Genomic DNA, 56,326 nt, shown 5'->3' with positions numbered 1-56,326 from the left:
CATGGCCTTGGTTGTCCCTTGTTGCCCCCACATGGAACCAGTCTGGAAAAGCTCCCTCCCCTCCTGCGCTCTGTCCTCCGTGAGGACGGGTGAGGCTGATGGGAATAAAGTGTTTGTTGGAGTTGGAATGGCAAAACCTCCCTGGTGATGTGTTTCTGGGACAGACCTGGGCTTCCCTGTGCCAGGCAGCAGCAGAAATCATGGAATCAGTAAGGCTGGAAAAGCCCTCTGAGGTCAAGTCCAACCATTCCCCCAGCACTGCCAAGGCCACCACTGCCCCTTGTCCCCAAGTGCCACATCCACATGTCTGTTAAACTCCTCCAGGCATGGGGACTCCACCACTGCCCTGGGCAGCTGTGCCAGTGCTTGACCACCCTTTTAGGCAAGGGATTTTCTGTCATACCCCATCTAAACCTCCCCTTGAACAACTTGAGGCCGTTGCCTCTTGTCCTGTCACTTGTTCCCTGGGAGAAGAGCCCAGTGCCACCTGGCTCCACGCTCCTCCCAGTTCCTTCAGGAATCTTGGGGGCTGTACAGTGGGATCCTTCCAGCTTCTCCCTACCCCATTCCCTCTTTGGGAAGTGGATGGGCTCTGGTTTGCCTCCAGGGAAGTGTTTGCTGGGGAGCAGCAGATGCAGCCTCGAGGTAGTTTTGTTTTCAGTTTATTCCCTGGGAGCAGGAAGCAGCTCGAGGTGGGCACAGCCCCTCTGTCCATGCTGCCCTTGGTCCAGCAAGTCCCACCCACCCCTGCAGCTCCAGGGCAGTGACGCAGGGGAAGCAGCAGCCCTGGGAAGATTTCCTGTTGGATCCTGTGTACATTTGCCTTGGCAGAGCACAGCAGGGGCTTGGGGAGCAGCTGAGACAAACCCACAATGCCAAACTCCTGCTTCTCCTCAGAATCCATAAGGGTAAAGTGGTAACTCCAGCTGAGGCTGCTTCCTTTGCCCACGATGCCCAGTTTTTTCCAGGTGCTGCCTCTGCTCCCCCTTAGTTCAAGTTTCTAGGAAACCTCAGATTTCAAAGAAGTTCCTTCCCATATCCCTGTTCCTGGGGCTGTTTCCTGTTATTCCAGCCCCTTGCAACCCTGTTCACCTGTAGGAATAAATCCAAAAAGCCAGGATTTCACCCCTAAGCTCCATTGTGTAACCTCTCCTACCTGCACCCCCAGCAGCAGCCTGCAGGTTTATTTTGGGCCTGAGTCCTCGTTCCCACTGCTGCTTTTCCTTTCCCTGCTAATTCCTTTCCTTCCTGTGGTTTGTTTTTATTGCATTGTGGGGCCAGACTCTTTGGAGAACACAACAATGGCTGCAGAGCCCCAGCTTGCACACCAGCAGGGAGAAAGACAGGAAAAAAAGCCCCAAATTCCAACCAAAACTCCCTGCTTCCTTCCACCCTTCTCCCATGCTGTGGGGTGTGTTCAGAACCAGCTTCCAACACCTTTCCCACCTCCAGACAAAGCTTCCAGGGTTCCATGCTTTTGCCCAGCAGCAACAGCAGTGCTTGCTCAAACATTCCCAGTGGTTTTGGTTCTGGCCCACTCACAGTGTGCTTGTTTTAGGATCATGGAATATTTGTCCTCCAAGGACTGGGGGTGCAGAGTGTGCTGGGTGTCCATGGCATTCCCTGTCCCCTTTTCCTGTGACATGGAGCTGGTGGAAGCAAGTTATGGCACACATGGATTCCTTTATCCATAGAAATGCTTCCCACGAGGTTTAGGTGTTCACACCTTGGTCTGGCACCAAACAAGGATCCTGACTGAACATCCAGGCTGGGAATTCTGTAATGCACAGCTTGAATTTCCAGTCCTTTCTAAGCAATGCCATTCCCAAACTGGAACAAATAAACACAAATTTCCTGGGCCTCTTTTAACCTAAATCCTTGGAACAGTGAGGATTGTGAGGGCTCAGATGAAGGTATCTTGTTCAAACCTTCTAGTTCAAAAAATCAAATCTTCTTGTTCAAATCTTCACTTGTTCTTGGAATGCACTCCCAGAAGTCCCTGCTGCTTTGGGAAGGCCTGGCTGAAATGGGGTCCTGGTTTATTCCTGAAGGGAATGGTTTTCAGCACCTCCAGGGGCTGTGTGTGTTCTTTCAGGGCCTCACCACAGGCTGGCTTTTAGATGTCATCACCTCCATCAGCTGTGTTCCCACCCTTTGGCTGTATCCCTCCCATCCCAGGGGAGGGGAAGGAGCAGATGGGATGAGAATTCCATAGCAGGTTGATGATGGGAGGGAATACAGGGCTCAGATCCATCATGCCCTGCAGCCTTGTCTGTGTTTTCTGTCCCTCCACAGCCTGGGCTGGCTGCACCTAGAGCCACATTCCCTATCCCAGACTGGAGGGTGAAGTTCTGGGGCTGCTCCAAGGAGCTGGTGTGGGGGTCTTGGGAGGAGAGCTTTGCTCCCAATGGCCTCAGTCACACTGAAGGCTGCCCCCAACTCTGGGAAGTGGGTGAAAGTGTTCCCAAACAGCCATTTTCCCAGGGAAACGTCTCTGAATGCACAGTGCACGCAAGCTTGGGCTTTTCCAAAGAAAAATCTTGTTTATTCATATCTTTATCTCCTTCTGAACCTTTCTGCTCCAGGGCTGGGCAGTGGAGGAAGAAGGGAGAAGGGACTGGTGCCAGGAGAAGTTTATTCTGTTTGGAGTGGGAACCTCCAGCTGGGAAAGAAGGTGAAGCAATGATTTTTCGCCGGAATCTTGACTGTGATTCCCAGCCAGGAGTCCCCATCCCATCCCTGCTCGCCTGCATTGCAGGAGCTGGTGGAGCAGCCTGGCCTGCTCCGGAGCAGCCCCCAGGGGCAGGGCAGAGGTGTGGGATGGGTGGTACCGCTGCCACCTATCCCTGCTCCTGGCCAGCAGCCGGCTCTCTCCTCCCCTTTCCTCCTGCTGACCTGGGAGGTGAGCGGGAAGGGAGGAGGGCAGCGCTGGGCACCGCGAGGAGGGAGTGGCCAGCACGGCCCTTCCCTGTGCCGAGAGGCTTCTCCAGGGAGCTGCTCCTTTCCATGTGGGAGCAGGAGGCTGCTGGGAAGCAAATCCCCTCGCCCCCAGTGCAGTCCCTGGTGTTAACAAGCATGTCCCAAAGTCAGGAATTAAAACATCTGTGGCTGTGACACCGTGACCTCTGAGAATTTGGAAGGATGGGGTTTGTTTAGTCCTGAAAAGCCACAATGACACCAGTGCAGGCGCTGAGTGTGTAAGAGGTCTTTACAGGGATAGTCCCGCTTCCTTCCAGATGGATCCCATCAGCCCCACTTTCTTCCCCCCTCCCACCCCAGCAGGCAACAGAGCCCATCCATCACTGGTTTTAGGCAGCTCCTGGAGCCATCCAGCCCTTTGTCCTGAGGCACAGAAGCTCCCAAAGGACACGGGTGGAGATACCGGCCTTGCAGAGGGAGCTGATGTCCTAAAGGAAATGGGGTGACCTGCCCATCCCATCCAAGTTCCCCATGGGATGGGTGAAGGAAGGAGCTGGTGCACAAGGACATTGCCTCACTGGAACAAGTGAGGATCACTTGTTGGATCAAGGCTAGGGCAGATTATCTGAGCCCTTATCCAAGACAGCAGGAGCAGAGCGGGCTGATGGAAACCATGCATGGAAAACAAAGCCTTGCCTGGCAATCCCTGCAGATAACAGGGATGGGTCACTCTGGGAGCTGGTTAAAGCTGCCAGATGCTTCCATGCAGGTTCTTTCACCCTCCTGCACAGCACAGAAGTCCTCCAAGGAGAAAATTGAAACCACCCCTCGCTGATGGGATACGCACTGGCGCCCATCCCGAGCTGTGATCGGAGCGGAAGAGCGACCAAATTTGGGAAAGGGTGAGCCGTGCATGTGGCTGCTGGCTGCCAGGAATCTGTGTTGGAGTGGTGCTGGAACAGGAGCCCAGCTCCCAGTTCTGAGGCAGCTGGGCTACTGTCCCCCAGCTGCCACACCCAGCCAGGCCTTACCATGAGACACTTGAGGGTTTTGGGGAGAGGAAGAGAAATTTTTGGATGTGTTGGAGGTGGATGCTGCCATCATAACCCTTTGCTGCTGGTCACCACATCCAGGACGGACACTGATGTCACCTCCAGGGAGGTGCCTTGGGATGGAGGTGCCAGGTTGGGTGCATTGCCCATGGACACCAATGGAGATGAGGCTGTTCCTTGGGGTTCTGCACTTTTAGGGGATCCCCACTGCCCAGTCCCTTGTGGAAACTCAAGAGCAGCAGCAGAGACAGCTCCGTTCTGGAGCGTTCTCCAGACACACACAGGGAGCTTGGGGGCAGGAAAAAGGCTTTTCTGGAGCTGTGTGAAGTGGACAAGCTCAGACTTGCTCATCTGTCCAAAAGATGACACATTTCTGGAGCAAAGCAAGTTCTGCTGTTCCAGGCCTCCCCCCCAGTGTTTGCCACCTGGGTCTGTCAGTCCCGGGTGCCATCTCCACTCCATCACAGCCACGGGCATCCCACAGCACCCACACTCAGCCATCCCAGCCAGAGCAAGGAGCTGCAGCCCAGGGAGAGGGGACTGAGATCAGGAATCACTCCAAGTCTTGGGGACCACAGTGCAACATCTGCAGGTAGCAGAGATGCCCCGAGTCTGAAACTCAAAGCAGAGCTGGGAATGCAGCAGTTTCTCCCAGCTGGAAGGGATTGAATCCCTTTGCAGACAGCAGATGCAGCACGTGTGACCTTGGGCACTGCCCTGGTGTCCCTGGATGGCCCTGGAGCACTCAGCCCACAGCAGAGCTCCTGCCAAGGGCGCTGCTCCAAGGGCTGAGCCGTGACGTTCCAGACCTCGGCCGTGTTGTTTTGGATTCTCCGGCCTCTCGGAGCCCGCCAAGGGTGGGGAGCACCCCAGCCCCTGCCCCAGGAGCCTGGGGGAGGTGTGGGCTGCTCCAGGGGTGGCTGGGGGCCAGGGTGATGAGATGTGGCCTTTGGAGACCTCCTCCTCCTCCTCTATCCCTCCATGAGGACAACCCCTAAGGTCATCTTTGCATCTCTTCTGTCCCTCGTCTCTTTTCCCATCTTCCCTCATCCCACCCTCTCTTGCTCGCAGGGTGTTTAGAAAAAAAAGAGCTGGAAGCTAATCCAGGAAAGCCTCTCTCCTGTCCCCAGCCATCTCCTGGCTCCCTTCCTGCTGCCAGAGCAGTGGAGATGCACAGGAGAGCTCAAAATCCACTTTTGGGTGAAAGGGAAACGTGGCCAAGAGTTTCTTATCAACACAATCAAAGTTTAAACAGGCAGAGTGGAGGTTTTAGCTCAGATTTGGATTGTGGAAAGCTGTCCCCTCACAGCTGTGTATACTTGACCTCAGCATCTTACACTGAGCAAGGTAATGAAAAACATTGAGAAAATTACTCAGTTGAGTCAGACCAAAGCTGGGAGAGGGTTGAAATGAGTTCAGGAAGTGCAAACACCACCAGTGTCTTTCCAGAGACCTGGAAAACTTAGCACACAACCCAAGGTCTGGCACAGGGGCTGGCAACACCAGCGAGCCCACCCAGCACCAGCAGCCATGGGCCAGGATGGATCCACAGCCCCACATCGGTGCTGCCAAGGGGAATAAGAGCAGCCAGAGGCATGGTGGGAGCTGATGGGTGGTTTTATTACACAAGGTGTGACATCCTCCCTCCATCCCCTCTGGAACAGGGATGAATGAGGGTTTAACACCATCCTTTTAACCACTCCATGGCTGTTTCTCCTGCTGCTTTCCCCCCCACTCCTCTCCCCCCCATTTTCCCATCCATGCCCAGTGTTTCTGTGTGGAGCCTCAGTGCATTGCCTTAAGTGAGGGCTGTCCACAGGGCTGGGGGCTGCTGGAGCAGTCAGCCCAGCTGGGACAGGACTGGGAAGCCACCAGTGTCCTTGGGGAGCAAAGCCTGTGGCACTGGGGACATGCATCCCTTGTGAGGGATGGGCTTTCATCCCCCTCTGTCTCTATGCAGGGATGCTGGATCCATCCCTGCCTCCTCAGGGTGATGATGGATCCATGGAGAGTTCCTGGATCCTTGGGAGGATGATGGATCCATCCCTGACTCCACAGAGTGATGATGGATCCATGGAGAGTTTCTGGATCCTTGGGAGGTGATGGATCCATCCCTGCCTCCTCAGGGTGATGATGGATCCATGGAGAGTTGCTGGATCCTTGGGAAGATGATGGATCCATCCCTGCCTCCTCAGGGTGATGATGGATCCATGGAGAGTTGCTGGATCCTTGGGAGGATGATGGATCCATCCCTGACTCCTCAGGGTGATGATGGATCCATGGAGAGTTGCTGGATCCTTGGGAGGATGATGGATCCATCCCTGACTCCTCAGGGTGATGATGGGTCTGTCCCCCGCCTCCACGGGGTGGTGATGGCTGCACAGGGAGATGACAGGTGCATCCCCTGTGTCCATGGGGTGACATGGGACAGCTGCCCACACTAGCAGCTCCCTCCTGTGCACAGGAAGATGCCCAGGGCCATGCCCAGCAGGCCGAGGCTGCCCAGGACCAGCCCCAGCACCAGCGGGGTGCGCGATCGGCTGCTGACTCTTCCTGCAAAAGGTGAGAGGGACAGAGGTGACAACTGGGCCATGCCACCACGTCCCCAGCCCCAGCCCCGGCCCCAGCACGGACCTGTCCTGGCGCTCTGAGCCTGCAGGAGGCTGACACAGGTGGTGTTGAGGAAATACTGCAGGTCCTGGGTGGTTATGGGGTATTTCATCAGCTGCTGCTGGGCGAAGGCAGCCACCGGGAGCTCTCCGGGCCAGTGTCGCTCCCAGGTGGCGCTGGGGACATGGAAGCTCAGGAATGCCGTCCTGTTGAGGGTCACCTCGTAGAAGCTCTGGGCTGTGCCGTTGGGGTAGAGGCGGCAGCCGAGGTGGCAGCACAGGTGATGGGTGACTGCGGGGACAGAGGGAGGGGACAGGGTCACCACGCTCTCGGTCTGAGCACCAGCAGCAAACTGGGAATGGCGTTTGCACAGCCTCAGCACCACCCACAGCTTTGATTCCCCTCGGTTTGAGCATGGCAGTGACCGGGATTATTTTCCTTCCCTTATCCCCACCCAGCACAGCTCCGGTTCTGCAGAGAGGGAGGCTCTGGGCACAGAGCTGCTCGTGGCTCTTGTGGATGGAGCGAGACACCGGAACAGGGACCCCGGGAGGAGAGGGACGGGTCATGCCTGAGACTCCGGGGTGACACCCGGCTCCCCAAGGGTACAGAGCGTGGGGCTGGGGCAAAACCGGTTTGGGGGTAACCAAGGAAAGGAAAGGAAAGAGCACCTCGGGCAGGAGCAGCAGAAGCGACAGGGCTTGTGGGCAGAGCCAGCAGGAGCACGAAACCATCGGCAGCAGCGTCCCACAGCTCCCACAGGCTGCAGGATGCAGGCAGGGTTCCAGTGGGATACAGATGGGATGCAGGCAGGGTGCCAGTGGGATACAGATGGGATGCAGGCAGGGTGCCAGTGGGATACAGGTGGGATGCAGGCAGAGCACAGGCAGGAGCAGACAGGGTTCCTACACCTCACCACCCCACAGGCTGCAGCCCCCAGCCCTTTTCCTGAGGAGCAGCAACAGGTTGAGCATCATCCCATTCCCAGGGTGTGCTCTGGGTAAGAAATTCCCGGCTCCACAGAAGGGCTTCCTTTGCCCACAGGGAGGTTTTGCACGTGGCTGTGTCCCCATCCCTTTGCCCATCTGTCCCTGCAGAGCCACCCCCGGGCCTGGCAGCACGGAAGAGGCTCCCATTCCCCAGAGCACCCATCCCGTCCCCCGGGCACCACTCACAATCGGTGGGTCTCTCCTTGTTGAAGAACATCACCAGCTTCCTGAAGTTCCCCAGGTAGGTGGTCACCTCGTCCTGCCGCCGGGCCCAGGCGTCCGCAGGCTCCAGCGGGAGCACCTGGGTGACATTATTCCCTTCCAGGACATGGCTGAGCTGCCCATTCAGGCTGGCGTTCCCCCGGAACATGGAATTGCCCTTGTAGACGCGGGTCAGCTGGAGCATGGTGAAGGCGAGCGGAGCTGCGGGACACGCGGGACATCAGCCACCGTCCCGTCACCCGCTGTGAGCCCCGTGTGCCCCCACGCCAACCCCGCTGTCCCCAACCAGCCTTACCTGCCTGCTCAGCCCCGCAGCCCAGGATCCCGCCGAGCAGCAGCAGCCGCAGCATCGTGGGGACGGGAACCGCGCTGGGGACACGCTGGGGACGCGCTGGGGACACGCTGGGGACACGCTGGTGGCCCCGCTGCTGTCCCGGTTCGCAGTTCAGCCTGGGCACTGCGCTGGGGACACGCTGGTGGCCCTGCTGCTGTCCCGGCTCGCAGTTCAGCCCCGGCACCGCGCTGGGCTCTGTTGGCGCTGCTGGCCCCGCGGCTGGCCCGGGCGATGTTAAGCGGGCCGGGGAGGTGGGGCTGTGGGGGGAGGAGAGCGGGACTCCGGCCAGGTCTCTCCCATTTCCTTAACCCGAGCCACCCCTTCCCTGCCGGATGTGCCGGGCCCCGCGGTGCCTGAGGATGCAGGATGAGGCTCCAGCTCCTCCTGGCACAGATGGAATTGGGCGAGCTGCCAACACCTGACTCAGTTTCCCCATGGGCAGGGCCCGGTCCCACCCCCCTGGGGGATGTGGGAGAGCAGGGGGACACGGTGATGGGGAGCATTGCCAGGGAATGGGGAGTATTGGAGGGAGCAGCCTCCCAGCACCACACTGCACCCATATGGATCCCATTCCCTGAGGGGTGCAGTGTCCCATGGGGTTCCCCCTGCTCAAAGGGACATCTCAGGGTCACCTGTAGGATCCCATCCCCTGTGGAGAGGGCATCCAGCAACAGGACCCCCCTCCCTGGGAAGAGGTGACACTCTGGGTAACTGAGATGGGCAGTGGGGATGAGAAATCAATGGCAGGATCAAACCTCCATGAGTTTGTTTTTTAATTACATCTAAAATAATTACAAATTAAACATTTTAAAATGTGAAATTTCTGCTAAAAGCTCCAGCTCATCTCATCGGCACAGCATGGCACAGCCTGGGGTGGCACATAATGGCATCCATGCCATGGCATGGAATACAGGCATGGAATGCTCTGGGTGGGCAGGGATCTGAAAGCCCAACTCATTCCATCCCATTCCATAGGCAGGGACACCCAGGTGGCTCCAAGCCCTATCCAACCTGGCCTTGGACACTTCCAGGGATCCAGGGGCAGCCACAGCTTCTCTGGGCACCCTGTGCCAGGGCCTCGGCACCCTCACAGCCAAGAATTTCTTCCCAGTATCCCATCTGAACCTGTGTTCTGGCAGTTTGAAGCCATTCCCCTCTGTCATGGCCCTTGGGAATATTCTCTCTCCATGTTTCTTGTTGGCTCCTTCAGGTACTGGAGGGCCACAGTGAGGTCACCCCATAACTTCTCCAGGGTGAACAACCCCAGCTGTGCCAGCCTTTCCTCCCAGCAGAGCTGCTCCATCCCTCTGCTCACCCTGGTGCCTCCTCTGGACTCTCTCCAGCAGCTCCAGGTCCCTCCTGTGCTGGGCCCCAGGGCTGGGGCAGCTCTGCAGGTGGGGTCTCACCTGAGCAGGGCAGAGGGGCACAATCCCAACCCCTTTCCTGCTGCCACCCTGGGATCAGCCCTGCACAGGAGGGTCCTGGGATGGGGCATGGCCAGCCCTCACCACCTGCAGCCCCAAGTCCTTCTCCAGGGGCTGCTCCCCCTGCTCATCCCCAGCCTGGATTGATTGCCCTGACCCAGGGGCAGCAGCAGCACTTGGTGCTGTTAAACCTCAGGAGATTCCCATGGGTTCTTCTGGAGCTTGTCCAGGGCCCTCTGGATGGCCCCGTCCTTCAGGAGTGTCACTGCACCCTCAGCCTGGTGTCACCTGCCAGCCTGCTGAGGGTGCCCCAACCCTCTGTGCCAGTGATGGAGACCTTAAATATCACTGGTCCCAGCACAGACCCTGGGACACCACTGGGCACTGATGGCCACTGTGAGCCACTGACCCTCTGGATGTGACCATCCAGCCAATCCCTAATCCATCTGACAGTCCATGCATGGAACCCAGCTCTCTCCAAAGCAGAGAGAAGGATGTTGGGTGGGATTGTGTCCAGGCTGTCTAGAAATTGGCATAAATGTCATCCATAACCTTTCCCTTGCCCACTGAGGGAGTGACCCCAGCAGAGAAGGCCACTGGGCTGGTGTGGCAGGACTTGCCCTTGGTGCAGCCGTGCTGGCTGTCCCGGGTCACCTCCTGTCCTCCCTGCCCCTGCCTCAGCAGAGCTTCCAGGAGGGCCTGGCCCGGGATATTCCCGAGCACAGAGGGGAGGCTGACGGGCCCAGGCTTCTCCTTTCCACCCTTTTTGAAGATGGGGACGAGGAAAAACTCTTTTTCCAATCACCTGGGACCTGACCGGACATCCATGACCTTCTAAATATCCTGGAGAGCGGTTGGGCAGCTCCATCAGCCAAATCCTTCAGGACTCAGCGACGGAGCTCCCGCAGGATGTCCCCACTGTCCCGCACGATATAATAGCGCACCGTGCCGCGACAGGGCGCGACGTGTCCCGCCGTCTGTCGCTCCGTGGCGGCGGCCGGGGCGTGTCCCCTGGCTCGGGGCGTGTCCCGGGGCGTGTCCCCTGTGTCGGGGCGTGTCCCGGGGCGTGTCGCCGGTCCGTGCGTGTCCCGGGGCGTGTCCTCGGCGGCGGCGCCGGCACCGGGAGCGCAGCGATGGCGGCGGCGGAGCTGGAGCGGCTGCGGATGGCGGGGGCCGGGATGGCCATCGCCGTCCTCACCAGCGGCGGCGACGCGCAAGGTGCGCCCGGCGGGGCGGGGGGCTCGGCCCGGGCCCGCGGTGTCCCTGCGTGTCCGTGCCCGTGATCGCGACCGCCCGGGGCCGGAGCCCGCGGCCCGCGCTGCTCCCGGGGCGGGCGGATGGGGACCCCCCTGCCGTGTGCCCGCCCCGCTTTCCCGTCCCCGGCACCCTCGGGCCGTGGGAGGGCAGGGGCCCCACGGGGGGAGCCCCACGGAGGGGGTGTGCCCGTCCCTGTCCCCATCCCCGTCCCCGTCCCCCCCGGCATAAGCAGCTCGCTTGCTGCCGGGCAGTTTCTCGTCCCCAGCTGTGCGCTGAGTTTCCCCGGTCTCAGCCCACGTGGCTCCCCGCCCACTCAAGGGGACACCTCAGGGTCATCCATCGGATCGCATTCCCTGTGGGGTGCAGGGTCCCATGGGGTTCCCCCCGCTTGAAGGGACACCTCAGGGTCACCTGTAGGATCCCATCCCCTGTGGGGCGCAGGATCCCATGGGAATGCTCCAGCTCACAAATCACTTTTCCAGGCATGAACGCCGCTGTCCGCGCCGTCACCCGCATGGGGATATACGTGGGAGCCAAGGTCTTCCTCATCTATGAGGTTGGGGTTTCCCCCCCTGCTCCCCATCATGGCCGGGGGGATCCACCCCCCCTGTGCCAGGGTGCCTTTCACCTCCACCCTCTGCTTCTCTGCAGGGCTACGAGGGGCTGGTGGAGGGAGGTGACAACATCAAACAAGCCAACTGGCTCAGCGTCTCCAACATCATCCAGCTGGTGAGGGCCACCATGGGGCCACGGGACTCCAGATCCCAGCCCCCCCAAAGGTGTGTGACAAGCCACGTGTCCCGTTCTGTCCCCAGGGCGGGACAGTGATCGGCAGTGCCCGCTGCAAGGCCTTCACCACGCGGGCGGGCCGGCTCCGCGCCGCCCGCAACCTGGTGGAGCACGGCATCACCAACCTGTGCGTCATCGGCGGCGACGGCAGCCTCACCGGAGCCGACATCTTCCGCTCCGAGTGGGCTGGGCTGCTCGAGGAGCTGGTCCGAGATGGTGCGTGAGCCCCTCTTTGGGGCTGGTGGGGTCCAGAGGGTCACCCCAGTGCTGTGACCCCAAGGAGGCCGGGGCTCCAGCCCCATGATGGTGCCCTGAAATAACCGGCGTGGTGGCCGTGACCCCCCTCCAGGGCAGATCAGCGAGGAGGTGGCGAGGAAGAACTGCCACCTGAATATTGTGGGGCTGGTGGGCTCCATCGACAATGACTTCTGCGGCACCGACATGACCATCGGCACCGACTCGGCGCTGCACCGCATCATGGAGGTCGTGGACGCCATCACCACCACAGCACAGAGGTGAGGGGGGCGGGGGGCTGGGGGCTGCAGCACCCTGGCCATTGCATTCACCCACCCACCTCCTTCTCTTCCCACCCGTGTCCTTGCAGCCACCAGCGGACATTCGTGCTGGAGGTGATGGGTCGTCACTGCGGGTAAGTCCCCGTGGGTGGGGAAACCATTGGTGGGGTGGGATGGGATGGGACGGGATGCCACATTTTGGGCCCAGTGCTGCCACCTCCGTGTCCCCCCAGGTACCTGGCGCTGGTGTCCGGCCTGGCCTCAGGCGCTGACTGGCTCTTCATCCCTGAATCCCCTCCAGAGGATGGCTGGGAGGACCTCATGTGCGAGAGGCTCGGGGAGGTGAGGGGGGATTCCTGCCATCCCACCCCATCCATGCCCTGTTCCCCCAGGGAGTCCCCGTGGGGGCCCGGGCTGAGCCCTGCAGCCGTGCCCGGCCCCTGTGAAGCTTCAGGAGCTGCCACCATTGTCCCTGTGAGCCGGGGCACTCAGCCAAGCACAAATCCAGCCCTCGCGTGCCAGGGGCAGCGCTGGCTTGGGGGCTCAGCTGCCCGTGACCTGAGCCAGCCCTGGGGCAGCACAGAGGGCAGGAAGGGGAGCGCAGGTGCTCACACACAGCTGAGCCGTGGTGGCCGTTTGTCCTCCCCTCGTGGCAGACACGCAGCCGGGGCTCGCGGCTCAACATCATCATCATCGCCGAGGGCGCCATCGACCGCAGCGGCAAACCCATCTCCTCCAACTACGTGAAGGACGTAAGGGACTGCCCCGGCACCACCCTGGCACCCACGGACACCGGCGGGTCCCCAACATGGTGTCCCCTCTTCCCCACAGCTGGTGGTGCAACGCCTGGGCTTCGACACCCGGGTCACCGTCCTCGGCCACGTGCAGCGCGGAGGGACCCCGTCCGCCTTTGACCGCGTGCTGGTAGGTGCAGGGGAGGACACAGAGAGGGGGAACCCTGCTCCTGCCATCCCTCTGCCCAATGGAAAGGGTTTGCAGCTGGGGTGAGGCTCAGATGGGCTCAGCCCTGCTGTGCTGGGCAGAGCTGTGCACCCATTTCTCCTCATTTACTCCAAATTTCATGGAGTTTTAAATAAAACCATCAGCTTTCCAGCAGTGAATCAGCAGCCACATGGTTTCCAAGCCTGTGGTAGCATGCCTGAGCATCCCACCCAGCTGGCACTGGTGGCCCCAGTGTCACAGGTGCCCCTGTCCCTTTTCAGAGCAGCAAGATGGGGATGGAGGCGGTGATGGCGCTGCTGGAGGCCACGCCGGACACCCCGGCCTGTGTGGTCAGCCACTCTGGGAACCAGTCGGTGAGGCTGCCGCTCATGGAGTGTGTCCAGGTGGTGAGTACCAGGGAAGCTGGCTGGGGGTCTCACTCCCCTCCCTGTGAACGTGGGTGTTATGGTGCTGCATCTTTCTCCCTCCTCAAGACAAAAGATGTGCAGAAGGCCATGGATGAGAAGAGGTTTGACGAGGCCATCCAGCTCCGTGGAAGGTGAGGAGCAGGGACCAGGACCGGGGGACACATCCCTCTTGGATAGGGGCTTCTTCTGGGGAAGCTGTTGGCTCCTGCAGCCAGAAGGGTGTTCCCAGTCACACCCCAGGGGCACTGGGGAGACTTCCTCTTCTCCCAGACATGCCTTGGGGACACATCACCATGTCCTTGCAGGAGCTTTGAGAACAACTGGAACATCTACAAGCTGCTGGCGCACCAGAAGCCAGCTCAGGAGAAGGTGAGGGGTGACGGGGAGCAGCAGGGTGTACCATCCCTGCCCTGGGGACATGTGGGCATGTGCTGTTCCCATCCATGTCCCCGCAGAGCCCCTTTAGCATGGCCATTCTGAACGTGGGAGCACCGGCCGCCGGCATGAACGCTGCAGTGCGCTCAGCCGTGCGCATCGGCATCTGCCAGGGACACACCATCTACGTGGTCAACGACGGCTTCGAGGGCCTGGCCAAGGGGCAGGTAAGGGGCACCTTGAGCCAGGGCTGTCCTGCAGGATGGGGTTGGGCTTGGGGGAGGGGGGCTCTTCCCAGCCCTAACCTGTCGCTGCTGCCCACAGGTCCGCGAGGTGGGCTGGCATGACGTGGCAGGATGGCTGGGCCGTGGCGGCTCCATGCTGGGCACCAAGCGGTGAGTGCAGCTCAGGGGATGGGGACATAGGGAAAGGGTGTCTCCAGCGTCCTCACCCCACTGTCTGCCCCCCTTCCCCACCACAGGACGCTGCCCAAGACCTGCATGGAGAAGATCGTGGAGAACGTGCGCAAATTCAACATCCAGGGGCTGCTGGTCATTGGGGGCTTTGAGGTGCGGTGGATCCTCGGTTCAGTGGGAACCAGGGTGGCCGTGGGCATCCCAGAGGAATCTTTCTGGGATGCAGACCTGGCTGCAGAGCCAGCATTTCCCAATCCCTCGGCTGCTTGCAGGCGTACGAGGGGGTGCTGCAGCTGGTGGAGGCTCGTGGGCAGTATGAGGAGCTCTGCATCGTCATGTGTGTCATCCCTGCCACCATCAGCAACAACGTGCCCGGCACCGACTTCAGCCTGGGCTCTGACACAGCTGTCAACGCTGCCATGGAGGTGAGGGACACCAACAGGGACAACCATGCTCCACCACCTTCCATCACAGCCTGGAGTGGCCAATGTCCCATGAAAGGTGGCTTTCCCTGGTGTGACCTCCCCTTGTTTGGGCGCAGAGCTGTGACCGCATCAAGCAGTCGGCCTCGGGCACCAAGCGCCGCGTGTTCATTGTGGAGACCATGGGGGGCTACTGCGGGTACCTGTCCACGGTCACCGGCATCGCCGTGGGCGCCGACGCTGCCTACGTCTATGAAGATCCTTTCACTATCCATGACTTAAAGGTGGGCGGGCAGGAGAGGCTTTCTCTGGCTAAAATGAGAAGAAAAATCGGGGAAGGGAGGGCTCCAGGGCAGGAGCTGGAGGACATGGCCATGCTGGGCTGATGTCAGGACAGGGCGGCTGCAGGATGGCTGCCGGCATCTTGGTGTTGATCTTGCAGGCCAACGTGGAGCACTTGACTGACAAAATGAAGACAGATATTCAGAGAGGGCTGGTGCTGCGGTGAGTTGGGGGCACTTGGGGACAATCACTGCAAACCCCAGCCCTGTGGCAGGGAGCAAGGCTGGAGCTGAGCCCTTCCCATGACCACAGGGGGGTCCCGGGCATGGTGAGGTTTGGCACTTGGCACTGGAGACAGTGGGTACCTCTGCTGCCATCCCACCCCGGCCCCAGTGTCCTCTTGGGGACACAGACTGGGACTCTGGGCCTCAGGGAGAACAAAACACCTCACAAAAGGAGTTATGGGAAACAAAGGGGGACCCTCTGGGCATGCCAGGGGAAGGAGGAGCCCCCCAAGCCCTTCTCTCTGCTCCCCAGCAATGAGAAGTGCCACGAGCACTACACCACCGAGTTCCTCTACAACCTTTACTCCTCCGAGGGCAAAGGCATCTTTGACTGCAGGATCAATGTCCTGGGCCACCTCCAGCAGGTACAGAGGTACAGGGGACAGGGTAGCATGGGCCCTGCTGGCCCTGAGAGCTGGGCAAGGCCTGACATCCCCATTTCTTTGTCCCCAGGGGGGAGCCCCGACCCCCTTTGACCGGAACTATGGGACCAAGCTGGGAGTGAAGGCGGTGCTGTGGATGTCAGAGAAGCTGCAGCAAGTCTACAGCAAGGGTGAGCTGAGGGCTGGGGATCCCATGGGGGGTAGGGAAGGCTGGTGGCTGCTGCTCCAGGCTTCCAGGCTTGGCCCCCAGTGAGGTGGCCAAGGTCAGCAGTGTCCCTTTCCCAGGACGCGTGTTTGCCAACTCTGGAGACACTGCCTGTGTGATCGGGCTGCGGAAGAAGGTGGTGGCCTTCAGCCCTGTGACAGAGCTCAAGAAAGTCACGGATTTTGAGTAAGTCCCCATGCCCCAGCAGTTCACCAGCTCCTGGGGGAATCTTCCTGGGGTGTCTGCTCTAGAGCTGTGTCCCCTGCACAGGCACAGGCTGCCCCAGGAGCAGTGGTGGCTGAACCTACGGCTGATGCTGAAGATGCTCGCCAACTACCAGATCAGCCTCACCGAGTACATCTCGGGGCAGATGGAGCACGTCACCCGTCGCACCCTCAGCATCGAGAAGGGCTTCTAGTCCCACCAGCCTGGCCCATAGCCCCCGCCGTGTCCTCCCTGTGCCCACATGCTGCTGGGGGAGCACTGTGTCCCCTCTGTTCTCAGTAGCCCTGTAGCTTTGCCATCGACCCCTTACAGCAGGCAGAGCCTGGTGCTGTGTCCCAGAACGGCACAATCACTGCTGCGGGTTCTGGTCCCTGTGCGGATGCAGAAGAGTTGCTTGAGCCCAGCCGCGCAGCCCAGACCCTTAATCTTCCCTTAATAGTTTATTCTTATTTAATCATGGGGTATTTTGAGTCCTTATTTAGCGGCTTGACCGCCTGAGCCAACTGCTGCTGCTTGTAGTCGCCTGCCCCACGTGTGGGAGGGGAGCGAGGAGGATGCGGAGCCATCCCAGAGTGGGTCGGAGCAGTTCCATGGGGCTTCTGGGTGCCCCTGTGGAGCTCCATCCCCCATGGGGGTCTCGAGGGCTGAGCACGGGGGTCCTGGCGAGCCCCTGTCCCCTTGCATGACGCTTGGCTGCGACCGTCACCGCGTGGCTGTGGGCGCCGTGTCCGTCACCTCACCGCTGCTCCGTGACCCCCGCATCCCACGGCGCTGCTCCTCTCCTCTAGAGATAAAACCTGCTGGAGCCAAACCTGCCTCCTGGAGTGGTCATTGTGGGGAGGACGGGTGCAGGACAGGGCTGGGGTGGGGGGAATAGCAAAGCCTGATGCGTTTCCCAAGCCGGGTCAATGCCGGGCCAAGACGTTCCCTGATTTTGTGCATCCTCAAAGCCTGGGAGAGTGGGACCACAGGCAGCTTCTCCTCCCTGTCCAAGTCATGGTGCGTGCAAGGTCAGCATCCTTTCGCAATCGCTTTGTGATTCCAGAGAAAAATCACTGGGTTCCCACCTCCAAGGGAACCACCCAAGTGCTTTAGGGTGGTGCTGTGCTTGTTTGTGAGGCAGTTTCTCACACTTCTGGCCAAGCGTGCCGGCCTGGCTGAGCTCTGCACACTGAGGCTGTGCCAGACGGTCACAGGGAGCCCCTTTCCCAGGCCACTTCCCTCCTGGGGCTGCTGGCTGACAGCTCCAGCCTGTGGGACAGCATCAGCATGCATCACAGTCTTTGGGGTCAAGCATGCCGGTATTTTGTCTTCCCCATGGAGCTGTCCTCAAGTGAAAGTTGCCCCTGACTTGCCCCCTGCCTTTCTCTGCTGGGGTCACTCCCTCAGTGGGCAAGGGAAAGGTTATGGATGACATTAATGCCGATTTCTAGACAGCCTGGACACAATCCCACCCAACATCCTTCTCTCTGCTTTGGAGAGAGCTGGGTTCCATGCATGGACTGTCAGATGGATTAGGGATTGGCTGGATGGTCACATCCAGAGGGTCAGTGGCTCAGAGTGGCCATCAGTGCCCAGTGGTGTCCCAGGGTCTGTACTGGGACCAGTGATATTTAAGGTCTCCATCACTGGCACAGAGGGTTGGGGCACCCTCAGCAGGCTGGCAGGTGACACCAGGCTGAGGGTGCAGTGACACTCCTGAAGGACGGGGCCATCCAGAGGGCCCTGGACAAGCTCCAGAAGAACCCATGGGAATCTCCTGAGGTTTAACAGCACCAAGTGCTGGTGCTGCCCCTGGGTCAGGGCAACCCCTGGGATCAATCCAGGCTGGGGATGAGCAGAGGGAGCAGCCCCTGGAGAAGGACTTGGGGCTGCAGGTGGTGAGGGCTGGCCATGCCCCATCCCAGGACCCTCCTGTGCAGGGCTGATCCCAGTGTGGGCAGCAGGAAAGGGATTGGGATTGTGCCCCTCTGCCCTGCTCAGGTGAGACCCCACCTGCAGAGCTGCCCCAGCCCTGGGGCCCAGCACAGGAAGGGCCTGGAGCTGCTGGAGAGAGTCCAGAGGAGGCACCAGGGTGAGCAGAGGGATGGAGCAGCTCTGCTGGGAGGAAAGGCTGGCACAGCTGGGGTTGCTCAGCCTGGAGAAGCTGTGGGGTGACCTCACTGTCAGTACCTGAAGGAGCCAACAAGGAAGCTGGAGAAGGACTTTGGACAAGGGCCTGGAGTGACACACCAAGGGGGAATGGCTTCCCACTGCCGCAGGGTTAGATGGGATATGGGGAAGAAATTTTCCCTGTGAGGGTGGGGAGGGTGCCTGCACAGGGTGCCCAGAGAAGCTGTGGCTGCCTCATCCCTGGAAGTGCCCAAGGCCAGGTTGGAGCAACCTGGGCTAGTGGAAGGTGTCCCTACTCATGGCAGGGAGTGGAATGAGATGGGCCTCCCACCCAAAACCATTCCATGATTTCAGTGCTTTTTCCCTAACTGAACACATTTTAGGCTCTGGAGGAAGATGGTAACTTTTGTCTCCTCCCTGGACCCGTAAATAGCAGACCTTGCTGATGGAGGCAGCGTTGCTGCTCTTGTAAATAACTATCTGCTTTGGAGACCCCAGGCAGAGACCTGGCTTCTCCTGGAGCTCCATTTCCTGGGTGGGAAATGGGCTCTTCCACTCTCCCATGTGCCACTCCACTTTGGGGGAGCCCCCACCCACTCCTTCCCTCCCTCCCTCAGCCATGGACCTCACACCTGCCTCACCAGCAGCCTCTCAGAGTCTCTGAGGGTGGTTTGAAGGGAAGAGCTCAGTACAGCTGCTGGCATTTTCCAGAGCTGGAATCATCTGCATTCACCGCTCGATATTCCCGGCTGAGGCAGGGCAGGGTGACAGCAGGTCATGTGGAAAATCTGTCGGCAGCACTGCCCTGCAGCAAACAGGTTTAGGATGTGAATGGGGACAGGGCTCAGATCAGCTGCATGTTGAGGGACAGGAGTCACTGCAGCCCCCACACCTCATTTCCACCAAAAAAAAATACCTGGAGGGCCAAATTCCTGGGAGAAAACGGACAGGAACAGCCACTGAATTCCAAGGATGAGCAGGAGGGGCGTGACTGTGCTCCAAGACTTCCCAGCACATCCAGCCCACCCTGAAGAGAGGGCAGAGCAGGCCTCCAGAAGCATCCTGCAGGGGAAGGCAGGCTGCCAGGGCCCTGGAGGGGCTGAGCTCCCACTGGGGTTTGCTGGGATGCTGCAAGGAGCAGTTGGGAGCCCCGAGGGCAGCACCAGCAGCAGCCAAGGATGACGAGCACGTAGGCAAAAAACAGCCCAGCTTCTCCAGGAATTGTGTCAGTGTGGCCTCAAGGGCACAGTCATTGCTCCACCAGCCCCATGACTGGGTCCTGATGGACACTTCCTTTGATCACTCATATCCCAGAGAAACTGGGGTCCAGCTCACCCCAACAGCAACTCCCTTGTTCCTTGACATGGACAGGTCAGGGGCCTGGGAGAAGACTTGCACTCAGCAGGGTGAGTCTCCCAGGCCCCGGATGTCAAAGTCTGGGACATCATAAATCACAAAAGGGCAGCTGGGTTTAATGCAAAAGGCAAGAACAAAGGTCATTCAAGGAGTTAAAGGCATCAGCAAACCTCCCCCTGAGTGATGAGGGTCAAGCTGTGTCTGTTCCCACCAAGGTCAGGCAAACAGGCTTGTGGACACAGGGCTGTCACCATCCCTGAGGAGCAGGGACAGGGGGCCATGGAACGGCCACGTCACCAGTGCAGCACTGGGAGACACGGAGGGCTCGTGTCCTGTACCTCAGGGCCACCATCCTGCCCAGGTGGCTCTGCACTGAGCTTTCCTCAGCACCTCCTTTGCTCCCTGCCTTTGCTGTGGCTGCAAGAAGGCTGCAAGCCAGCCCAGTGGCCCTGCAGGGCAGTGCTGGGAGCAGGCTCACCGTTCCAGAGGCGCAGTGAAGCGGGAAGGCACAGGCTCCCAGCCCTCCTCCTGCTCCACAGGGCTCACAATGCACTCCCTGAACCAGAGGTAATGGAGCAGTGCCCCCAGCCAGGCCTTTGCTGAACTCCAGCCACCACTTACACGGCCTTGAGGGATAATTGGGTTTATTTGGTATGTCACAACAGTTTAGTTTGTTCTTAACAGCTCTACAAAACTTGGTAAATGCGGTTTTATCAGTTAAAGAGCAACACCCACCCCTGATGCCTGTGCAAAGCAGGCAAAATGCTCAGGGCCTTTGAACTGGGATGCTTCTTTTAGCTGCTCTAATGCCTGCAGGGAATGCTGGGGGGAGAGTACAGCTGAGCATTCAGGATGTGGGAGTCATTCCTGGTTCACCTAGGCTGCTCTGAGCTTTCCTTTGGGCTGCCTGACCGGCAGGCACTGCATGCACCAGGAAGGACCTGAGGAAGTCAGCCAGGAGCTGGAAAATAAATTAATAACTGGACACTGACCTTCACCACCTGCACAGACAGGTCTTGCTGACCATCTCAGGCAATGTCTCCCTGTCAGACCCCACCAAACCAGATCTCTGAGGTACAAACTGCCCTCAGAGGTGCTGTGCACCCCCCTCAGGCTGGCTGAGGGGTGGAGGCCCTCCCAGCCATCAGCAGGCTCTGCTCCCCCTCAGATCACACAGCACCTCTGGCAGCAGCCCCGTTCCCTTCAGCCTTGCTGATTTGCCTGCAGCTCCCATCCAAGAGCCCCAGGCACACAGGGTACAGTGTCAGAGCCTGCTGTGCTGGCAGGAAATCTCCAGAGAAGCATCATCCCATCCCATGCCCGAGGCTTTGGCTGCAGCCAGGGATGTGGGCAGGACAGCACCGCGGGGCTGGGGCTCTGGGGAGGCTGGAAGGGGGACGGGTGCTGTCACTCCTCCTGCAGCTCCTTCTTCTGCAAGGCCTGGAGGCTCCTCACCGCCGTCTGCTGGATGATCTCCAGCCCCTCTGCATCCAGTTCCTCCATGAGAAGCAGGATGGCATTCAGGACATTGTTCTGTGGGGATAAAGCACACACTGCTTTGTACCAGCCAGCCAGGACAAGGACACAAGATTTTCCCTGCTCTTTCCAGGAACTCCTCCACCACCACCACCACCACGGGCAGCAGTTTGGAGCAGCCACCTGCAGCCACGGGGACCGGGACTAACAACCACAACCGAGCCCTCGGGGCAAACACAGGCGGGGAGAGGCGCATGTGGCACGTGATGAGGCTGGAATGCAGGACAAACCCATCCTCTGCTCTGCCCACAGCCTCTGGCTGCCGGCCACGCTCCAGCCTGCCACCTCCAGGAGCAGCTGCACCCGCTCTCCAGCGCGTGTAGGACGGGAAAGGACAGCCCGGCTCTGAGGAATGAGGAGAGCTGGTGCTCTCTGCAAAGGACCCTTGAAGGTCCCCAGCCCTGCCACCACCACAGGACCGGTGCCAATGCCAGGTTGTGGCCCTGTCAAATCGTGTCCTGAAGAACTCCAGGGAGAGATTCCACAGCCTAAATAGCTGTCCTTCTAGGGAGAATCTTTTGCCCAACATCCAACCTGAACCTCTTCAGCTGCAATGGGGGGCCACTTTCCCCATTTTTAAAGGTCAGAGCTTGTGGTGCTGCTCTAGGCAGCTATGGCAGAGTGAGGCAGTGTGGGTTAGATCCTGCTCTGCTGATTGATGCAATAGCACCGAGTCCAGCACTCTGCAATTCCCAGCTGAATCACCAAAATCCAGATTCATCCAAGGCTACATGATGGAGGGGGCTGAGGAACCCACCTAAGCTTCCTGTTCAGCAGCCACTTCCCAAGGTTTGACCCTCCTCTTGCTAAAGAAACATGTTCTGATGTCCAGTCTGAACCTGCCCTGGACAGCTTTGAACCATCACCAGGTCTCCTATCACTAGATCCCAAGCAGAACAGCCCAGCACCCCTTCCCCATATCCCCTCCTCAGGAAGCTGCAGAGGGGCATGAGGTCACCCCTTGGCCTCCTTCTCTCCAAATCAAACAAACCCAGAGCCCTCAGCTGCTCCTGGACATTTCTTCCAGCCCTGGCATTAACTCTGTTCCCCTCCTCTGGGGACATCCAAGCCTCTTCACATCCTTCAATGCCGGGGCTCAGCCCCACATACAAGGAAAAGCAATTTGGTCTTTAAAAGATACTCACTCTCTTCTTGCAGCTGCAGTCTGTCTCTTGAGTGGAAAAGGAGGAATATTTACCCCTGGGAACAAGCTTCATATCAAGCTCGTCCTGAGTTTTGCTAAAAAAAGGGAGGAAAAGCAAATGGTATTATGACCAGGTGGGAGAATTGCCAGGCCAATCCTTCCTCATCACAGGCACCCATGCAAGGAGTATCCAGCTGGAGGATACCCCAGGGAATGGACTGGAGCTCCCAGATCAGAGAGGATGCACCCCTGCCTGCACATGCAGCTGATGAGCCCAAGCCACCTCCCACAGCAGAACCAGCCCCACGGAACCAGCACAGCGGGAACCTGCAGCGGCTGCGGGCCTGGCCCCTGGAATGCCAGGCTCCTTTCCTGTACACACAAATTCAGAATCCCAGCAATGCTGGCAGCTGCCCAGCCCTCACTTGGTGTCCTCCAGGCTGCAGCTGAGCAGGCTCTGGGGCTCCGTGGTGGCTCCGGCGGCGCTGGACGCGGTGCTGCACCAGCCGTTCTCCACAGGGCTGCGGGCCGGCGGCGCCGTGATCTCCACGCCATCCACCAGCGCCTGAGACAGCTCCTCCTCTGTCACAGCTGCAAGGGACACCACAAATGCCTGTTGCTACGAACTGCAGCAGCCCAAGGGGATGGCATCTCTAGCGGGGCAGGTTCTGCTGCTGCAGAGTGCAGGAGAATGCTGGAAGTAATCACGAGCCTCCCAAAGAGAGAACAGTATCAGGGAAGGATGCAAACATGCTTTAACATTTCTTGTCTCTGGAGGAGGCTCCAAAAGCAACCAAATTTCTGCCACTGGATGGCAAAATCAAAAAGCAAAACAGAAAAGCTTTTCTACAGCAGCAGATCCAGTTATAGAACCTTTGTCTGGCCACAGCAAAGACAGAGCTCTAAAAACCACTAATTAGTGGTACTGTCTGAGCTATAATGAGGCACTCAGTTTTGTTACCATAGGGAAGGGATAGTGAAGGGAAAGGAAGGGAAAAGGGAAAAGGGGATAGGGAAAAGGGGAAGAGGAGGCAGATGGGAAAGGCAAAGAGAAACTGAAAGGGAAGATAAAGAGAGTAAACAGCTTAGAAGCACTGGATCTAACTCAACCCTTAACACTTCCTGACTCTAGGAAAACTCAAAGGATGCCCTCGAGAGGAGCCAACACATCCCTGTTTCCCAGGTGGCCCTGGCCCGGGGCTGTGTGCAGGTGACCACAGCCCACCCTGGGGGCCCGGGGCTGTGTGCAGGGGAGCAGAGCCCACCCTGGGGGCCCGGGGCTGTGTGCAGGTGAGCAGAGCCCACCCTGGGGGCCCGGGGCTGTGTGCAGGGGAGCAGAGCCCACCCTGGTTGTCGAGTTTCTGCAGGCAGGGCAGGTTGCGCAGCACGGTCATGCGGTAGCGGTGCGGGTCGGGCCCGCAGCAGGGGTTCTCCGCCAGCCACAGCACCCGCAGCCGCGGCAGCGTCTTCAGGTAGAAGAGCTCATCCAGGCTCCTGATGTTGTTCCTCCTCAGGTAGAGCTCGCTCAGGTTCTGGCATTGGTGCAGCGGCTCGAGGTCCGAGATGCCGTTCACGCTGCGGAGACACGGTCAGAGCCCATCCTGCCCCATCCAGGGGGAGCACAGCACTTCCCACCCCCCCTTCCAGCAACAGCCTCGCCCCAGCAGGGCACAGCAAGGGGCGTTCAGCCCATGGGTTGTGGCATTTCTCCTTTGTCAGCAGAGGGAAGAATTGAAAGAGCCGTTGCTCCACCCTGCTGAGGATTACAAAGAGCCTCTTCTTCCTCCAAACCTGCCCCCTTTTCTGTAGCAGCTCCTCACACCCACCCAAGGAGAGCCCATGTAACACTTCCAAGTTAAAAGGCTCCAATTCGCAGAGCATTGGCACCATGGGATCCCCAGAATAGGTGAAAGTTGAGCATATTATGGAAAGGGAAAGCTCTGAGAGATCCACAAAATATTTCAACAAGTATTTTGGAAATAGGCCACATAGAGAAGCCAAGAAGATCCCTGTAGAAACTATGGAGTAGAATTTCAGGAGCAACAATCCTAAGGGGTTTTATCACTTGTCAAAACAGAATATTTTCTCAGGAGCACAGGGAGTAGTTCAGAGGAGCTGCTAAGGAATAATCCTGTCTGTATCTCTGCTGCTTGAGAAATGGGGCACAAAGAGACAGACAGCTCACACACACAACCCCAGCAACATGGGAAGAAACCATCCCCAGGAAAAGGTGATTTCCCTGCCCTCTCCAAAGCTGGCAAACTGGCATTCACCTGAACGTGATCACCTCGATGTTGGGCAAATCCCGGCATATGGATATCTGGGCAGTAAGAGACAGAAACAAGTTGGCACTCATGGGGGAAAATATAAAAAAACCCAATTGAAATCACAAAAAGCACCATCAGGAATTTGGGTTTGCTTCAGTCTAACCCGAGCTTAACAACACCAGAGATTTTCTGACACAGCGAGTGCAGTGTCAGCAGCTCCTCCAGCCTCTGCTCAGGAGTGGAAGTGCAGATACCAGCCAGTGTCACATTGTTCTTCTGCTCCAGCAACTCTGCAGCCTCCACATGCAAAAAAGGCTCCCTCCCACCCCTGCCAGCCCTCCCCTAGTGACAGAACCTCATCCAAAATCACCACAGAGGTAGCACTCAGGGTCCTGCTTTCCAAGGCTCCATGCTGGGCCCTGGAGAGAAATTTTCCAATGTGGAAACAGCAGCAATCACTTTTTTTTTTTTTTTGATGTGAGATGCTAATCAACCCTGAAAAGCCCCGCAGCTCAGAGGCACCAGGCCAGCCCGAAGCCAGGCCCTCCCCAGTGCCCTGCCAACCCTATGGCCTCTATGGTGTCCCCGCTCCAGCTGTGGGCCCAGGCTCCTCCGGCTCCTTCAGTACTTACATCTGTCAGGTGGCTGCCCCTGCAAGAGAAGAGGGGAGTCAGGGAGAGCACAACAGGGCTCAGCCTCCCCCTGCACCCTCCACAGCTGGGTTCACAGCCCCAGCCCCTAGCCTGGCCCCACCAAACTGCTCCAGCACCGTCTGTCATGGATGGGCCTTGCTGTGCCTCACCTTCCCCAGCCCTGCCTGTTCTCTCTCACCCAGCCCTACCTGACCCCCCTCACCCAGGACTACCCATTCCCCACTCCTGCCCATCTGCCCTTACCCAGCCCTGTCCCCCCTCCCCATCCCTGCCTGACACCCAGCTCCCTCCTTCCTACCCTCCCTCCAGCCCTGTCCCCCCTCCCCATCCCTGCCTGACACCCAGCTCCCTCCTTCCTGTCCTCCCTCCGTCCTTGTCTCTCTTCCTCATCCCTGACACCCAGCTCCCTCCCTTCATCCTTGTCCCCCCTCCCCATCTCTGTCTGAACCCCCTCCCCATCTCTGCCGTGTCCCCAGCCTCATCCCTCCCTATCCCGTCTCCATCCCTTCCTGTCCCCTGCCCATCCTGGCCTGCCACCCCTCATCCATCCCTGCCCGTCCCCTCTCCTGATCCCAGCCTGTGTCCCCACCCCAGGCCTGCCTGTGCCCCCTCCATCACTGTCCTCTCAGCCTCACCCGAGCCTGTCCCCCCCTCATCCCTGCCGTCCCCCGGCCCCCTGTCCCTGCTGTCCCCGCGCCCACCAGCAGTTGAGGCGGCGGACGCCGTCGAGCGCGGCCGCCTTGGCCTGTGCCAGCACGGCCGCCCGGCTCAGCCTCATGCCGGGCCGGGCCGCGGCTGCAGGGGCGGCACCGCTGGGCCCAGGCCCCGCCCGGCCGGGGCGGCCCCGGGGCTGGATTCGCCTCCTCCTCCCCGGCACGCCGCGGCTCCGGGGCTGGATTCGCCGCCTCCTCCTCCCCGGCACGCCGCGGCTCCGGGGCTGGATTCGCCTCCTCCTCCCCGCCCTGCCGCGGCTCCGGGGCTGGATTCGCCTCCTCCGCCCCGCCCCGGGCCCGGCACCGCCGCAGCCCCCGGGCCCCGCCGCAACGGGCGCGCGTTCAGGTGGTTATTGGTGTTTACGGGTAAATGCTATTAGCCGTTTAATTATGGCTTATTAAAGAATGTTTTGTACACAGAGCCGCACCTTTGTGGGTGTATGTTTATGCGGAAGGATCACCTTGGAATCGTGGAATGGTTTGGGCTGGATGGGAAAAGCCCGTCTCATTCCAAACCCTTGCCATGGGCAGGGACAACTTTCACTATCCCAGGTTGCTCCAAGCCCCGTCCAGACCGGCCTTGAAGACGTCCAGGGTTGGGCACAAGCTGCTTCTCTAGGCAACGTGTGCCAGGGCCTGACCACCCTCACATGAAGATTTTTTTTTCCTAATATCTAACCTAAACATACTCCTTCAATTTGAACCCATTCCGCCTTGGCATAATACATGAGTGTATAATTTTATACACTCGTGTGGTTTATGTGACTTTACACATATATCCCCATATACCCCTCTATCGATACATGTATGCAGTGTGCATAAATAAAATATATCCACATTTGCTATAATAAATATATAATTTGCCCTCTGACCCATCCCTGTCTGCTCCCCATCTGCAACCTTGGCCCCCTCTCTCCTCAATCAGTTCCTAAACATTCCAACAGGTGATAGTTCAGCCCTTGAACTATTGTACAAATAATAGTTAATGACTATCTCAAGAATGACTAATACAGCACTACAGTTTCTTACTCCTCTTATCCCATGTTGCAATAAGAAAACTAACGCTCACCTTTGGCTCAGCCTTGGGACTCAAGTGGTTCAGAACGCATTTTTACAGAGCCAAAGTCCTTTAGGAATCTTCTGGACTGCTGGATTTCTACACCACCTCTGATGTAGGAAAACCTCCAGTTTGTATCTTGAGGGGTGTAACAGCAGCAGGTGATTAAATGGGAGAGCTGGAATAAAAAAGTCTGGAGAAGCAGTGTGGTTAGTTCAAAAAAAAAAAAAGGATTCATACAGAGTTTCCCACTGTTTTTCTGTGTGTTTCCACCTTATTTGGCAACACAAACAACTGCAGGATGGAGGTTGGGTGTTCCATGTTTGGTTGTGTGGGTGTTTGGGTGCTGCTGCAAAAGGAAGGGTTCAGGTGTGTCAATGGGGCACTTAGGGACATAGTTTACAAAATCACAGAATCATTGAGGGAGGAAAACACCTCCAAGTTCATCAAGTCCAACCTATGACTGATCCCCAGTGCTGTAGGCACACAGTTTGTGGTGATTGAGAGTGGGGCTGAGCCTCAATGGGCACAGCTGTGAGCAGCAGGTGAGCAGCACTGACAGCAATGAGCCAGGGGCACTGACCAACCACCAAAGGGAGCAGAGGGCACACAGGTGCAGTGCATGTGGGATGAAGAGTGTAAAAGGTTGTACTGTAAAATAGCAAGGAGCTACTTGAAGCTTTCTGGAGTGACACAATGTTCCTCTGTATGGGCAGATGCCTGAAGCTTTCTGATGAGCTAAGGTGTTACTCTGCTTGAGCAAATGCTAAAAGCTTTCTGAATTTGTGTGGTGATACTCTGTATATCATGGCCCCCTTGACTGCAACATAGGCCGTGACACCCCACCTTGTCACCAGCCCTGAGCACTGAGTGCCATGTCCAGGTATTCCTTGGACACCTGCAGGGATGGGGACTCCAAACCTCCCTGGGCAGCCCCTGCCAAGGCCTGCCCACCCTTACAGTGGAGAAATTCCTCCTGATATCCAACCTGAACCTCCTCTGGCATAGTTTGAGGCTGTTTCCCCTTGTCCTGTCCCTGTTCCCTGGGAGCAGAGCCTGACCACCCCCAGCTGTCCCCTCCTGTCAGGAGCTGTGCAGAGCCACAAGGGCCCCCCTGAGCCTCCTTTGCTCCAGGCTGAGCCCCTTCCCCAGCTCCCTCAGCCTCTCCTGGTGCTCCATTCCCTTCCCCAGCCCTGTTCCCTTTCCTGGACACACTCCAGCCCCTTGATGTCTCTCTTGCTGTGAGGGCCCAGAGCTGTCCCCAGGGCTGGAGGTGTCTCACAGGTCCCAGCACAGAGGGACAGTCACTGCCCTGGGCTTGCTGGACACCCTGTTCCTGATATGAGCCAGTGGTGAACATGGTGGTGCTGGGTTAATGGTTGGGCTTGAAGTTAGAGAGCTTTTCCAGCCTTGATGATTCTATGGAACACACTGGAAGTGAAACCTTGTTTGTGGTGATTGCCTTGTGTTGGGAGAGGAGATGGGTGGCACTGAACTCCCTCCCCTCCTGATTGCCACACTTCCAGATAAGGGAAGGGCTGAGGGATGCATTGTTTGGGATCAGTGAGTGTGCACTTGTCAGGAAAAATGTGGTGTAAATGGGTTAGGCAGATCATCCCACTGCACTTCCCTCTCTCTGCCTCAGCTGCCATCACACATTATCCAGATCATCATCACATCACATTATCCAGAACACAGGTGGTGCATGAGGATTTTTGAGCTGGATATGCAAGATTCAGATGGAGCAATTCTTGGAAGTTTTAGGTTTTCTATATGCAGCTGTCCACGGGCCAAGGCACAAGGAAGCTCAGGATTGGGGCACTTGGATCCTGTGTTGGTGAGGGCAGCAGCAGGACCTGAGGAAGAGCATTATCCAGGACTTTGGGGTACTTTTGTTCACCAAATCCCAGGCTGCTTTCACTTCCACTGGAACATGGAACACCCAAGCATGATTCCAACCACCCAGCCCTGCAATCCCAGCCCCTGCACTGCTGGCAGCCAAGCCTGTCCCTGAGACAGGCTAAGGAGATTAAGGAATCTTCTCTAGATGCCACAGAGAGATTTTTTGTGCTCATCCTGCTGGAAGAAGCACAGGTCAGTCAGTTTTACTGGCACTGTCTGATCTGAGGCCTCTCCTGAGACTGAATCAGACACAAGCATTTATTTCATTCAAGTTAATTAAATAAAACCTATTTTAATCCACAGTTTAATTCTGCAAGCAGTAGCAATAATCATCTCAGGCAAACCTCTGCCCCAGTCTTTTAAAAAGAGAGCAGTTAAATAATGCATTTAGGCTTGTGAAGTGCATGCAGAGAACAGGAGAACCCCTGAGGCCTGGGAGCACGTGGCCTCTCCAGGCTGCACAGGATCACCTACAATCCATGGCACATCCACATCCTGCTCACAGCCCTGCAGTGGCACTAAAGGATCTTTCAACATTCCAGAGCAGGGGTCAGGTATCCCTGTGGCACTGATGAGGCCCCACCTCACCCCCTAATTCCTGGTGGTGGGTTGTGCTCCCTTTTTGAGTCTGTGGGAGCCAGAGAGCAAAAAGCTCTTTGCACACTTGGGCTCGTATCTGAAGTACCCTCAGTCAGGTCTGTACTACACAGCAGCCTCACGTTTCTTTTCCAGCTTCATATCAGTGTTTTATAAAATGAGCCTGTTAGAACCTGTTTGATGGCTTTGTGGAGGGTACAGGAAAGCCATTTCTTGCATGTAATCCTTGTATGTATTTTTCCCTCTCATTTCCAACCAGGACATTTGCTGTGATCTGTGATTCCTTTGTGCAGGGTCTCACAGCTCACCCACAATAGCCTCAGAAGGAAAAGGTGGAACCCTCCAAGTGTCCTGGTTACTGAACTGAACCACCTGGGTGTGGTGTGGGATTGCTGTTGGAGTGGGGGTCACACACAGGGGATCTGAAGGACATGGCAGCTGCCAGTGATAGTGATGACTCCTTGCTGCCAGTAGCAGCCACATGTCCACACTGCTCTCCAGGCTTGTCACTGGCACTGATGGCTGTCTGCCCTCCCAGGTATCACGGAATCATAGAATCACACAATACCCCAAGCTGGAAGGGACCCACAAGGATCATCCAGTCCCACCCCTGGCCCTGCACAGACAGCCCAACAATCCCACCCTGTGCATCCCTGGGAACATTGTCCAAATGCTGCTGGAGCTCTGGTGGCCTTGGGGCTGCGCCCATTCCCTGGGGAGCGTGGGCAGTGCTCCATCACTTTTGGGGGGGAAGAGCCTTTTCCTATTATCCAACCCAAATCTCCCCTCAGTATAGTTTCCTGACATTCCTTCAAGTCCTGCATGGTGTGGTTTTGTCCTCCATTGGCCATGTCAGATCTCATTAACCCTTTGTGGAGATGGAGATAGATGGCAGTGCCTGTATGGAGACACCTCTTGAGTCCTGGCAGCTGGGAGTGCAACCAGAGCCACCTCTCCTGGTGCAACCCCACAGCAGCTTTATGTGTTCCAGAAGCTGGTCCCTATCAAGCACCATCCTGGTTGAGGAGAATATGTTAAACGTGATAGAAAGAGCAATATAGCTTTGGGAGAGTTCTATTTTCCTGGTATCCTGGAGAGGTGCTCAGCCCTCCTGAGATGGGCTCTGCTCCTTGCCCTTTCCTTTTCCTGGGAAAAGCCTCATGCATTTGAGAATGCAGCAGTTACAGGAACAACTTGTTGCTCAGAAATGAGGCAGTGTGGGGTCACGGCAGGCTTGGCCATGCTGTAGTTGTGAGGATGCTCATGGCAGCTCTCCAGCAGCTCTTCCACCCACAGGACATTCCCAGGGCTGTCACTGCCCTGGATCCAGAACACCGTGTGCTATCACTATTTAGATGTATGCAGGAAATGCCAAAGTTTGGTCAGAGCAAACAAAATAATCATGTCATGGTGATGGATGGAGACAGGCACGTCACACGGGCTCTGTCAGGTTTCAGTTTGGGAAATATCCCCTCTTATTCCCTCTGAAGAGACAGCTAAGAGGAGGAACACCTGTGTCTACAAGACACTTCCAGAGCTAGGGAGACAGATGAGCACTCCAGGGCCAAATTAACAGAGGAGCTTCTGCAGAATTTCTGGGGAAAAACTTTGGAGAGGATTTCCAGGAAAGCTCCTGCTCCCTCTGTTGTCCTGTGATGACAGCAGCACTAGCCCTGTTTCACCACAAAGCAGCTCTACAGACACCACAGCCACACCTGAAGCCACCTGGGGACACTGCACAGCTCCAGTGGACTGAGCAGGATGAGGAACTTCCCAACAGACAAGATCTATCTCACCCAACAAATATGAATTCTCAAGACAGTATAGGGAAATGACAGCCAAGTAAAGGGAAGTCACAGCCAAGAGCATAAAATGAGTATTGAGGGGCTGGTGTGAGTCCAGAGAAGGGAAATGAGCTAGGAAAAGGGCTGAAGCACCAGGAGTGGCTGAGGGAGCTGGGAAAGGGGCTCAGCCTGGAGAAAAAGAGGCTCAGGGGGAATCTTCTGGCTCTGCACAACTCCTGACAGGGTCACGAGTCTGCCTCAGGTCCCAGGGAACAAGTTGTAGACTTAGCAGTGTAAGGTTGATGGTTGAATGTGACAGTGTTCACAGGGGTCCAAAGATGGGGGAAGAGATGAGGATCCGACTCCATGTTTCAGAAGGCTTGATTTATTATTTTATGATATATATTATATTAAAACTATACTAAAAGAATAGAAGAAAGGATTTCATCAGAAGGCTGGCTAAGAATAGAAAAAGAATGAATAACAAAGGCTTGTGACTGATGGAGACAGTCTGGACAGCTGGGCTGTGATTGGCCATTAATCAGAAACAACCACATGAGACCAATCCCAGATGCACCTGTTGCATTCCACAGCAGCAGATAACCATTGGTTACATTTTGTTCCTGAGGCCTCTCAGCTTCTACCGAGAAAAAAATCCTAAGGAAAGGATTTTTCAGAAAATATCAGGGCTACAGTTGAACTTGATTTTTCCAACCTAAATGATTCTGATCTGCTTTGCTCACTTCCCTCTGCTCTTTTGGCAGGAAGTTGAGCTGGGACTTGGGGATAAAGGTTACTCCTAGCAGGATGGTTTCTGTGATCCCCTTGCAGCAGAGAGCTGCACAGGTGCTGGGTGTGGCAGATCTCTGGGCAGCACAGAGCCAGGAAGGGCTGCAGTGGGAGCTCACATGGAAAAGGTGCCACCCATGCTCCAGGGAAAAGCTGTTTGAGAGCCTGGTCTGTCCCCCTCTGTAGCAGAGCCACCAACATTCCCCACTGATTCCTGAGCTGGCTCGCTCCCTCCTGTGGCTCCTGCTGCTCTGGAAGCCTGTCCATGTGCTGTGTGGGTGGTGTGGGGGAAGAGAGGCTGAGGGCAGCAGGAGCTGCCAGGCTGGCTCTGCAGCTGCACACGTGTGCTGCTGGAACAAACAATCTCCTTTCCATAACTTCCACAAGTGTGGCTTTTTTAGCCTGAAATTCACTAGGCAAATGCCACAACCCCCCCAGCTTTTACATGTTTACCATGTAAAAGGCATCCCTGTTTGCCCTTTACATGGTAAACATGGCAAATATAGCAGGTGACTCATTCCATTGATCCTGAAAATAAACTGTGCAGGTTGATTTGTGAAACTTCCAAGATGCACTTGTAATCAGAAATTTAACTCCCACCTTTGTTTTTATGGGTTTTATGGATTTTTTTCCTTTGGTTGGTCATCTGTTGAAAAAAACCCTGAAAAAATTAACATCAAGGTTCAATCTCAATTAGCAGGACCTATGGATGTACTTTAGCATTTGCTCAGCTGAGGAACAGCTGGAAGGTTTCCACCAGGAGTTGATTTGCATGTAGTCAGAGCAGCCCAGAGACCTCAACAGTGTAGGCATGAGCCAGTCTTCACTTGGGATCAATTTTAGGGATTACACATAACTGGATAGAGGGAAATTGCTGTTCTGGGAGCTGTTACAGCAGCTCTGAAGCACAAACGTTTTCTCCTCATGACTTTTCACTCACTCTTTGTTCCTAATCTTTAATCTTCCCTTACATGCTCTTAATCGTCACTTAATCTTTGTTCTTGCATGACACTGACCACCTAAGGGGGGGGTGTGAGGAAGGAACAGGATTAAGAGGTGAAACAACTTGGCTGCAAAGCAGCATTGTCCTTGGTAGATCTGGGTGGAGAAAAGTGCTGGTTCAGCTCCCTGCCTCTTTGTGCCTTTCTCCAGATTCTTTTTAAATTCCCAACAGCTCCCACTCTGTTTGGGCTCCCTTCACTAAATCCTCAGAAAGGAGGAAGGCAAGAGGGAGCCTCCTGGCCCACCTTGACTTTAATGTTCTGCCTTTTTCTCGTGTTTTTTGGTCTCTTTATAAAGGAGGGACATATCATCCTGGTCCCTTCAAGCTCCTTCCTGTGCATCTCACAGCATCACACACTCTGCATAAAGAAACATCATATTTTACTTTGATCTGCAAATCAGCAGGATCCCAATTCCCACGTAAATGTATTCACAGGATGCATGTTATGGGCAAAAAGAACTGATAACAACTGTCTCTACAGAGCACTGGGTGCTGTGGAACTTGCTCCTTATTTTAGCATTTCAGCTGTAACCACCAGGCTGTTTCTTCTCATCCTGTCCCTGTTCCCTGGGAGCAGAGCCCGACCACCCCCAGCTGTCCCCTCCTGTCAGGAGCTGTGCAGAGCCACAAGGTCCCCCCTGAGCCTCCTTTGCTCCAGGCTGAGCCCCTTCCCCAGCTCCCTCAGCCTCTCCTGGCGCTCCATTCCCTTCCCCAGCTCCATTCCCTTCCCTGGACACGCTCCAGCCCCTCCATGTCCTTGCTGAATTGCTGGGCCCAGAACTGTCCCCAGGGCTGGAGGTGCCTCACAGGTCCCAGCACAGAGGGGCAGTCACTGCCCTGGGCCTGCTGAACCCACCATGGCTGGGACAGCCCAGGGGCTACTGGCCTCTTGTCCACCTGAGCACACCTGGGCTCCTGTCTGGCTGCTGTCACCAGCACCCCCAGGGCCTGTCCCAGCTTTCCAGCCACTCTGTCCCCAGCCTGGAGCTGCACAGGCTTGGTGTGACCCAAAGGCAGGACCTGGAATTTGGCCTTGTTGACCCTCAGCCCACAGATCCAGCCTGTCCAGATCCCTCTGCAGAGCCTTCCTGCCCTCCACACTCCCACCCAACTTGGTGTCACCTCTGAACGTACTGAGGGCGGCCAATTCCCTTGTCCAGATCATGGATAAAGATATTAAACAGTGCTGGGTCCAACACTGAGCCCTGGGGTGCCCCAGTGGTGCCCAGCCAAAACTGGTTGTAAGTCCATCCCCACCATTCCCTGTGCCAGGGATCAGCCAGGTTTTTGCCCAGGAAACAGTGCACCCATGGAAGCCATGAGCAGCCATTTTCTCAGGGAGAACTCTGTAGGAAACAGGGTCCAAGGCACAGATGAGACTGTTAATTTAACTGCAAAAGGTGTTTCACAAACTCTGGCAGGAATATGTCTGTGGAGACCACGGCCAGGAGGCCCCCAAATCCAGACTGACACTGCAATACAAGCTGGAAATGGCCTAAGCAAACAGAAAAATGCCTCTCCAATCCAGCTGCACTCCCTGCACAACAGGCTGCCTCTCTGGGTGCTGCTGGGAGCAGGGAGATAGATAATCTCCTTGGGATCATCTCACACATCTCTGTGTCACTGCTGCAGAGGCCAGGCACAGCAGGCTCAGGTGTTCCCCAAAGGTAGGGAGGCTTCCCTAACTGCTGGTTAGCCACATTTAAATGTGAAGGAAAGGATCAAAGCATGCTCACATCAGCTGTTTCTATTCCTCCATGCCCTTTTCTCCTGCTCAGAGGATTTTTGGGAGCATTGGGGTGTCTGCCACCATGGGACAGGCCCTGATTCCTACGAAATTCCAGATGATTTATCCCTGCTGGTGTCTTCTTGTCCCACTGGTGAGTGGGTGGAACTTGAGGAGAGGTGGACAATGCCTTGTCCTGCAGTGAGGGTTGTAGGCAGTTCTGGGGTTTGCAGTCTCTGAGGTTCAAGTACTGCATAGATTTGTAAATACAGACCACAGACTGGAAAACAGATGTCCATTAAACTTCCTGCAAGAAGGGCAGGAGGAGCTGAGGTCACTTGCCCTGTTCAGCCTGGGGAAGGGGAGGCTGAGGGCAGAGCTCACCAGGGGCTGCAGCTTCCTCCCAAGGGGCAGCTCCAGTCTCTGCTCCCTGTGACCACAGACAGGACCCAAGGAATGGCTGGAGCTGTGTCAGGGGAGGGTTAGGCTGGATATCAGGAAAAGGTTCTTCCTCCAGAGGGGGCTGGGGCACTGATCAGGTTTCCAGTGAATGGGCACAGCCCCGAGGCTGCCAGAGCTCCAGGAGCATTTGGATAACGCTCTCAGGCACAGGGTGAGATTATTGGGGTGTCTGTGCAGGGCCAGGATTTGGACTGGATGATCCCTGTGGCTCCCTTCCAGCTCAGGATCAGCGTGTCAGTAACACAAGCAAAGCACTGAGATGAAACCACTGGCATAAAAAAAACCCCTGTGGTATTTTTAAATCAGCAAAAGCTGTGAAAATACTGTTCACCTTCCTCTTTAGTTGATAAATTCACCTTTGTGCTCTGGGGCTGGCAGGGAGAGGGAAGGCAGCCAAGCAACCTCTGGCTTGTCTCTTCTCACAAGTGTCAGAGGTGATGGAAATGGAGCTGAGGTTCCCCCTGTGTGTCTCTGTAGTCATCACCTGGGAATGCAGGGCGAAACTATCAGCAATTTGCTCTTTTCCCTTTGCACTTTGCCTCCAGCCTCCTCTTGCAGCATTCTCAGCTGCCACTTCAATCTGTGTGGGGAATGGCACCAGGAAAAAACCCTGGTGGCCAAAAAATCCCACTTAGAAGAGGTCCAAAAATCCCACTTAGGAGAGGTCCAGAAATCCCACTTAGAAGAGATACAGACCTATTCAGGTCTCTGCCTCACTGCTTGTTAACAGCACAAGGGGCAGGCAGGGCATTACCCAGCCCTCACTGCACAGGAAATGCATTCCAGTGAAGAAAAATGGTCACTGCTGGGATGTCAGGTGGTTATGGAAGTGTTTCTAGAGCAGGATTATGTCCTGCAGCAGCAGTTGTGGGATAACAGGTGAACTTTCAACTTGAAAGAGAGGTAGTTTAGATTAGATATTAGGGAAAAATTGTTCTCTGTGTGAAAAACGCGTATTTTATCATTGGCTTTTCGCAAATATTAAAATGAATATTGTGTTAGAAAGTAATGCTGTACTAATTCTCTTAAGTAGTGTGGTAAATATAGTTTTAGGTTATAACTAAATGTTAAAATAGAAACTATGCTATGTAGGATACTTTTTTTTTCTAAAGAAAGGACTCACACTGAGATAGCAGCCACAGGACACCTGAATCTTTCAGAGAAAGGGAATTTATTGCTCCATTATCAGGAGAAACGAACTTCTTCCTGCCTCACTCAGGCAGGATGACACCATTAGGCTTATGAGGAAGAAGTTGATGATGACCAGACAGAATCCTGTGTTTGAATGGAATTTATGCATCATGTGTGAGGTGTATGAATATGCAATGGGCTATTGCTTTTAAGGGTTAATCCTCTGTTAATATGTGTCTTTTTCTGGCTTGTGCTGCCCAGAAAAAGGTACCCAGACTGTCTGAAACTCTTTGTTTTTATTGTCTCATATTGCCCTAATTCAAATTGTCCAAAGTATTACTACTCCAATTGTATTACTATTTTTACAATCATTTTATTACTATTAAACTTTGAAAATTTTAAAAACAAGTGATTGGCGTTTTTCACACCTGTGAGGGTGGTAAGGCCCTGGCACAGGGTGCCCAGAGAAGCTGTGGCTGCCCCTGGATCCCTGCAAGTGTCCAAGGCCAGGCTGGACAGCACTTGGAGAACCTGGTCTAGTGGAAGGTGTCCCTGCCCATGGCAGGGGGTGGAAATGGATGAGCTTTGAGGTCCTTTTCGAACTAGACAATTCTGGGACTCCCTAGGATGAGCTGAGCAGGTGCAATGTCTCCTCCTGTCTCCCAACTCCCAGCCTTGTGCAGTGTTGTGGTTTGAAAAGCACTGAAGAATTCAGTATTTTGGTTAAACCACAGCTGTGTGTTTTAAATCCGGGTGGTCCTTTCTGTGTGGGTGTCCTTTGCTAATCCCTGCACAGTCCTGGCCCTTTGGGGCGCTGCTTGTGACATAAAACAGATACAATGGAGGTGTTTGTGACGCTCGTCTTCACTGCTCATATTTTGTGGAGAAACTATGCCAAGGACAGAGGAAAACCCGCCATTTCAACGACACTCTGCTGCCCTCGAGCGGGTGCCTAAGAAATATCCCGCTCTTCTCTGCCCACGTGCTTTGAACTAATGCTTTCACACTCAAAAAAAATCCCTCGCAATCACATTTTTAAACTGTTTCAGCGTCCTGGCGAGGGCGAGAGCCGCGACCTCACTTGGGGCGACGGTGCGGGGCCCCACCTGAGGGCGGGGTCTCACCTGAGGGCAGGGGGGGCGGGGCTTCAATGGGGCGGAGCTTCGTGGGGTGGGACCGTGGCATTGCCTCGGTGATGACGTCAGGGGGCGTGGCCATTGCACCCAGGGCCATGAGGGCGGAGGGGTTTGGGGTGGGCGAAGGGGCGTGGCCACAAAGGGGCGTGGTTTCGTCCCACGGGCGGCCTCAGGGCAGGGGCGTGGCCTTTTTCTTAAGGCGTGGTCTAAGGTTGAGGGCGTGGCCTTCTATTCGGGGGCGGTCCATGCGGGGCGTGGCTTTGGGGCGCGGTCTCCGATTTAGGGATGTCCCCCTGGGGGCGTGTCCTGCCGAGCGCGCGCGCGCGGCCCCGCGGTCTCGTCACTTCCCCCGCGGACGGCGCTCTCGCCGGGGTCGGTCGTGTCCGGTTCGGGCGGCGGTGGCGGGAGCAGCGGGACGGGACGATGAGCGACAGCGGGGAGCAAAACTACGGCGAGCGGGTAATACACGGAGCCCGAGCACGCTGCGCGGCCGGGCCCCCCCCTTCCCTCCCCACCCCACGCACCCCTCCATCGCCTTCGGGTGGCGCCGGTTCCCCCGTGTCCCCTTTTGGGGGTGGCGGAACCTCCGCGGGAGCGGAGAGGCGGGTGAGGCGGCGCGGTGGGGCCGATGGCGGAGGGGCCGCTCCCCGCATGAGGTGCCCGGCGCCATCTTGGGCCGGGACCGCGCGCCCGGGAGGGACAAAATGGCGGCCCCGGGCCCTCAGGGGCCCCGAGCCCTCCATCCCACCCCTGCGGAGGGGGAATGCTGTTATTATCCTCTCTCCAGAGCCGCCTTGCAATCCACTCCTGAGTTGCTCTTTAATTTAGACCGCTTTTCGCTGCCTCTCCCCTGTAACAATAACTCTGCTTCTCGGGCCTGGCGTCCAGGTGGCTCGGGGTCTCCCCTAATTTAAATTTGATAATGGAGGCAACCCCTTGGCTTTGTGAAACCCGCAGCAGATGCCTCCCAGGGCTCCAAGCTTCGGAAAGATCTCACTGTCCAAAAGAGTTTTTATTAATGTCCATATAGATGCTTTGCTAAGATTCACGTTTGTGATATACATCGGTAGTTGCTTTTTATTTACTGGATCAGCCTTTGATGTCTTTATTTAGGGTCACTACTGTATTTTGGGGATTTTTTTAGCATAATTCAAATATTTTGTTGCAGTATCGGAGGGAATTGTGGAGGTGATAAGTTCCTAAGTTTTAAACTAGAGGGGGCAAGAAATATTAAAAAACCTAGTAATTTTGAGCAATGTATTTCTTAGAATACGGTTTTATCTAATTAATTCACTATTAGGAACTGTTATGTCTGAGTGTTTCTACTTCAAGGTAGGTAAAATTAGAAAAAATTGGTCTCCAGGGGGCTAAGAATAGGAATGAATGGTGAAAGAGAGGGATTAAGGAATATCCTCGTGCTAGCACCAGTGTTTCATTTGTATCTTCATTCACGAGATCTTTTTAGTGGGGGGATGTTTTTTGCTCAGGGTGAATTATTTGTGTGTTAGTTTTTTTAAAGATGCTTTAATTGTTGTGAAGGTCAGACTGGAAGCCAGTGTAGTCTTAATAAAGTAATAAAGCCGGAATAACTTGCATTATATTTTCAGTCAGAAAGAGTGGAAATAATAAAGCTTCTATAGCAAAGTCATTTTGTGTGAAACAATCATGCAGAATACTGGGGCAGGAATTGTTGTCTGCTGCTTTATTGTATTTTTAATATAAAAAATGTATTAAAGCATTTGTAGGCAGTCTTTGCTAGTGCCTAGAATGGATTATGTGTGAACTTTTGTGACCTTTAAATAGGTAAGTTGTTTGAAATGGACGTGTTTGTGAAGGTGAAACCATAGAGCTGCACACCTGCTATTCCAGACTGGAGCAGGGATTGGTTTTCCTTCTGCTCTTGCCTGTGTTATTTATGGGGTTTTTGCTTACTTAAGGCTTATGTTTTACTGAGTCAATGGCTTTTGTGCTTTTCCAAGCTGGAGTCTCTGCAGACTTGAGTTAGTGTTTGGATAAATAATCTGGAATATGATAGCAACTGTCTTAAACTGTCCCAAGTGCAGGCTGCCAGCAGGAATTGAGCTCCTGTTCTCTCCTTTATTGGTGTTCCTTCAGGCAGTCAGATCTGGGAATTCAGTCAGCTGGATCTTGTTGTACTCCATTTCCAGCTGCATTGGTTTGCAGGCCTGACGTGATTGAGCCCTCATGGCAGCTTTTGGGATGAAGAAATTCCAGGTGCTTTCACCAGGAATGGGACTTGTTTAAGCAGCAGCACGAATTTACTCTGGATTATGGTGTTTTTAAAAGGGGGAGGGAAGATAAGAAGATGAAAAAATCCCCACTTGAACTCTGTTTCACAGCTTATGTTCCATAGGGGAATGAACTGAAGAAACTATAAATTGTTAAGTACTGGAATATACTTGAGATGCTGTTGTTATGCTGCAATGCCATGCATTTCCAACTCAATTTTGTTTTCACTGAAATTGTTCTCACTGAAGCACGTGGAGGAGTTGCAAGAAGATGAGTTAAAGGCCAAATTAATGAATCCTACCCTGTGAATTAGTTAATTAGGATAGTGATGGGTTGGTATGTGGTCAGAAGCTTTTCAATATGCAAGTCAGGGTGGGGGATTTTGTTTGTTTGGGGTTTTTTATGTATAAAAGCTCAGTTTACAGATTACTTACAAGGTATATAATACATGTATTTTCAAGGAAGAATGATTTTTATTACAAAATTGTGTGAGAGGGAGGTCTGAGGAAGAAATCTGAGGTCAGAGATGAGCTGATCACTCAGTGCCACCGTAGGGATGGACCATACCCTGTGTTCCTCCCTCACTTGATGGCACCTCTTGGGGAGCTCATTCAGTGCCCAAACCTAGAAGATAATTTGCTTTTTGCTGGTGGATTAATTTCCTTCCAGCCTGGGCACTGGAGGAGCCAGTGGCAGAGGTGGTGGGAGGAAACTGTGGCCTGATTTTTCAGAACACACTGTTCTTTCCGTGTGGAGTTTGGAAACTTGTGGAAAGGGATAATTCTGCTCTCCCTCCAGTGAATGCCCAGCTCCTCCAGCAGTGATCTCGAGTCCCTCAGGGGAAGGGAGGCAACTTCCATAAGGGAGAGGTTGGGGAAGGTGCAGTCAGCACAGTGACACCTTGAATAAAGAGGCTGCAGATCTGATAGTGTCATGTGAGGCTGCACCAAACAAGTGGAAATACATAACTTCATAGGAATATATGATTATAAAACCTTAAAACTTTTATTTCTCTATATCTTACATTGCTGACTGAAATCTGTAACTGATTCCTGTGAGGAAAACCTGGATCTCAGAAGTACAAAGAGCTGTGGCCATCATCTACTGCTTCTGTCCATGGAAACCTTTCCCACCTACTGCCCCCCAAATAATCCTGCTTTGGGACATTCCCTGCTCAGAGTACATGGCTGTAAGGCTCTTTGTGAATGTGCTTAGAGCTGTTAAAATCATCCCAGCACTTGCTTTGAACGGGCTCAAGGTCGGGAATGAACCATTTGGAATCCTCAGGCCTGGACTTTGGGGCTTGCACGTGAATTCCAGAAGTCCCTGATAAAGGGGAAGAATGTTGATAACGACCAAGGGATCTGGGGGAGGGAGGTTAAATTCACACTTGACAAAGTTAGGGGGGGAAAATGGTTATTGTTTAGTGAATACCAGTCTGGATCTGCTGAGCAGCAGTGCTGAAATACAGGCAGGGTAAAGAAGATTGTTTGTTCCCTCTTTCCCATGTCACACCAGGAGCACACTTGGGCATTTTTCAATAGCTTAAAATTCACAGAGAGAAAGAGCAACGAGTAGGAAAAGCAAATACAAAGAAAAACAAAAAAAGATGCAAGAAACAAGCTGTGGGAGTGACTGATGTGAACCCTCAAGGGTGTAAAATAAATTTTCAGTGTTGCAGGCCCTTGGTACTTGGAATTTTGGGTAGGATTTCCCTGAGGCTTGGGGTGGAACAGGGGCAACGTGGTAATTTTGGGGTTATTACCAGTTCTGGTGATACCCAGAGCAGGTGAGGTACATTGAATTCCTTTAGGCTGGAATAAAGAAGTGCAATAATCCTGTAAAATATGGTGGATTGAAGGATGATCTGGGAAAAAAAAGTGGATTTTTAAAGACTGGGAAATAAAAAATAGAAAGGAGTTGAATGAAAATAGGCCAGCTGTTAAATTGTTTTGATTTTGGTGGATAGTTGTCTTTAAGACATTCTCTTCCCGAGTTTCTGCTCAGCTCCTCAATCATTGTCCAGATTCCCTATCAACCTTAGCATAGTACAGCAAAGACTGCCTGAAAAATGTACCAAATATATGAAGACTTGCCTGTTCTCTACTCATTTCTTCAAAGCTTTTTAACTTTTAAAAGCTCTGAAAAAGGGTTTGGTGTGTGTTTGTGGGCAAAATCCTCCCAACTGCTTCCCTCCAATCCTGCATTTCTCCTTTTCTTTCTGGTCTCCAACTGTACTTGGACACAGCTCCTTCTGTTTAGCCCAGGTTATCTTTTGTGAATTGAAGTATTTTTCTTCAGGTGAAAAGTAGCCTTGGTTTGGGTTTTAATCCTTCTTCAGAATCTTGCTTTCCCTAACTTTGTTAAAGAGCTAAGACTTCTTACAGCAAAATTAATATATTAACTCAGAACTCATCTCTGTGGAGTGTTTTCTTTCAAGGTACTAATGGACTTAGATTAAATTAGTTAATTGTAACTTAAATTGCTCCTAAATATTCCCCCTGCCCTTTGCAGTGTTATTACATGGGGAAACTGTAGTTTAGAACAAAACATTAAACATCTGTGTGAAGAATACAGCCTTGGCCATCTTTGTGCTATTTCTGTTGCTCTTGGGATTAATTGCAAATCTGCTTTGTCCTGTGCATCGTGTTTCTTTCCCCTGTATGGAAGGGAACTGTAAAATGGTAACATTTGGTTGAAGTTGTATGGGAGTGATTGAAGCGTGTAAATTTCGGGTTAGCAAATAAATTTGTGAATGCTTGGTACAGGATTCCTGTTAAATTAGTGTTCAGGTGTAAGAGATATTAGAAAGATAAAACAGGATTTTTGAAAAAAAGCTGGTACTCAGTGTCATTGGTGAGCTTTCTCCATCAGAATTTACACTAAATTAAGGATTGTTTCTAGAAAGAAGTATAATTCTGCTGAATTTTAAGTTTTCTCTAATATCTTGAAATGAAGAACACTTTCTACTAGTGTGTTTAAGGCATATGACTAAAACCAAGTATTATACTGCTTTTAAAATAAAAATACATAAGTTAAAACTGCTAATTAGGTCATGTCACTGCCAGAGGAGATTGCCAACAAATAACAGAGCAGGTGGGGTGTTAGTCCAGAGCAGTTGGGAATGTGGGGCTCCAGTGCAGTTCTGGTCAGTGGGGAATGCAGATTTCTGTGGAAACACAAAGCCTGCACATGTAATCCCACTTGTGCAGGCAGCTGGGGGTGTGTGCTCCTAAACCTTCACACCAGGGCTTCCAAACTGCAGGAGGGGCCCAAAATTCAGATAATTGGAGTTCATGGAATGACCAATGCTGTGCTTTCTGCACATCTGTCAATGGCCGCAGCAGGACCTCACTGGAGTCACTCCTTGGTGATTTTGTCTCAGTGTGTGGCTGATAGTGCAAATTATTTTGAGTTTCCTGATGCTACAATTCCTTAGTAGGTTCTCAGTTGATCCAGTTGCACTTACTGTTAAATACAGGCATAAATAGCAAATTCAGCTACTTAGGGCTAAGTTAAACTGAGTTGACTGAACCTGTTGATAAAATTGTAGGGCTTTGGTAGATTCAATTCTTGAACTGCATTTATAGTAAAAGTCCACAACACTTTTTTTTTTCTAGTTTCAGTTTTGGCACTAGATTTTATCCTGGAGTTCTTAAATATTCTTCATCCTGTTCTTTTTCTATTAAGGTTAATGTTGAAGAAGGAAAATGCGGAAGTCGCCATTTGACAAGTTTTATAAATGAGAATTATTTGAAGCTCAGGAATAAGTGAAGCTGAAATTTGAAAAAAAAGAAAGTGAATGCATGCTAATTATCAGACCAGAAGTCCCACTTGTAGAATATTGAGCAATTTGTGTGAAGTGGGGAAGATGAAAGAAGTCAGAATTTGAAACGGAAGAATGAAGAAAAGGAATAAAAATGAAGTTAAGATAAGAAGTAATCTGGAATCTGAAAGCACTACGCTAAGTAATTACTAGTCTGTTTATGTGTCCCTGTATATTTTGCTAAACATGCATGCATTATCTGTTTAATAGCAAAAGTACATGCAGGGTAAAGAAGTGTCTACCAGGGAAAAAAAAAAAAAAAAACCTCCTTAAAAAAATCTAGGCAGTGCTAATGCCGACTGCCCGGACACATAGCTATGAATATTTACCATTTATTTCACTGGAGCTTGTTTACAGCCCCTAGGTGAACAAGGAATTGTGTACAAATTAGGCTTTCAATATCTGCGTGCAGGAATCCCGTTCTGCTTCCAGAAGCGGAAGTGCTCATGGGTCTGGCAAGTCGGGGAGGCACACCCCTGCAAGATCTCGCTCTAAGGAGGATTCCAGGCGCTCCAGGTCAAAATCTAGATCCAGGTCTGAATCCAGGTGAGTTTGCTTCTTTTACCTCTTCCTCCTCCTCACAAGTCAGATGATTGTCAGAGGTGGCCCAGCTTAGCCAGTTCTGTTTCCAGAGTTAGTGACTCTTCTGTGGACATGGAATACAAAGGGGCGTGCGTGGTTTCAGGATTGGGAAAGCCAAATTGTATCAATTCAGATATTTCTGCTGCTTCTTGTATCCTTGCTGATACACTTTGGAAGTGCCTTTTATCTCTTGGAATACTGCCTTGTGTCTGAGCATGGAGTACTAGGAACTCTAGATCTTAGGTTTTTTGTGCATTAACAGAGCTTGGTGCATCAACAGATTTCCCATTTTAAGCCACATTCCTGTATCACATTTCTTTACTGGAAGCAGTGATGTTCCTGGAGTAGTGGAAAGAAGCAGTAGAGATAAATGTGAACTTCCCAGTTTGACATTTTAAATACATTGATTTAGCTTGAAAATTAACAGGGTAGGAAGCTTTGAATATTAGTCTGCTCTTCAAGCTCTCCAGAAAAGTTGTGGAGAGCTTGCTTATTGTATTTGTTATGTGGCAGCACAAACATCCACGTGCCTATTGCACTGTATTACCTCTCCTGCCAAACAAGCTGTGTGCAGGGTCAGAATTCCTCTTAAAAAGAGGAGATAGTTGACTGCTGACTACAGAAATTAATGTGTTGGTAATTTCTTTACTCATTTGTAGGCATTCAGGCTATAAAAAGTGGGGTTTCAGCAGTGTGGTTTTCAGGTGTGCTGTTCACAACAAACTTTTTATGTGAACAAGCAGTGAATTGCCAAAGCTTGGGGAGCAGGCTGGAGGAAGATACTGTGCTGTCAGCAGTCACCCAGGGTTGAAAACATCATCAAATAGTGTGTTAAATCTTGCAAGATCAGACAGAAAGGCTTTTGTGAGAAGGAATGTAATTGGGAAGCTTTGACAGCAGAAGAATGAGGTTTTTTGTTTGATTCAGGCACAGTCACAAGTGTCATACCGTGCACCTGGCAGTCCCTGTTGTGTAAGAAGAAATGTGTTGAATAAAAGGAATAAATACTTGTTAGAGTAATACCATTAGTGAGTGTGGAATTGAGTGACCTGTGGGAGTGCCAGCAGTGAGAGATGCTGGGGCAGCTCAGGAAGGGCCCAGTCCCACGTCCTGCTCTGGGCTCTGGGCTCTGACTCTGCTGTCAGGGCTTTATCCACTTGGGGTTTGAAAACCTCGGGGGAGGGAAGCTGCAGAACACCTTTGGGGAGCCTTTTAATATTAAAACAACAAAGTCAGGACACCCTCCCAGCACCTTCTTCTGTCCTTTAATCCATATGACTCCAGGGATTCCATATTCCTTAAAATACATCCCACTTACAGAATCACCACAATACTGAGTAAAAATACAGTCATAGATGGTACACAATTCTGAGGAAGCAAATAGAAGATGTAGAATTTATGAGAGACCTGGCAAATCTTACTTTTGCAATAAACAGTGTTTAAATAATACCCTGGCAACTGGCTTTTTAGTTTTTAATGACCAAACAGTAGAAGTTTATAACTGCCATGGCTTCCTGAGCATTTAACAGCTATCTTGAAGGTGCCTCTGGCTGGAAATAATGGAATTACGTGCCAGAGTTAGTGTTGATTAGTAGATGTGGACAGAATTGTGTCGAGGCACATATTTAGAAACAACATACTTTAATCTCTGTTCAGTGCTGTCACACGTTGAGATGTGGTCATGGGCAGATCATTGAACTCTAGAAATAACCCTGTGATAACTTCTTTATTTCTTGGTAGTTTCTGTTGCAAATGTATTTTTGAGTTACAAGCTTTATAAATTAAACTTTGATTTGGGAACCAACCTGTGTCCTGGTGTTTTTATCAGTTGGGGTGTGGATATACTTGATTTTTAAAATCTACTTTTATTGATGTTTGTAGTTCCTATCTTTGGCTGATACCATTCTTGTACCTGAAATATCAGTTCTGTTTGCCTTAATTTTTTTTCCTATATCAGTGTCTGAAACGTGGCTGTGTGCATGTGTGGAGCTTCTTTTTTTTGTTATTGATATTCTTTCTCTCTTTTTTTACTGTTTTCCCAGCTTCAGGGAAGTTCTCTTTTTTTTTTTTTTTAATTTATTTTGTTGCCAAAATAATGTTTTCTTTATAAATGCGTAGTGAGAAGTGCTGTAATGGGACATGCTGAATTAATTTCTCCTGGACGTGAATATGCATTTTAAGCTGAGCTTCTCTGGCTCTCTCCTGATGAGGTTGGAGGTGGTTTTTGAGGAGCTAGATTGAACAGTTTGGTGACACTTGGTGAGAAATCCTGGAAGAAGCTGTTAAATGCTCAGGAGTAAAAGCAGTTCAGGTTCAGAGCTTCTCTCACACCAATGGGGTGGTGCTGCTGTGGAATTAGAGGAGGGGACATTTAAGGCACAAGAGCCTGAAAATCAGCAATTTGTGACCCAGATCCATTGACTGTTACACTGTTTATTGCACTTCTTAGCCTGGAAGGGTTTTTCTTTGGAGTGGTGTGGAGTGCAGGTTACTCAGTGCAGCCATCAGCAGACCAAGATCAGGTGTAGTATCCCTGTGGGAGTGCCCAGCTTCTCCTCTAGGGTTGCCTGTGTTGGGAGGGGGAGGCTTTGGGAGGAGGAATTAAAGAGTTTCAGACCCCCATGTCCACAGAGCTTGTGATGTAAGAAATTATTTTTGGGGAAAAAGAATCAGTGAGCAGTTGCATAAATGCACTTTAGAGTCTGAACGTGTAAATATTCATGAACAAACAGTGCCAAATAACTGCTGAAATACCAGCAGGTAAATGAGCCAGCTCAGGATTGATTTCTTCAGATTGTGTTCAGCTCTGTTTCAGGGGCATTTGCTTTTCAGTGTCACCCAAGGCAGCACTAAGAGAGTGCCCCCCTTAGTGGTGCATGCCTTGTGTTAAAGCATATTTACTGTTCCCTTTGACTGATAGGTGTGAAAGGAAAGCCCACCCACTTGTTTTTACCTAAACACTGAATATTCTAAGCCCTAACTTGTCACACCCAGGTAGCTTTGTTAAAGGAAGAGCTGACTGTGATCAAGTGCAAGTTCCTGGACTGCAGCAGGAATGCCCTGAGACTATCTGCAGTAATCTGATAGTAAAGATTTAGCACACAGTCCTCGAGAGTAGTGAGTAAATGGATTATAGCTGAGGTATGTGGTACTGCAGGAATTTGGAAAACAATTATTTGAGCTTTTTGTGGCTGTCTGCTGGATTTTTAAAATGCTGACCACCCCAAGAAGCCCAGCACTGTACCTTTGTGTTCTTTCCCTCAGGTCTAGGTCGAGGAGGAGTTCCCGCAGACACTACACCAGGTCGCGCTCGCGGTCCCGCTCGCACAGGAGATCCAGAAGCAGGTCGTACAGTCGGGACTACCGGCGGCGGCACAGCCACAGCCATTCCCCCATGTCTACTCGCAGACGTCACATTGGGAACAGGGTACGTGTGTGAGCCATGGGTCATGGGCTCTGTGCCCTGAGAAACACCAAGGGGGTTGGTGACAGGCTGGTGCTCCTGTAGGTTTAATGTGTTACTGTCTATTAGCAGGTGACCTGTGAAAAATGCGTATTTTATCATTGGCTTTTCACAAATACCAAAATGGATATTATATGTGTTGTGTTAGAAAGTAATGCTGTATTAATCCTCTTAAGTACTGTGGTAAATATAGTTTTAGGTTATAAGAAATGTTAAAACAGAAACTATGCGATGTTGGATACTTTTTTTAAAGAAAGGACTCACAGTGAGATAGCAGCCACAGGACACCTCAGTCTTTCAGAGAAAAAGAATTTATTGCCCTCTTATCAGAAAAAACGAACTTCTTCCTGCCTCGAAGGCGCTGTTAGGATTCAGGGGAAGAAGTTGACACTGACCAGACAGAATCCTGTGTTTGAATGGAATTTATGCATCATGTATGAGGTGTACGAATATGCAACAGGCTATTGTTTTGAAGGGTTAATCCTCTGTTAATATGTGTCCTTTTTCGGGCTTGTGCTGCCCAGAAAAAGGTACCCGGACGTCCGTAACTCTGTCTTTATTGTCTCATATTGTCCTAATTCAAATTGTCCAAATTATTATTACTCTGCTTATATTACTATTTTTCTAACCGTTTTATTACTATTAAACTTTTAAAATTAAAAAAAAAGTGATTTGCATTTTTCACATGACCCAAATCTCAGCCCCACCTTAGTTGTTATTCTTGTTGAAGCCCTGACAGTCATGACTCGAGAAATACGTTGCACTGCAAATAACCCCAATTTGATCTTAATATCTGTGTCCTTTCCTTTAGGCAAATCCTGATCCAAACTGTTGTCTTGGAGTGTTTGGGCTGAGTCTGTACACTACAGAGCGAGACCTGCGAGAGGTTTTCTCCAAGTATGGCCCCATTGCCGACGTTTCCATCGTGTACGATCAGCAGTCGCGGCGCTCCCGAGGGTTCGCCTTCGTCTACTTCGAGAACGTCGAGGATGCCAAGGAGGTAGCTTGGGGTACATAGTGTGGGCCATGTTTGTTGGGCTCTGAGCTCCTGGGGTATGTGTGTTCTGTCACAGGGTATAGCCAGGGGAAACTCATAGCCTGGAAAATACTTGGAGTCTTGTAATCATGGAATTTGGGCTTACTAGTGCTGCAGAATGAATCGAGAATTCTGTAGTCACCCAAGTAGAGAATCCTATACTCATACCAATCCTTGTAAAGCTACCCTTTATGGGCTAGAACAAGGCTTACATTCTGCATAAACCCCACTCCAGAGAATCTCCATTTTTTTCCACACCTTTTCCACATCTCTTCCACATTTTTTCCAGGTCATGAAGTCTTCCATTTTGGTTTGCAGCTTGATGTGTAGGTCCTGCTGCTTGCCAGACAAAAATAAACCAAAGCACAATTGGTTTTGGTTTTTTACTTTTTATTTGTGACTCTGTTTCAAGGTTATGGTAGTTGAAGGATGGATTTGAATACCTTAGTGATGTTCTTTTAACCTGTAAATGTTTTATGTTGTGTGGTGGAGTAGTTGCATCTCCCTACATCAGCATGTTCAAAGGTTGCTCTTAGTCATGTCAGAGGCCCTGAAACAATTGCCCAGTGGTGTTCCTTTCAGGATTTTAATGCTGTAAAAGTCACATTTTCAGTGGTTACTGGCACTGAAGTCCAGCTGGCCTAGAGTTGTCTTACACAGTACATTCACTGCAAGATGTGACACTCAGCCCTGCTTCCAAACTGGGCTGTGTTTTAGGACATTTTAACACTTAAAGCAGTAGTTAGAAATTGTTGTTGCTAGAGTTCATACCTACAGCTAATGCTCTTCTGTCACTCCTTAGGCAAAGGAACGTGCCAATGGAATGGAGCTGGATGGAAGAAGGATCCGGGTAGACTTTTCCATAACAAAAAGACCTCACACACCTACCCCTGGAATTTACATGGGAAGACCCACTTAGTAAGTTTTACCATAGTTTTGTTGGGTTTTTTTCCCCCCCAACCAGAACAGGATAAGATTCATTGTTTTGTAAAAACTCCTGTTTCTCCTCCGAGAGACCTGATTCTGAGTGGTTTTCCTGGTTTCTTGGGCTTCCACATTAATGCACAAGTTGTGTTTCCTTATTTGTATTTCCTTATATCAGCTGTGCTGTACACTGATAACACGAGACCTGAGCATCAGTAGTAATGCTTGTGTCAACAGGAAGACACTTTAACTATTTCTAAATTATTTTAAATAGTTTTCCTGTGTACCTTCAAATATTCATGTCCTTTGCAAGCTCAGGTTTTCAAGAGTGAATGAACAAGTGCTGATCAAGGAGCTGGGGGGCTCAGTTAGCATTAGGGCTTAGCAGTTTGCTGTGTTCATATGCTGCACTTTTGACTTCAAGTTGCCAACAGTGTCAGTTTTCCCAAGTCATTCCCTGTTCATTTCCCAAGACTTTCAGCTTACTGATGGTTATGGTGATGTTGAGACTACAGGCTTCTGATTTTTTTTTAGGCAGTTGATTGAACAGGAGCTTTTTCAGAGTTAGAAGTGACTTGTCTCAGAATGGAATTCCTCCTGTGGCTGTGATACCAAAAAGTTGAGGCTTACAAAGGTTGAGGAAAACAACTGAAAGTTCAAGCATTTAAAAAGCAATTATTTAAGTAGTTCTGTTCTCACCTGCACTGGTGGGAAAACAGGAGTGCTCATAGTCTTCCAGCTGTAAGGATGGGACATAATAATAATACAATCTAGTTTAAATAGTGTGAATTTACCAGAGTGCAAACAAAATTAAAGTTCTGTATCTTAGTAAATGCAATTTCCTTCACTCCCTGCAGTGGCAGCTCACGGCGACGAGATTACTATGACAGAGGCTACGACAGAGGCTACGATGACCGTGACTACTACAGCAGGTCATACAGGTCAGAATATTTGCAATATTTTGCTGCTTTCTAAACTCTGCTTTCTCATCTGCCTGTGCAAGCATTAGGCAGTTCATCCTACATAACTATTCCAGAATATTTTTGCAGTCGTTGTCATTCTGGAATCTTCCTGTGAAATCTTCACCAAAATGATTGCTCAGTACAAATCCAGTTGCTTGGATTGAGAAATACTTGATGGTGTTTGACCTGTGGCCTAGCTTAGTCCAAAATGTTTTCTGAATCTGCACTAAGTTTTGAAAAACAAAGTGTGTTCTTTGCATTTTCATTTTAGAATCTTAAGTTGGTTCATCTGTTAGCACTGAAATGGTGCAGATTAATATTTGAGTTGGCATTATAGTGTCAACTTACATTTTGAGCACAGTGTAGTAGATAAAAAAAGGGAAATTTCTGTGCTCCCCAGTATTTCCTGCTGATAATTATGGCACCTCAAATTGCCTAAAATAAGTAATTGTGAATTGAACATCTGCATTAAAAGGCTTTTTTAACACCCCTTGTCAGGTTGAATGTGTGTGTAATCATGACTGGTTTTGGTGACAGCATTTTCCAGCAAAATCCTTGTCCCCTGCAAAATCCTCACAGTTTCTGGGACGTTGTTAAGTTGAACACAAAAAGAATATGTTGAACACAAAATGTCTGCACTACCAAACATTCCTGCAATTGCAGAATTCTGTGTTAAAGTTATGATGTGGGCCCAAGTCTTAAACGGCGCCTTTTCCTTCTGCTAGGGTTTGTGGGTGTTAGCAGAAGCTGTGATTGGGTCAGGAGAAAGCCAGTGGGAGTGACCTGCTCTAGTGGGAGGTGTCCCTGCCTGTGGCAGGGGTGTGTCCCTGGATGGTGTTTAGAGTCCCTTCCAACCCAAATTCTGTGTTTCTGTGAATAAATATGGAGCCAGTATGACTTGTGTGTGGCTACTTGAAAAATGTCATGGTGCTGCTTTCCCCTCCTACAGTCATGGGTTGGTTGAGGAAGAGAGAAGTGTTGCTATGTTGTCAGGGCTTCCCTGAGGAAGAAAAAGTTGGAATTGTTCAAGATGCAGTGGAGCATTGCATACCCCACCCTAAAAATTCCATTGGTAACAATTCATTTGCATTCCCTGCCCTCTGTGAAAATAATGCCCTAAGGGAAATGCAGTGTCAGATGGGAATTGTCCTGTTAAAACTTCAGTTTCTCCTTGTTGCAGTGGGAGGCTTACTTTTGCCTGAAGAGCTGTCTGTAAATAAGGGAATAAACTTTTAAAAAAGCAATTCCCCTAAAACAACTGGGGAAGACTTTAAACTTGATTTAGTCTCCTGGTAAAGCTTTGCTGATCTGAATCTGAGGAGGTTCCAGTCCAGCCACTCAGTGTTAATGCTATAAGGTGTTTTTTGTTCTCCATAAGAAGTTGCATCACAGTTCTCGTTTAAATGTGACTCTAAAGTGTTAAAATGAAAGGATAGGAGGGTTTTCCCTGCCTCCACCTTGGAATCAATGTTTTCTTCAATGTTTTCTTCAGGATAGTGAGTTGATCTATACTTGAAAATAATAAGTAAAAGGGTTTTCCTTGGGTAGGTATGTGTTTAAAAATCAATGTTAAATGAAGTAATTCAGCATCACCCAGTGTAGGAAGTAATGTTGTCTTATCTTCACATGATTTTCTTACTCGATGTGGGGGGTTTGTGCAGTGAACTTTTTATTTTTGAAATTCCTAAAAGTCGTTCTGCTTTTGTTTTCACAGAGGAGGAGGTGGCGGTGGCGGAGGAGGCTGGAGAGCTGTTCAGGACAGGGATCAGTTTTACAGGTGTGTGCTGGATTAGTGGAACTGGACAATGAACCACAAAACTTGGGAGAGCCTGGGTTGGAGGGATTTGGGGGTACCTGGCTGTAGCACTAACTGTAAATCAAGGACATCTTCACCTTGGACAAGTAATTCAGATTAAAAGTGAAGGTGGATTTGGCTTAGCCTGCTTGTGTGGGATGCTTCTGGCTTCAAACTAAATTCACATGAAAGCAGATTGTGAGTGCAAGAGCTTGTATTTGTTGTGTTAGTCAAAAATAATCCTGATAACAAAAAAAAGAATTCAGATCTTTGCTTTGTTACCCAGTAGAAACGTTGGTCAGGTCTCCCATGCTTGTTAGCATTCCTGAGACCAGGATGGGGTTAGAGCACCCACATAAAGCTGCTGCCACTCAGCTGTGCAGGTGTTAACAAAGGGATTGTGTGTGTCACCCCTGTCACAGGAGGAGGTCACCGTCACCGTACTACAGCCGAGGGGGCTACAGATCCCGGTCCAGATCCCGGTCCTACTCACCTCGTAAGTAGCCATGGACTCACGGAGTGCTTTGGGTTGGGAGAGGCCTTAAAGCTCATCCCATTCCACCCCCTGCCATGGGCAGGGACACCTTCCATAGACCAAGTTGCTCCAAGCCCCTCCAACCTTACCATACCTGGGCCTAGCCCCATAACAGAGTTCATGTCTCAAAAGTAAATTTGCCATTCCTTGAACTTCTTTTGAGCTTCTGTGTCCACTAAGATTGACTCTGATGTGGATATTTTCTTGAGCCACAGTTCCTTTATTGCTTTGTTCAGAAACCTTGAGGGCAGAGTAAATACTTAGGAAAAACCAAGTGAGATAGCAGCCCTTGTTTTGAGTGTAAGATCCTGTTTCTTCCTCCAGAACTCTCTTAAAACAGGAGTTTTGGGGTTTGGTTACCTCTAGGCCATCAGCTCAGATCTGATGCAGGTTTGAGGAGAAGGCAGTGAATTTAGCCAGAAATCATTCAATCCATGAAGTCTGACTGTTGGGTTTTTGTCTTTCAGGTCGCTATTAAAGCATGACACATAGAGGAATTTCTAGCTACAGCCTTTGAGTTGAAATTGCGAGTTTGTGGACAATATTTTTTTATTGTCTCTTCTGTTAAACCAAGTGACAGTGCCTAGTGAATTAGGTGACTTTTACACCTTTTATGAAGACAACTTCTGTGGTGTTCAATGCTGTTTCATTCTGCATATTTGTGTAGTTTGGTGCTTTGTTTCCAGTTGTGTTTTGAAAGGAGTATGTTTTGCATGTATTTTTTTAGTCTCCATTTTGACTCCTGAAAGGTTTCTATTGTAAAGACAAAAACTGTTCAGTAAGTTTTTTCTACTGATTCCAAGTTATTCCCAAGATCCAAACCTGTGTAAAATGCTTTCTGAAAGTGAGAAAATAAAATAAAAAGACGTTTGTTTTTTTTCTTCCCCCTCTTATTTTTGCCAAGAAAACAAAAGCATGGAGGTAATCCCAGGGCAAGTGCCATCCACTCCTTCCAGGAAGAACCAGTCTCTTCTGGTGTCCCACGAGTAAATTGCACCTGAGGTGCTTCTCAAGTCCATTTCTTCCCTGTGAAATGAGCACTGAATCCCTTATTTGGGTGTTTAGCTGTTGCCACTTGTATTTAAAAGCTTTTAGACCAACACTTCATGTGTATCTGCCATACCACGTAGTGAATTTGTGCACTTGGATCTGTGAGCCAGTTATTTTTTTAATCTTGTGTTGGAGGAGCTTTCCATGTTGGTTTGTGGTGAGAATGTGGGGTTTTGTGGAAATAATGAAAATTTCTAGACTCAAAACTGATTATTTCTATGGATGTAGGGAACAAAGTTTAAGAAGGATGGTGTGCCATCATGCAAAGAAAGAGACTGAGGGAACAGGCCCCACCTACTTCAGCTGCCTGGAGAGGAGGTGGCCAGCAGCAGCACACCAGGGGTCTTAGGGATTTACAAATTATCCAGCTATTTGTCAAAACTTCACTGTTTTTACTCTCCAGAGTGGACAACAGGACCATGGCAGTAATTATCTTAAATTGTCTGAGCTGCTTCTGGTGACACATTTTGGAGTTGGCTGCTCCTGGTGACACATTTTTTGCAATGTGTCACATGGCCCCTGTGCTGAGCGTGTCCCAAATCCCTGTGCCAGGTCCATGCTTGGTGTGAGCACTGCAAGGCCATGGTGCATCATGGAATCATTTTGTTTGGAAAAGCCCTCTCAGAGGGACTCCAACCACTCCCCAGCACTGCCAAGGCCACCATGTACCCATGTCCCCAAAAGCCATATCCACAGGGTTTTTAAATCCCTGCAGCAATGGAGACTCCACCACCTCCACCTCCCTCAGCAGCTCCTTCCAGTGCCTGAGCACCCTTTCCATGAAGAAATCCCTTCTGATCTCCAGCTTGAGCTTCCCCTGGCACAACTTGAGGCTGTTTCCCCTTATCCTGTCCCTGTTCCCTGGAGCAGAGCCTGACCACCCCCAGCTGTCCCCTCCTGTCAGGAGTTGTGCAGAGCCACAGGGTTCCCCCTGAGCCTCCTTTTCTCCAGGCTGAGCCCCTTTCCCAGCTCCCTCAGCCTCTCCTGGTGCTCCAGCCCCTTCCCCAGCTCTGTTCCATTCCCTGGCCATGCTCCAGCCCCTCAATGTCATTGTGAGGACCAGAGGTGCTGATAAGGCTCAGATCCAGATGAAAATTCCACCAAGGGTTCCAGAGGAAATGGGTGTTTTCTGTGAGCAGCAGCTTGCTGAGCTGCACCCCATAATCCACATTGAAGCTGTTCTGGGGTTTGGAGAATAGCTGCTCTAGCTGCCATGGGGAGGAGAGCCTGTTGTCCAGCACTTCCTGCTGCTGAATCATTCCAAGGGCTCTGAGTCCAGGAGCAGCCCAGGCTCTGATGTTCCCAGGCTGTAGTGTTGCCCTGTGGCACGGCTGGCAGGCAGCTGTGGGATGTGTGTGCTGGAACCCACAGCAGGCTGGCCTGGTGCTCTGCCAGCAGTGAGGCAGGAATGATCCATGGGAGGAGGAGCCTACCCTGAGCCCCAGCATGGATCCCACCAGGGCAGTGAGGAATCTCTGCTGGAGCAGCATCTGCTGGCTGGATGTGACAGGCTGTGCCCTTTCCAGACCTGCTTTCCTGTCAGCAGAGGACAGATAAAAACCTTGGAAGCACGTGGAGGGGAAAAAGGAAACCAGGAGCTGTTTGTGCCGCTGTCCTCTCCCCACACGTGCAGGTGGAATTTCCTCTGGGGCAGTTTGAGCTTCTCCCTGTGCAGGGGATGCTGCTGTCCCTGCAGCATCTCCTGCCTTTCCCTGGGCACTGGAGGGATTGTGGAGCTTGAGGGAGCTGTGCAGTATCAAGGCAGTCATGGGTTCAGTACATTCAGGCACCCCTTGGTCAAGCAGTGCAGTAGCTCTCTGCTCCCCATGGAATTCCATGAGCTCCTAAAAATCCCATTTTTCCTTGCATCTCCTTCATTGGGTTCAAGCAATTTATTTTGCAGATTGCTCACACAAAATGCAGGTGCTCCCATCCCAATGGAGCAGCTTTGGAGCTGGGAGAAGCTGATCCTTTCATTTTCCTGCTTGGATAGGAAGTGTACAGCTCCAAGGCCCCTTCTTAGTGCCCATCTCTGGCACCTGGCCTGTGCTCCACACCGTGTTCCCACAGATCCATACCTTTGTCATCACCTTGGGAGAGTCAGCAAAACTTGGAGCTCCTTGGGAAGGAGCTCCTGGTGTCTGTCCACCATTCCCATCATTAATATCTCACTCATGCTCAGCCCCAGCACAACTGTAATAACACAAGAATTTAATTACCCAGCCATGCCAGTGCCTCCACCTCAGCATTCCCGACTGTTGCAGACTTGGAAACTTCTGAAATCCAGTGAGTAGTGAATAAATTTTCACTCATGTCCCAGCAAAGGGTGAGCAAAAGGGTTGAAAAGCATGGATGCATTTTCCAACCAAATTGTGAATTATTTTTCTGCTCTTCCCATCTCCCAAGGTGGGCTGCTTCCGTGCCAGTGCTTCATGCTCTTCCCTCTCCTCCATAGCAGCTGC

At 52.3% G+C, this 56,326-nt stretch overlaps 4 protein-coding genes across 5 annotated transcripts; 2 read left to right on the top strand and 2 right to left on the bottom strand.

Moving 5' to 3' along the window:
- Positions 1 to 5,722: 5,722 nt before the first annotated feature.
- PROCR (protein C receptor) lies at positions 5,723 to 8,378 on the bottom strand. The gene is made up of 4 exons (XM_077183611.1): positions 8,088 to 8,378; positions 7,757 to 7,993; positions 6,606 to 6,872; positions 5,723 to 6,524 (listed from the first exon to the last, which is right to left on the bottom strand). Exons 1-4 carry the CDS (start codon positions 8,140 to 8,142, stop codon positions 6,412 to 6,414), a joined length of 672 nt encoding a protein of 223 aa, XP_077039726.1. The 5' UTR covers positions 8,143 to 8,378; the 3' UTR covers positions 5,723 to 6,411.
- A 2,223-nt stretch (positions 8,379 to 10,601) lies between these two features.
- Positions 10,602 to 16,884, top strand: PFKL (phosphofructokinase, liver type). Its single transcript, XM_054639049.2, has 22 exons — positions 10,602 to 10,768; positions 11,290 to 11,363; positions 11,459 to 11,536; positions 11,623 to 11,812; positions 11,946 to 12,111; positions 12,201 to 12,245; positions 12,345 to 12,453; positions 12,768 to 12,863; positions 12,943 to 13,035; positions 13,335 to 13,460; positions 13,548 to 13,612; positions 13,787 to 13,850; positions 13,937 to 14,083; positions 14,181 to 14,251; positions 14,338 to 14,425; positions 14,545 to 14,697; positions 14,814 to 14,978; positions 15,137 to 15,198; positions 15,514 to 15,625; positions 15,714 to 15,813; positions 15,929 to 16,034; positions 16,119 to 16,884. Exons 1-22 carry the CDS (start codon positions 10,684 to 10,686, stop codon positions 16,264 to 16,266), a joined length of 2,343 nt encoding a protein of 780 aa, XP_054495024.1. The 5' UTR covers positions 10,602 to 10,683; the 3' UTR covers positions 16,267 to 16,884.
- A 3,284-nt stretch (positions 16,885 to 20,168) lies between these two features.
- On the bottom strand, positions 20,169 to 26,031 carry CFAP410 (cilia and flagella associated protein 410). Its single transcript, XM_054639462.2, has 7 exons — positions 25,843 to 26,031; positions 25,121 to 25,139; positions 24,495 to 24,541; positions 23,567 to 23,796; positions 22,647 to 22,812; positions 22,223 to 22,316; positions 20,169 to 21,074 (listed from the first exon to the last, which is right to left on the bottom strand). Exons 1-7 carry the CDS (start codon positions 25,917 to 25,919, stop codon positions 20,949 to 20,951), a joined length of 759 nt encoding a protein of 252 aa, XP_054495437.2. The 5' UTR covers positions 25,920 to 26,031; the 3' UTR covers positions 20,169 to 20,948.
- Positions 26,032 to 37,733: 11,702 nt separating this feature from the next.
- On the top strand, positions 37,734 to 53,695 carry TRA2B (transformer 2 beta homolog). 2 transcript variants are annotated; one of them, XM_054639120.2, is made up of 9 exons: positions 37,738 to 37,900; positions 43,930 to 44,063; positions 47,364 to 47,526; positions 48,374 to 48,562; positions 49,401 to 49,516; positions 50,380 to 50,463; positions 52,199 to 52,261; positions 52,702 to 52,775; positions 53,282 to 53,695. In XM_054639120.2, the coding sequence occupies exons 1-9, from the start codon at positions 37,865 to 37,867 to the stop codon at positions 53,290 to 53,292; spliced, it is 870 nt and encodes a 289-aa protein (XP_054495095.1). In that variant the 5' UTR covers positions 37,738 to 37,864; the 3' UTR covers positions 53,293 to 53,695. The 2 variants fall into 2 exon arrangements, with proteins under 2 accessions (XP_054495097.1, XP_054495095.1); XM_054639122.2 differs by lacking the exon at positions 53,282 to 53,695 and having other exon boundaries at positions 37,734 to 37,900; positions 52,702 to 52,783.
- Positions 53,696 to 56,326: the final 2,631 nt, after the last annotated feature.

Source organism: Agelaius phoeniceus, chromosome 10 (assembly GCF_051311805.1).
Source record: "Agelaius phoeniceus isolate bAgePho1 chromosome 10, bAgePho1.hap1, whole genome shotgun sequence".
In the NCBI taxonomy this organism is placed as follows: domain Eukaryota; kingdom Metazoa; phylum Chordata; class Aves; order Passeriformes; family Icteridae; genus Agelaius; species Agelaius phoeniceus.
This window is presented reverse-complemented; position numbering and strand designations above follow the sequence as displayed.

Excerpts from the sequence above, each read along its gene's own strand:
- PROCR (XM_077183611.1), bottom strand. The coding sequence starts at position 8,142 with ATGCTGCGGCTGCTGCTGCTCGGCGGGATCCTGGGCTGCGGGGCTGAG. Across the intron at positions 6,873-7,756 it reads CAAGGAGAGACCCACCGATT|TCACCCATCACCTGTGCTGC; the intron begins GTGAGTGGTGCC and ends CTGTCCCCGCAG. Across the intron at positions 6,525-6,605 it reads GGCTCAGAGCGCCAGGACAG|GAAGAGTCAGCAGCCGATCG; the intron begins GTCCGTGCTGGG and ends CACCTTTTGCAG.
- PFKL (XM_054639049.2), top strand. The coding sequence starts at position 10,684 with ATGGCGGCGGCGGAGCTGGAGCGGCTGCGGATGGCGGGGGCCGGGATG. Across the intron at positions 11,537-11,622 it reads TCTCCAACATCATCCAGCTG|GGCGGGACAGTGATCGGCAG; the intron begins GTGAGGGCCACC and ends TTCTGTCCCCAG. Across the intron at positions 11,813-11,945 it reads CGAGGAGCTGGTCCGAGATG|GGCAGATCAGCGAGGAGGTG; the intron begins GTGCGTGAGCCC and ends ACCCCCCTCCAG.
- CFAP410 (XM_054639462.2), bottom strand. The coding sequence starts at position 25,919 with ATGAGGCTGAGCCGGGCGGCCGTGCTGGCACAGGCCAAGGCGGCCGCG. Across the intron at positions 23,797-24,494 it reads ATCGAGGTGATCACGTTCAG|CGTGAACGGCATCTCGGACC; the intron begins GTGAATGCCAGT and ends GTGTCTCCGCAG. Across the intron at positions 22,813-23,566 it reads GCAGAAACTCGACAACCAGG|CTGTGACAGAGGAGGAGCTG; the intron begins GTGGGCTCTGCT and ends TGTCCCTTGCAG.
- TRA2B (XM_054639120.2), top strand. The coding sequence starts at position 37,865 with ATGAGCGACAGCGGGGAGCAAAACTACGGCGAGCGG. Across the intron at positions 37,901-43,929 it reads AGCAAAACTACGGCGAGCGG|GAATCCCGTTCTGCTTCCAG; the intron begins GTAATACACGGA and ends ATCTGCGTGCAG. Across the intron at positions 52,262-52,701 it reads GACAGGGATCAGTTTTACAG|GAGGAGGTCACCGTCACCGT; the intron begins GTGTGTGCTGGA and ends CCCCTGTCACAG.